The sequence below is a fragment of the Calonectris borealis genome, chromosome 12 (assembly GCF_964195595.1).
Source record: "Calonectris borealis chromosome 12, bCalBor7.hap1.2, whole genome shotgun sequence".
Lineage (NCBI taxonomy): Eukaryota > Metazoa > Chordata > Aves > Procellariiformes > Procellariidae > Calonectris > Calonectris borealis.
The window spans coordinates 15445054-15517142 of NC_134323.1; the positions used below are offsets into that span (position 1 = coordinate 15445054).

At 37.1% G+C, this 72089-nt stretch overlaps 1 long non-coding RNA gene across 1 annotated transcript; it reads right to left on the minus strand.

The window, feature by feature from the left end:
• Positions 1 to 26222: 26222 nt before the first annotated feature.
• Positions 26223 to 43307, minus strand: LOC142087027 (uncharacterized). Its single transcript, XR_012675299.1, has 3 exons — positions 43273 to 43307; positions 26329 to 26428; positions 26223 to 26241 (listed from the first exon to the last, which is right to left on the minus strand). It is a non-coding gene; the product is annotated as an uncharacterized LOC142087027 (long non-coding RNA).
• Positions 43308 to 72089: the final 28782 nt, after the last annotated feature.

Here is a 72089-nt window from a genome sequence, read left to right on the forward strand (position 1 = left end):
TCTACTCCTCAAGAGGTTTTATACATATACTTCTTTAAACACATTACTAATAGGAGAAGCCTTTCTGCATTACTAGTGTTTTCTTACCATCCCTAGGGAGTGTGGTTAGCATATGTATTTTTCTATTCTTTAAAAAAAAGCTTTTCCTCTTTGTGGTAATTGAAAGGACTATTGTTATTTGCTCTCCTGGGTTCATTTTTGTAGTGCACAGTGGATTATTAATGTTGGCTCTACATTTGATTTTAAACTATTTCTTGTTGATCTGGGTTTTCTGTGTCATTACAAGAGGTTAATTTTTGAAGGGATTTGTCACTTGTTCAGGAGGAGAGGCTGCCTTTGTCTTGGTGCTTTTGTGTATACCAGGAGTATATTTTATAAACATACTAACTGCTGTTTACTGTATTTAATGGCTGCCAAAGTAAAGTTTCAAATGTCATCAAACAGCAAGAGAATAGAACCCAGTTTCTGGGTTGTCTGAGGAGAGGACAGATCACACCAGGGGTACTGGAAAGCATGGTTGACATCTCCCCAGCAGGAAATGCTAACATACAGGCTGCCAGGGCCTGAGTCCATGAGAAAAGAGAGTGCAGTGGCAGTGGTGAGTAGGAAGAGTTGTTGGAAGCAGGTTTTAATACCTACTTCCACCACACCATCTTCCTCACAGGCCCAGGTGATGCAAGTCTCTGGTGAAGTTGTTATGGCATGAATAAGCTATACCCTTAATCTGCCGCATGGATTGCCATTCAAAAAAGCTGGGATAGAAGCCAGAATAAAAAGTCAGACCAAGAACAACATGGTATTTAATAGCTTACTATATCATAATATACAATAATTACTATAATTATTCAGAATTACAGTGGCAACCAAACCCTTGTCTTTTATAGTAGAAATTCTTGTGAAAGAATGCGTATGTGATGATGTGCATTTCGGGGGGGGGTGAGAGAGTCAAGACTAGGATAGGGAGAATAACTTACCAGTGGATGGTGCAGGTGTGCATAACTGCACATGATGGAGATAAAGAGTAAAGAAAAAAAGATGGTTTATGGTGTGGATGAAACTACCTCAGTATGGCCCATGCTTTCATCAATATCCACCAGAGTAACATAATTTCAACAAAGTAATATAATTTGTTAAATGCACTATGTAACTTTAAGAATGCTTCTTGTCCAAGCTGGAAAATATTCAAACTTCCACTTTTAATATAATCACAAACAAAATACTAACATATCCTGGTAAGGGACAAAGCAGACGAATGTGGAATCCAGGAGCTCAATCTAGTATCCAGATTCGTAAACCAGAGTGGTGGATATAAGAACTTGGTTCAGATGAATACCGTTACTGTTTTCAGGTTTTGTATCTCTTGTTCTGTCTGAAACTGTTTTCTGTTCTTTTACTTTCTTTTCCTCCATCTGGGACTCCTTGTTTCATAAATCATCCATTTCAAAAGTTTTAGACAAATGTAAAACTGTAAGTCTAGGAAGAAAATAATTTGAAAGAAAGAAAATAATAAATAATGTGTTATTTATTAAAATAATAAGGATATTTATTTTAATAATACATTATTTATTAAAGTAACAGGGTTTTTTTTCTCCTGCTGCTGTAATTGTGCTATGTAATTCTTGTGCATCTGAAGCAGTTACAAGACCTGCATAGTCAATGTTTCTTTGTCTCTAATGTAGGCATCATCTTTCTCTCAAGAAATTGGGGATCTAACAGCAGATGTTATCTTTGCTTTATCTGCAGTTAAATATGGTTTTATTTCTGTTCCTTAGAATACAAAGGGCTGAAGTTTATAATTTCCAAAACTACAGGCTAAAAATACTTCTCTTCACAAAAATGATTCACGGTGACATTTTGTTATGTCATTTACTATTTACATTTTACTATGTAGCTATAACAGAGATTTGCTGTTTGTATGTACGGTGGTATATCAGAGATTTACTGCGATTTGCTTTGAAAATCAGAGATTCTCAAATCTGTTGTAGGATTTGGACTGCTTCAGCCTGGATAATTCAAGGTAAATAAACAACTTCGAACTTCGCTACGTATCTTCACCATTCTCGCACTTTTTGCAGTAACACACCCCACATACCCCCCTGAAACAGTGTCATCCATTCCGTCCGTGGCCACAATTTGGTCCTCTCCTCAGATTCTTTTCTCCATTGAAGTAATAGATCTGGAGCCATTCTGTAACCACAAGGCTGTCAGAGTGTCCTGCATTTCCGTCTCCCAGTGGCAGTGGCCTAAACAGAAGCAGAGCTAGCACAAGCATTTTATCAAGGCCACTAAAAACAATGCTTTGTCGAATTTATTTTGAGAAGGCAGGATTTTTCCAGCTGCATGACAGCTGGGAAACATAGGGAAAGTAGGAGCTAAGGTCTATCTTTTTTTTTTTTTTTTTTTTAAAAAAAAAAAATGTCAGCTGGCAAAGGTAGAATAGAGCTGTACTTGCCAAGGATATTAGTTTTATGGTGGAGAAAGGAAGAACAGCAGAACCTCCTCCAGAGCTTTGTGACCTCACTCCTGCACTTATTCTTGATGTCCTTTGATTTCCCATGAAGTTTTCTCAGAAGTCCTTCTCTCAGGTAAGGTAGAGACTTGTATTGAAGAGTGTTGTGGAACACTCCCAGGCACTGGCACTTGATCTCAAAACCTGTTAAATTGTTACAATGGTCACGGTCACCACGTAACAGAAGCAGAAATATTACAGTGTGGGATAACACGGGGGTCATCGAATAGAGTATCCTGTCACTGAATTTCCAATATTTAGAGTCTGATTATTTGAAGATGTAAGTTTGAAGTTGTGTGTCTGCTAATGCTTTCTTTAGTGTTAAATATTCTGGTTCTAGATATCCTTGCTGTCACAAATGCCCATCACCTGGAATCTCTGTATTCTTGGCCTCAGCAACATACTGTGCACTGACACATTAGACTTAGAAGACATCTAAATATTTTATTTCAAGACAGAGATTTTTAAATAAAAAACTAAATATATCGAGTGCATTTTGCAAATGCTTGCTTTTTTCTAAAATTGATAGGTCAGTTGACCTTCTGTAGTTCTAAACGTGGTGTTAAATATTCAAGTCTAACAAAAACAGAAACAAGAATGTTGCTTCTTCAGTAGGCTTTGTCTCAGGGAATTAGTAAGCACTGATCCAAATCCCCAAACAGGGGGTCACCTGTCTTCTTTATGCTTTCCCACTAGGCAAAAGTTAGAAGATAAAATGGGAATATGACAATAAATCTCTCTTATCTGATGTTAGAAGAATTCATGGCTAGGAAAAATGGCACACCCTAAATAGCATCTTCCATAGGTTTGTGTAAGAGAAGATATAATATGCGTACATATTAATTTTAATTTGAAAAATGTCTTGTGTTGAAATGAAATAAGCAAAATATGCCTTTTTATATAATAGGAATAGTTTTGGCAAGTACCGGTCATTTCCTATGTCAAATCAGGAGACAAAAAATCTTGCACAATGCTCCTAGAAGGCAGAAAGATTAATATTAAGATACTTCGTACTTAGCTGCTCAGCATATTACTGTTAGTCTGAAATGGTTATCATCAATAGCTTTGAATAGGAAAGCTCAAAGAACAAAGAAATATATAGGAGGCCTATGAAATGTATGTTCTATCAGAGCCATGTTAACAGGAATGTAAGTCAGGAAGATACTACAGCTCTTTTTTATTTGATGCTATTATAAGGCAATGTGATAAGTATGAAGGTTACTGTTGATTTTTTGTGGTTCATTATTTCCAGGACAGAGGATTAAACAAAAGGCTGGAATGTGTAGAATACTGCAGAGATAGTAGAAGAGGACATGACAAGTAGTAGATAAAAAATAAGGGCAAAACTATTTTAATAATTTTTCTTTCTGCTGCTTCTTGTAATGAACTTCATAATTTAGTATATGTCTTTTGTACAAAAGGAATACCTGTTGCCCTTCCATTACATTTCTACGTAGTTTTGCCTATGCAGCGATGTAAAGGTCATTTCAAGGCACTCACATTGGCTATCTTGCTATCACTTTGCTTGTGCAAGTACAGTAGTTGTCCACATGTTCCTGTTTCCTTTTTGCCTAAATTTATGTCTTGATCATAGTTGTGTCTGAAGGACAAAATTTACCTCTTAGATCTGCACATCGAAGCTCAACTCTAATAAGCAGCTCTCACTTTGAGTGGATCACCTAGTGAGGTCAATGGGACTTTTGCATGCAGGGTCAGAACAGTGTATTAGAAGTGAGCTTTACTCTGTAGATTTCAGAGGACATCTCTGTCCTAAGTAGGATTTTTTTTTTTTTTAAAGTGTATTTTTTTTTTTTTTAATATCTTTACATTCAGCTTTTACGTTTGATGCTAGTGCACGGAGTAAGGTTATTTCTTTTATCCCTCTGATAACAAAAAAGTGATGCCAACACAGGAAGGTATAGCTTAAACAGTAGGCCAAAAATTTATAAAAATTGTTGAACGTATCTAGACATAGTTAGTCCGTTGTGTAGACACATGGGCATTGATGTGTTTAGAGAATGCTAAGGGGCATAAAGGAAGAGACCCAGGTCTGTCAGAATGTTTGGGTCTCTGCCTCCTATTTGTGTGTCTGACTGGCACGGAAGTTTTGCTGTTGAAGTAGTGCTACTTGGCTGTACCAACCATACTCCAGTTGGGACAAGCGCATGACAAATAAATCCACATTTTTGAGCCCTATCTTTGATGCTGTGAGGGAGGCAGAAAAGTCTGCTCAGCTTCAGTCAAGCCAACTTTGTAGGAAAATTCCTCTTATTCCTCCAAAGCAGGCAAGTGGCTAGGTATGGATCCAATGTGGGAAGGCACTGGAGTGAAGTGAGCTCTCAGTGCCTATGTGTAGGGCTCGAATCCAGCCAAACAGACTGGAGAGAAGCAATGCAAGAGTGATTTCAGAAAGCAGTTCCTAAAAGATAATTGCACAACCTTATTTGTGCCACATTTTTTCTCCTGAATCAGACCAATCACCACATTTAGCTACAGAGTACAGTATTCCTGATAAATATAAATAACCTGGAAAAGGCGTGGCTATCTTTTAATGTAGATGCAAAAGTGAGTAGTTTCTAGAACAAGGGGGGGAAAGTGGAAAAGAATGAGTGCAGCAAAGTACACTAAATTCTTGTGTGACTGAGATGATTCTTCTGTATTTTTGTATGACAATAGTGTAAATATAAAAGAAGGGAGTGTATTCTGCAGCTTACAGTACAATTTAACTTGCATTCACTAAGGAAACAGGTGTTTAAGTTGTTAACAGCCTCTGGCTATCTCTCATTATATTTCTGCAAGAGGTTCCTATCCATATGAGAGGGTCAGTAGAACAGAGCAGACCCCCATTATTCCAGTTCCTCTTTATTGGGGGGTTAAGCTAATCTGTCTGTAAACTGAGTTAAGTCAAAGGCAATGTTGTTTTCTGTTGACTGTGTTGCAGGGGTGACAACCTATGGCACAAAGGCAGGTGACAGCTGAAGGGTAGTAGCTGTTAATTCAGTTTTTCTTTCTCTACGGAAAGCAAGGGGTGAAGTGTTTCACACAGGTACAGTTCACAAGGTGTGGCTTCTAGTTCAGATTAATTCTGACTTTTGGTGAGTTGCGAAACATCTTTGTACCTTAATATTTCCACTACAAAATAAAAACATGACCACAGTAGAATTGCAGTCTCTCTTAACTATATATTGAAGAATTTTGAGATCCTCCAAAGAAAGCACAAAGGACAGTGGTTTTGTAATTCATTACTATTATAAAAACATCAGTACAAAACCCGTTCATTACAGTAATTTTATATATGTTGGAAACTTAATGGAATCATAGAATCATACAGGTTGGAAAAGACCTCTAAGATCATCGTGTCCAACCGTCAACCCAACACCACCATGCCCACTACACCATGTCCCTAAGGGCCTCATCTACACGTCTTTTAAATACCTCCAGGGATGGTGACTCCACCACTTCCCTGGGCAGCCTCTTCCAAGGCCTGACCACTCTTTCAGTAAAGAAATTTTTCCTAATGTCCAATCTAAACCTCCCTTGGCGCAACTTGAGGCCATTTCCTCTCGTCCTATCGCTAGTTACTTGGCAGAAGAGACCAACACCCACCTCGCTACAACCTCCTTTCAGGTAGTTGTAGAGCGCGATGAGGTCTCCCCTCAGCCTCCTCTTCTCCAGGCTAAACAACCCCAGTTCCCTCAGCCGCTCCTCATAAGACTTGTGCTCCAGGCCCTTCACCAGCTTCGTTGCCCTCCTCTGGACACGCTCCAGCACCTCCATGTCCTTCTTGTAGTGAGGGGCCCAAAACTGAACACAATATTCGAGGTGCGGCCTCACCAGTGCCGAGTACAGGGGCACGATCACCTCCCTACTCCTGCTGGCCACTCTATTTCTGATACAGGCCAGGATGCCGTTGGCCTTCTTGGCCACCTGAGCACACTGCCGGCTCATGTTCAGCCGGCTGAATCGATATGGATTTCATATTTCAGGGACTTCAGGTGAAATTACCTGCCTATGGGACATACTATAAATTGCTTAATTAGCTGACGGATGAGAGTTATCAAGTGGTCTCTCACTTGCTGCACTAAAGCTGTGCTATTTCATCTTGCTGTACAGTTGGTTTACTGGGAATTCATTCTTAGTTGTAGTCTGTGCTAGCAACATGAATGGAACTGAAGAAAGAACACTTCTGGATGGGACAGCCAGTATTAATCTTACTAATTAGTCATTAATACCAAGTATATCTTTAAAAAAGAAATAAAAATATGCATTCTTGGGAACTGGACCTGCACTTAATACTAGACAAATGCTTCAACTAATTTTAATTTTGAGTTCTTTTTCTCTTTATATTGTTTTGTTCTTTCAATCTAAATATTTTAACTTTTTTCTCAAGGCTGTATGAGGTCCACAGGAGGAAGTCTATAGCTTTCATCTTGATTTATAGAGACGATGATAAAAGTTTAGTCTCGCAGCTTGTTGCCCATTTCTCTGCTAGATTGCTGCCTACAGCATATGTTCAAAGACAGGTTGCCCATAGTTGAATGTAGCTTTATTTCAGTAAACATAGCCTACAGTAGAAACATATTGAATTTAGGCTAAACTTGCAGAGAAATTGGAAGAAAAACACTATGTATAGTTTTGGGTTGCAATTAACTTTGTTCTAACATTTATAAGCCTGTGTGGCTATGCTAGAGGGTTAGAAGTGGATGGGGTTCCATCCCCATATCGGATGTCTGTGGTAGTCATGGTTAGTGGCTCAGGGTGTACAGAAACGAGATATTGTCCCTTGTGTTGTATGAATGTATCTTCTTGTGAATCAATTTTCTCTGTGTCTCAGATATCTGTATCTCTCAGATATCACAAAGAATGATTTCTGTGCAAGTTTTTCATGCTATAGAAGAGAAACAATATGAAACTGCAGATGAGTAAGAGAAGAATTATTCATCCCCAGGTGAGGAAGAAGACTGCTTCTTCATGCTTCCTCAGAAACCTGGGAAGCAATATAATACAGTCATCACTTTGAAATACCCTTCACTGTTATGTATTTTTTAATATCTATATAAAAAACATTTTTATACAACATATTTATACACACGTATATACATACATAAATTTTTTTATATGTGGACTACATACACTGTTATGTTAATAACAGCGAAGGAACTGCTTACTTTTATTGACCAGTGCCTTCAATGTTAATTAGTTTAATAATAAAATTAACATATTTTATATGTTAGTGATTGCTTACTGTATGAGGGTGTTCTCAGTTTTACCAAAAGAGGATGTGTGCTTATTTTTTTCCTGAAGTAAGCATTCACTGACACTAAAATACAGCGTGACCTCACCAAACAAGGACATGTTTAAGTAAAAGAATACATATGCTTTAGGGTCACTCATTCGTAGTATTCCCTGAATTTATTGTCTGGAATTACTGCAATAAGGCTCTGCTGCAGCAGAAAGGCGATTTTTTGCCTGTCCATGGGTTGGAGCCCACTCCTGTCAAAATTATTGCAATGCAGAAATCCAAAATTACAGATCTCTCTCAGTATTAAATATTTAGTAATGAAGGGACAGCGTTTATTTTTTTTCTTTCCATTGCTGAGGTAGGGCTGTACAAAGTGCCATACAAAGCTGCATTTCTGCTGCTAATGATGGAAGTATCTATCACTGACTTGTGGGACAGACAGCAAACAGATTTGCACTTCTCCTGGTTTCGGCTGGGATAGAGTTAATTTTCTTCCTAGTGGCTGGTTTTGGATTTAGTACAAGAATAATTTTGATAACACACTGATGTTATAGTTGTTGCTAAGTAATGCTTACAGTAGTCAAGGACTTTTCAGCTTCCTGTGCTCTGCCAGGTACGCAAGAAGCTGGGAGGGAGCACAGCCAGGACAGCTGACCCAAACTGGCCAAAGGGATATTCCATACCATATGATGTCATGCTCAGTATATAAGCTGGGGGGTTGGCCGAGGAGGGGTGATCGCTGCTCGGGGACTGGCTAGGCATCAGTCGGCGGGTGGTGAGCAATTGCATTGTGCATCACTTATTTTGCATATTCTATCATCATTATTATTATCATTATTATCATTATTATTTTCCCTTCCTTTTCTGTTCTGTTAGACTGTCTTTATCTCAATCCACGAATTTTACTTTTTTTTTTCCCTGATTCTCTCTCCCATCCCACTGGGGGTGGGGGGAAGCGAGCGTTTGGCTGCCTGCTGGGTTAAACCACAACAGCACTAAAAGAGAAGAAATATTCAGCTTAAATGCATCAGATTGAATGGAAATTTTTGTTACATTTACTTAAGTTAGTTGAGACAGAATAAAGTGAAGGATGTTACTAGAACTACATGGTGAAGTAGTGGTTCATTAAGATCATCATCCATAACCTGCCTGTCGCACACCCCTTGTTGAGACCAGATTGTCTGCTGTAGGAAAGTTCAGATTAATCTATCCCTTATGTTGTCATACTTGCTGGAGTGGCAGATTAAGATTCTATTTTTGGTACCTAATTTCTAAATTAGCAGTTTTCATCAAACCGTGTTTACTGCTGTCACAGAAGAACAAGCTGGGATGTGCACAGTCTCACTGAGTGACATGTAATTATAAAAAGCTGAGGATGTGCCCTTGTGCTTGCTAAATGAGATGGTAGCAGTTCTTTTCCTCTCTGAATATACTGATGAGCTCTTTTTTGTGTATATTTAGTTGGCACATTCTTTAATAGTTAAAGTACTGGGAGGTTTTTTTCCTATCACCGACTGGTGATTGGTCAAATTTAAAGGAGATTTTTTTCCTTAGTTTGATAATTTTATTTTTCTGAATCTTTTGTACTGTTCCAGTCCCTGCTAAGTGGGTAGGCTTACTTTATATATTGTAGTTTTTTGAATACAGTTTTCATTATTGAAAATTAGAAGAAAATGGCTTTCTCAGCTCATATGAAAAAAGTTGTCAGTCCTCATAAGGTTAAAACATACCTGTGACAGGCTTGCACTGTCCAGCCATGCAAAGGGCTGACAGTTCAGGAACGCTAGTGAAATTCCAGGAAAATTTCTAACAACTGCATCAGAGTGGAGCGAATGTTATCATTTTGCTTCCTGAAGTTTTGTTCATTGTAGATATACACTCTCGGTTCTCTACGGAGTGAATTTGGATTGACTTCCTTTCCTAAAATTAGCCTTTCTGAAAATTGGCACTCTTCAGATAAATTGGAAACAATCCACCAAGCTTTTTTTAAGGTCTTAAAAGATGTTAAGCTTCTTGGGAAAAGACTCATATCAGCTGGGAAGTAACCATCATACGGAATGAAAGGTAAAAATGGGGCCAGCAAAACTTGCAAACTATTAGATTTTGGCAATGAGGAGGGGTTTCTGAGAAGAAAGTGTTTGCAGAAAGGAGGACATGCTGAATGTGGAGGGAGAAGTCAGGATATTGGCCAAGATCAGTAGACTTTTGTTCACTTTCTTGTGTAGTAACTGCCCAGTGGAACAGAGTAGTTGTCATGTAGCCAGGATTCATAGCACATAGCCTGTGGGTGTGTAGTGGTAACTCAATTTCAGTTTGAGAGTAGAAAGCATCAAAAAAAGTATCAGGTGACAGCACTCAGTATAACTATGAAAATGTTTTTGGTGTATCTCCATGTTGTGCTAATTAATACTAGTTAAACAAAACCAATTCAGGTGCTACTTAACATAAGGCAGAATCAGACAGTTTTTTGATAGGTCATCTACATCTCTTAGAGATATTCAAATTAGTTATGGTTTAGGAATTCCATATAATTATATGAATTTTAAAACATTCGGATTTATCTTAGTAGAGAAATCTTAATATCAAGGTACTCATTTGATTTACATTTCGCTATTCCACATATGCCTGGGTGCTGAAGGAGCATTTGTATTTCTTAAATGTATATATGAAATAGTTGAGTATCTTAACAAACTGCTATATATCTAAATACTAATTACACATGGAAATATTATCACAGATTGGACAGAATTATTTTTAACTTCAGCATCTTTTATTCCTCATTCCCCTTTTTTACCTTATCAGGAAGGTCATTCAGGATAAGCAACTGCCTCTTTATTCAGACTGCAGTTTTTTAAAGAAGGGTCTAGCAGTCTTGAAAAGGACTCATAATCACCCCTTTGGATTTTGTTAGATATGTTTGCTGAACTCCTCAGGGAGTCTTTGATGTCCTGACACTTCATGTTAGTGCAGTGTGTTTGCCAAAAATATTCTTTGTCAAAGGGGTTGCAGAGCTTTTTTCTGTTTGTCTCTTGAAGCTGCATGGCACATAGATGCCTACAGTGAGAAAATGGGATAAATAAAATGCTGTAAATGTAATTACTGTCAGCTATTTGGTGCAATAACTTGAAGATTTTTTATCAAACAGTGGAGGAGAAGTGGTTCATTCGGAGTGAATTGGTAAACATTAGGTTTTGATTAAAACATCTAGAATCTATACTATGGAGTTCCTTAAAGAGACTCCAGCTAGAGATGTTTCAAATACTCCTGTGAAGATAAAGTTATTTCAGATTGGGGTTATTCACTGAGCTCTGGGTAGGGGAGCTATGCTGACATATGTTTAGCAGTATCTGTGGGACTCTCAATCACAGTAGTACACTGTTATCTCCACATAACAGTAGATTTGCAAACGATATTTTAGTCCTGGAAATGCTAAGACATTCAGGTTGTATTTTCCATTTCTTTGGTACAGACTTCTTACCTGTAACTTCCAGAAATACAGACACAGAACAGCACTAGAATAAAATCATAGTGATTTCATTCCACTCTTACTCTTACAACTTCTTGCCTAAATTGTCAACACCTCTTCACTATTAGTATTAAGTAAACTAGCTTTTATAAAATATGAGCAACTCAATCATTTATCTTAAGCCCTAATCTATCTTCTTGTTGTTTTTAAAGGTAAGATATAATATTAAGTGAAAATAGGAGTTGCTTCCCTGAGGAAATTTTACTGTGATCAAAGCAACCTGACTCTGCATGAGTGAAAACAATGCCTAGCTAAATGAAATTTAAAATAAATTAGATAAATAGATGAAATGGAGGATTCCAAACAAATTGTATGGTAACTCTGAAGAGTGAATGCAAAATACTGAGCCTTCAGGTTGAATGTGGAGGGGACAATGGCACTAGTGAACTAGCTCATGAAATGTATTCTTTTGAGGAATGTGGAAGTGACTTTGGGAGAGGTGGACACTTGATTATGTTAAATTGCATTTGGAGTGATGTAGGTGAAAGGTGATGAGAGAAGAGACTAAATCAAATGAGAAGGGAGGAGCGGAGTTATACAGAGCCTCCAAGGTGAGGGCAGGAAGTCTGAACTTTAATTTAAAATCTAACTTTTTGTGGAAAACGTAATTTTAAAAGATCTATATTTCTTAATAAATGGAAGATTGCTATGCAAGCAATAGAGTCTGGTTCGAAAGTGATTCTCCCATCTCCAGGCCTGCCAAAGAATAAACATGAAGTGGGCCAGAACTAAATGTCTGCTACATCCAAGTACAGCTTGAACTTAAAATAATTGTTAATTTCTAATTCTAGTTTAGAATTCATAGGCTTCAAGGGATTTGCTGTTGATTGACTTAATAGCCTTTATACTTGTCATAATATCTCATTTCTGAGAGGCCTGGTTTGTATGTTCTACTCACAATGTCAGGATTATATTGTTTGCCAGATTTGGGTCTGGGAAAACATTCTTTCCAGATCAGATTGATGAGGTAATGGACCATTCGTAAGGGTCACTTAAGTATAATTGCACTGTTTGAGTTGTGCAAATTTTGTCAGTAAAAGTGTTTCAAAATTTAGGGACAACTTTTTTTCTTTGCTGTTATCATTCAGTCTGTGGGGACAGAGATCACTATATTCATTTAGGAGTGTCTAATGATTTTCTTTGCTCCTCCTCTCTAGGAAGTCTTGCTTGCTATGTGGAGAACCAGAGAAAGGTAGGAAAGACATTTTTTAATTCGTTTCTATCTAGCCATCTGTCTCTGGGGGAAAAACACAACCTTCCTCAGAAGTCTGCTTACAAGGAGGTTTGAAACAATACGTCACTAATCAGAACCTTTTGCAGGTAAACACTAGGGTATTCCAGGGTGTGACACGAATGCAGATGTAGCTGAATAATTGCCAAATTGCTCTGCACATATTCAGCCAAGGCTAGGAATTGTTGTGATTTTGCCTGTTTTATGTAGCCTTCAATTTAACTTTAGACTCTCTTCTCTTCCTCCACCCCGCTAAACCTAGGTGGATACAATTACTTTGTTTTGAATGCATTTCAATTTCTGCAATTAGTTTTTTCAGCAGAAAAAAAAATAATATCAAGTGTTAGGTTGACTTAAAAAGTCTCCCTTTTTTTTCCTCTCTGTCTTCTTCAAAGAAAGGTGAGAACAGGTTTTTGGATCCTAATATATTACACTGACACCTATATAGCACTTACTCTTTTGTGTCTGATGTGATGGCCAGCAAAATACGCATGCTATTGAAACAATGTTTTCATCTTTTAAGCTTAGTTGTTTAATTGTGGTGTAGTGATACCAGGACAAACATTGTCTGCTTATTTTTTTGTAGATCTCCATCTCTGTCTGTATCCATCTGTTGTTGTGTTTTCTCCATAGGCAGATGCCCAAACAAGTAGTCTGGGGAGCAAATATAATAGAGTTAGGGTCCAATGCCATTTTACATTATATACTAACTGTGTTGCAATATTTAGCAAAGTCGTTGCTATCCAATCGCTGTACAAGTCTATATCTTATAATTTTAAAGATGCAGGTGTAAATAATTCTTAATAAGAGTTGTGGTTGTGTGTTAGGCACAAAAGCTACACTGTCCGATGTCACCTTTTTTAAAGACAGGATAGCCTCCACTGGATTCTTTCGGTGGCTTTTAGATCTATTTCGCTAGACAGAAGAAAAAAGAACAGATGGTCCAAGTTTTTTCTGGTTCTATAATAGTCCATGGCTTACAGTACCTTTCTTGGCCACAGATTGGACAGAGTATATGGGGTTTGGGGAGGTGGCAGGGGAAGAAGAGTGGGGAATAAGGACACCGCAATAGTATGGGGTCTCGGGATAAGGGAGTATCTGGGGGTGCTCAAAGTCCTACAGCTTATCTTGATTGCAGACACTTAAAATATGAGCTTAATGGAAGCATCATAGGAAGTGACAGGAGTATAAAAGACTACCATATGTAATCATGCATCACGAGTCAGGCTTAGTTTGTTTTCATTCCAAGTATGTCTTTGACCGGTATGAATTTTCATCCCATCGCTATTTCAGTATCTTAAAATAAGATTATTTTCTGCTACATTACTGTTTTGAAACGTTCAGCTTTCAAGCATCTACATTCAGGGCCATCATTCGTATAGCACTTCATTAGGAAACAGTTTGAAAGTTGGAGAGACTCCTAATTTAAATCAATTAAAAGGAAAGTTGTCAGTTGCATTTTCAGTGCTCATCTGCACCTTTGCACTGTGTGAGAGGAAGAGGATTTCTGTCATATTCAATCCAGCCACTCCTCAGACTTAAACTGGTCCTCAAAATTCAGGAGGTAAAGCTGGGAATTAGGAACAGACAATTCTGCAAAGCACCGACAGGAAAGCTGCAGTTTAAATGTGGGTTGTTAGCTGAGATCATTACCCAATAAGCTCTTTTGCAGTATCAAATAAAAAAAAAAAACACTTACATGTAGTGGATGTAAACAGTTAAGTATCTTTCTATTACCTTGGATAGTTCCCCCTTTCCCCCCCATAGGTTTTGCCAGTGCAGTGTGGCTATTTTATTTTTGTGATAATATTTTGTTTTGATTTGAGCAGGTTGGTAAACAACTGAGCTGTGATAATTACTTCAGTAGTTTGTTTGGTTTTATTTTCTCCTTGGGATAGTCAATGTAACTGAGTTTGTACTGCCTGTTCCTCAGGCAAATGTTTTGGTATTGGAAATACTATCTTCTAGACAACTTTATGTTAAGATTTTGTACATTTTATTCTTTGCATTTCTATATTTTTTCTATTGCTTCTTCTTTCCACTCCTTCCTTGTCTGTTAATAGAAATAATTTACAATTACATTTTGTTATTAAGAGAAAGGATATGCCATTAAAATGAACCATTACAAGAATTTTATTGTATGTGTATGAACAGATTTCTGTGCTCAGATAAGCCTTAACATCTTTCTCAACCCCCTTTCTGTCCCAAGTGCATACTATACTTTCATTAAGATACAATGCAGTTATGTTGAATTCTGCATTGGTGTTTTGAGTCTTTGGTTACCTCAGCCAGTATTATCAAAGGGGAGAGTCAGTTTATTCAAAATGTATTGTTTCTGCTTTTGCCCAGTTCTACTGAATACATGGAAACGTTTTCAACACGATGGTACTGTTTCACACAAACAAGGAGGGTTATCTAAAAGGAATAAAGGCAAATGCCCAGCTTTAGCATCTTTGGTTCTTCAGTGAGATCGACTTAGCTGTACAATAGCTGGTGCAAACATCAGTGACTGTGTCCCCATTTTATTGTTTACTGAGGGTGCAAATGCAAAATAGGACTTTTCTGGAAAAATTCTTGCCATTGTCATTTGTCTGTCTATGTGCAGTTTGGGATGTAGTTTAGAGAAAAACAGGTTATATTCTATTCTAGCTTGTTCTACTTTTAATAATTGTTACTCTTCCAAATTTTAACACATTCCTTTGTCATCCCACATATGTATGGTAATGATGAGATGTACTTCCTTCAATGCTAGTCTGTTCTTTTAACAATCCATATGAGTGACACAGATTAATAAAATGTGGCATTTCAGGATCCAGAGTAAAATATGAAATAAAAAATGACTGTTTGAGGAAAAATTAGTCATATGCAGAGGGACCTATTAAAGTTGCCTCACATATCAAGCCTTTGTTCTGAGCATGTGTGACTGGAAGTGCAAAGCTAGGCTGTCAGAATTTGTTTAGCTAATGATTCTAACTTGTTAAAATTTTAACCATGGCTCCTTTTGTTGTGCTTCAAAGGATTCATAATGCTCTTTACATTAATTTGTCTTACATTCTTGAAAATACAATTTTTTTTCGTTATTATTTGGACATTGATTTGACTGCTAGGCAAATACTGTTTATATGTAATTTTGATTTTGAATAGGGGGTTCAGTGTAAAAAGAATCTGCATAAAATTCATAGCTCATATACAAGCGCTTTTTTGTTATCCACTAAGATACGAGATACAAATCAAGTGTGAGAAAAGCTTGAAGGTAGACTGTGAGATGTGAGTGCTAAAATTCATACTGTCAGAGAAATACACATTTAAAAATCCTTGGTCATGTATAATAATAGACTGAAACACAAATAGCATGCTCAAACATAAAACTTTAAGAACACTTTTGTCTGAGAAGAACTTGAAAACAGTCCTAAAAGTACAATGTGTGAAGGAACTCATACTGATGTTTTCAGTGTGGCACTATCAGGCCCATTATCTTTGTTCTGTCTCTGCATGGCAAACAATAGTAAGAAAGGATTTCACTTTCTGTGATAAGCTTCTGGGTAACCATCTGGTTAGGAAAATGTAGATGTGGCCCCTTGCCATGGGATAAAGGTGATGCATAACAGTTTTGGTTTATGTTTGTATTTGGCACTGTCCTGTCCTCCTATCAGTCCCTGCCCACACTGCAGACATTTTGCTCCCTGAGCTGGTTCCAGAGCCCAGTAGAGTGAATGGAGATGATCCTCTGGTTTTCAACAGGCTTTGGAGTAAGTTCAGTTTCATAACATGTTCCTTGGACAAACATTCAAAACACAGAACCTGCTTTCCCAGTATGCACAGGGAGGTGGGCTAACCAATTCCAGGGTAAAGAGAGATGTTTTTAAATAGGTACATCCAAATGCAGTTGTTTACGTGTGCATATCCTCTTGGTCATCATAAAAAGGGCCTCCTGAAACATCTGTGGGAAAAGAAAGACAGCTTTAGAAACGCTTTGAAAAGATGGGTTCAAACCAAAAGCAGACATAGTGAACAGTCGTATAAGGCACGTCTCAGTAAAGCAAAGAACTGAACTTTTTGCTTCTCACCTAGAAAAATCTGACTGATCAGGAACACCTGATTTCACAGGGAGTATAATTTCTTTCATCTGTTTCTGATGGGTTTGAGCTATTGAAGACATTGCAAAAGGAAAGAAGCAGTCTTACCCTTCTGTTAATCTGCATGTCTCTTGATTCTGCTGGTCTCTGTTAGGACAGTTTCATACCCACCTGTCCGTTACTTACTTTGTAGTAAAATATTCCTGTTAAAAATACAGCTTGCTTGAATTTCTCATGGCATAAAACATTAGATTAAATAATTAAATTATTTACCTTGTCTGTGAGGCGAAAACCACACACAATAACAAATCCCTTTAGTACTAGCAACCAAGAAGTTATTGGTTGGATCTGCTGTCAAACTAAGGAGCACTAAAAGGAAGGTATAGTCAGGCATGAGTTGGGCCATAGAACCACACGGGGCAGTAGCATTTAAAATTCACTGTGCTCACAACTAGGCTATGTTAATAATTGCATTTTTATACCATATTGATTGGCCCAGGTAGATTGCATTGGTATTAACTGTAAGTATAGAAAAATGTATATGTATAGAAATCTGTGCAAATAAATTGTTATAAAAGATGTGTGAATCTAAAGCACATACATATACATTCAGTACATGCTTTGTGTTTTCTTTCTGATATAATGAAGGAAGAAACTACAAGGAGAATTGCACTCTAAGCAAAGGACTTCCTAATATTTTTGGAAAATATTACGTATAGAATAGCATGCCATTGAACGTGTTCCAGTATATGTACTAGTTGCATTTTTAGAATTCTCGTTGTATTTATCAGAGCCAAAGATGGTTGCCAGTGTCAAATAGTGACCTTCTGAACCAGTCTTTCCATCCTTTACGCAGTGACAACTTTGTTCCTCTTCATGTGTGAAGCTTGAGATTGTGCTCCCTTTCTGTCTCTTTATGGGAGAGATTTTGTCATGGCAGTTACAAGTGAGCATATGGAGGCAACAGCCTTTTGGGCATCAGAAGCTGCAGCATCAGAACAAGCCACATTAGTAGACTAGATGAAGGATGCTTCCTTGTTGATAAATATCATGTAAAGTGTTCTATCTGCATGAAAATGTGTGTAATTTTCTATGCAAAACCAAGGGGATTCCTAACTCTCTGCCCAGATTGGAAATACGCACTCAAGTATGTGGATGGCCTAAGATGCCCGTATGCTACGGCGTATTTTTGGATTTCTTTTTGATTAATATCACGCTTCAGTGCATCCATCTGTCTGTGTTCTAAGTGCGAGTTTCAAAGGAAGATAAGTGATACACATCAATTAAAAATGCAGGCACAGTTTAGGACTTAAGCAAATTTCAATAACTTTTTAATAGTAAGGTGTTGGCAGATTGAAATGATAAACAAGTTTACACAGTTTTCAAATAAATGAAATCCATTTCATAAATGTAATTAATAAAAACCTGTGAGGCTGAATAACACTTCTTACTCTCCTTGTTCCAAGAAATCAGGAAAACACAAGAGATAGGCAAAAGATGCTTTGTTGTCATAATAGTCTACAATGGACTTGGTTAGATAACTGCAGTAATTTCCCGGAGACTAAGCAAATAATTTCAGAGCCGTTTGGCAGGTCTGCTGTTCACAAAGCAAAAGCTATGTCTGTATTTTACCATAGACACATTTTAACCTACGCTGCAAACTCTGTTTCAAAAGTCAAGCTTCCAGCTTTCCTAAAGCTGTGCCTTCAAATCCATTTTGAGCAGTGGATGCATTGTTTGTATCAGGCTTGGAAACACAAGCTATTAGCCTAGAAGTTACTGAGTGAAATAAAAAAAAGCAAAAAGCCTATAAGAAACTTAACCCATACAGTTTAGCAATCACTAAACCAGTTAACAAACAGAGACTATTTAAATTGCTTCACAATGCCAGTTGCTTGCAGAATACCTGTCATCCTCTTGATAGGTTAAAAAATAATCTATTTGCAACTCTAAGGTTGAAGAATGCAATGAATTTAGCAAGCTCAAGCCTCACTGCACTTGTCTTTCATGCTACCAAATGTGTCCCTTTAAGATATTATACTGTTTCACACCTGATTGAATAAAGAATTTAAGAAGATACCTTCTCACAGTATATCTGTTCTTAAGTCTCTTATCACTTCATAATGTTGGAACATATATGTGCCAATATCCATGGGGCACTTGGAAAATATTTATAAAAAATGTCATGGCCAATGCTTTTAAAGCTTTATTTGAATATCTAAGGAAGACTTAGATTTCATATTTTACAGAAAAAAATTAGACTACTTATCTGCAGACAAATACTCTATACCATAGTATATTCCTTTGAAAATAGTGGTTAATGACATAAAAAGGGTCAGTGAATTGCAACCTTAGGGCAATAAACTAACAATGACCAACTTTGTCACCAGTGTAACTCCATTACAGTTAGTCAAATTACAGTTGAAATGATTTGGCCCAATGAATCTGCAAGTAATGTCTTCTGAGAGAATGGAGGACAAACGGTTACTGTGTATTTTAACTTGTTCTGTGACAAGTTTCTGAGTTCTAATCTGTATTGTGTGAAATCAAAGGGACCTTGCACAGCAGAAATTTATGATGTGCTTACATATCCGTATCTTCCTGAAAGATGGCACGTTGCTAAATACCTAAATTATCTCAATATTTCTGCATTCTTACGTAGTTATTTCTAGCTTCAATTTATAAATTTATTAAAGCAATGTGGTGGTGGTGGTGCATTCAGCCAAATTTCAGTGCATATGTATGTTTACAAAGGTGTTGATAGATATTTATACCTATATACACAGGTATAGATATTGCAGATGTACCAAGCATTTGTAACGTTTTTGCGCTCTAAATAATTCAGTGTGTTTGGAGGTATTTGAAACAAAAACTGCCTTGGGATATCAGTAGGTCATACATTCAGTGAGAATTGGCTTCTCCATTAACTAGCGCTGGCACTGAATCAATATAGTGTGAGTTATGCTGGCAGCTTGTTCATTTCAGCTTCGTAAAAATGTGAAATAAATACCCAAATTTCACAATGGTTTATCCAAAGCAGAAAGAATCTCAGCAAGTAATTTTACATATGAAATTGATGAAGGGCTGAGGAGAACCACAGAGCTCAGGACCTTGGACAATTCTTCATGGGTAGGTTTCTGTGGAGAGAAGTTAATAAGCATTATAGTTTTCCTTGTTTCTCATCACAGTCCTTTTCTGTTCGGGTGTTGTGGGGTTTTTTTTAGACTCAAGGTCTGTATGTTAAGAGCCCATTTACACGCTTGCAAAATTCACTGAAACTGTAAGCCACTGAGGTAAGTATGTTAAAAACATACATGTTAGGGAGTCGAAATTTCTGCTTTAAAAGACTGATAAAGTTTTTGCTCAAGTGTCATGAAGAGGAGGCTAAATTAAATTCTTTTAATGATATGTGTCTGAGGTTGCAAAATCTCACACCACACAAGATCAGCTTTCACGTACTTCAAGATACCTGTGTTTGTGCTAGTTCACATGTATGCAAAATATTCCTGGTCAGATCAAAAGCGTTTAGCATCACTATCTTAGGTTCTTTTCTGCTTATAAACCGTCTTCTACAGCAAACTGACCTTTCTCTGAATAGGTCAACATCTTACAGAGCCCAGGGACCACCATCTGACCTATGTTACAATGATGAATTTCTGGAGTATTTTCACTGATGTCAGTACAGCTGCTCCATTATATACTGGTGTGAGAACAGAAATTTCACTGGGAGCTGCCTTCCAGTATCTACGTAAACAGTTTAAAAACTTTAAATCAGTTTCTTTGCAATGGTAATTAATTAAACAAAGGCTTTAAATGTAGCACTTGCACTTTGCCAGAAAAAGCGAAGGGCCAGGTCAGAGGAGATGGACTTGTAGGTGAAGAAATCTTCTAACCTTTAACCTTAGAGATTGTAATTTGTGTTCATATTGGAGACAGCTGTCTACAGAGACACTTACCAAAATGATTTTGCAAGGCTGCGTGATTCCCTATGGATAAACAGAGTCTACCTGTTTTCTTTGCTAGTTATTTTATAATCTCTATAAGAAGTAAAATTGAGATGGATATTCTATTTTAGGAAAAGGAAAATAAAATTAGTTTACTTTGAATTAAGAATGGATATTGCTGACAGACTCCATCACAGATGATCAGTGCAAAATTGATGTTACATATTACTTGACAATTTTTCTTTCATTGAAATTGAAGAAATTTAGGACGCTTTCAAACAAAGCTGTGTCTAATTCTCTAGAAGTGCACTTGTCTGCCTTGAGGGACCTTCAGAAATGTCTATTTATGATAAACCACTTCAAGCATAAAGTTTTCAGACATGTAGAATGTTAGCAACTATAAAGAAAAACCATGTCTGTTTAATTCAGATCATTTTTCAATTTATGTAAATGAAGGCTTGCAATTTTTTTTTTTCTTTTCCCCAAGATTCCAATTTTCAGTGCTTTATTGCATCAAAAAAGGCAAACAAAAATGGATGCGTTTACTGAGATGTGTGTTTAACACCAAACTCAGGGCAACAGGTACAATCTTCCAAAATATCATTGGGCTTGGCTTCGCATGACACTGCCATCAATAAGTCCTCCCAAATGGCTAAATTCAGTCCAGATTCAGTGTTGGATCTCAGGTGGTATATATTATTTCATATCCATTTAGGATAGTTTTGTTGTGTTGATTTAGACTTTCTACCAGGCTGATTTCTGATTTGAGAACATTGAGGAGTAGTGGCTAAGTGGAAGCTGTAAAATCCAGCCAAGTGATGGTGCCACGGTGTTCAGTAAGCCAAATAACTGTTCCACCATGTATCTCATTACCTATATATGTTATGCCTCTTCTGCGGTGAGTGAAACATGTTAATACCTTCAAAGTTTTCCTTTTTTTTGCTGATTGGTATCTCTGACATTCTCAGTTGGTACAACAGAAATATGCGATTTAAAGAAGAAAAAAAAAAAAAGAAAAGGTATGTAGTCTCGTACACAGTAGGGTCCTTGTGCAATTATTTTTCCTTCCAAAACTGTAGTTTTTTATTCCCTACCTGTTATCCTTCATTGTTCCATAGATGATGAACCTCAAACTTGCAGCATACCACTGAGCTTTCTCCCATATGCTCTGTATGTATGTGTTGTGTATACATATACAAGTATATGTAAAATTATATATAGTGAGAAAGAAGCAATTACTCCTCAGGCTGTGTAACTGTCCTGTGCACAGATGGGAGTGGTCAGGTTAAAAGCGTATGGGATGAGTGGAAGCTTAAACCAGGTTATATAAGTAAGTAATATTTAAAATTTTTTGTGGGGAAGATGTAAAAGATTGTTATTGGATAACACTGCAGACAGTGGACTAATGAAGTTCCTTCATGTACTCAGGAAATTGATTTGTTTTTAAGGTGAAGGTCAGTCTGTGAATGAAGACATCTGAAGCAATGGTCATGATAGTAATGAACCAGCTACAGTGTCATCCTTTCACTCCTTGGGTTACGTTTGCTTGCATCGAATACTTTGCAATGGATTTTTCTCAGAGATCCAATACTGTCTATGACAAAGCAGGTAGTTCAGTGAAGGTTCTGGTTCTTGATCTGTAATCCCAGAGTCCCTGAGAAACTCATTTAATATCAGACAGCTCTGATTTCACGAGGGTGTGTGTATTTAGTGGACTCTATATAAAAAAGAATAACTATATTAGGATGGTATTCTGCCATGTTGTGTGCTTAATTGATCACATCCATGAGCTGAAGTATGAAGGCAAGAAAGTACAAGTACAGGGCTGAAATGCTTGAACCAATAAGGATCACATTCATTTCAATAAAAATCTCTGCTGGATATTTTTAGATAGAATATTCTTTGTGATTTCCACATAGGAAGCATAGATACGAAACTACACCCTATAGCGTTTTGGTCGTTTAAATTCAGAATTCAGCATTGAATCCAGCATGGGTACAATTCAAGGCCTAACGTTTCCTAGCTACACAGGATGCACTAATAAGATGCACTAAAATAGAGAACGCTCCCAGACCTTGTGCAACACTGGTTTTAGCTGTGCAGTTCACAAGTGAGCATGTAGAGCTACAGACGGAAAACATATGTGTTACAGAAAAATACAGAGTAAATACTGAAGGAAAGAATATCAGTGAGACTGCTACAGACTGATTTTTTTTTTTTTTTTTTTTTGCACTGTGCTCGAATACTGTTGAACCAGCTTGAAAGCTCAGGCAGAGGTGTGGCTTCCCTAAGGCAGAGACAAAAGACAGGATTAAGAGCTATTTATTGTTCTGGGGATGAAAACTGGTTTACACAGTGCAGTGACAGATAAATACTGAAGAAATACGTTCTGTAAATTAAGCATAGATTTAACACATAATGTGTTCTAAAATCAGGCAAAAAGGAAATCCAAATCATGTGGCGCTTCTTAATGTTGGTGAATGACTTCCATTTCTTGGCATCACATATCTAATAGCCTCATAGTGCCTTAGTAGAAACGTTATACAAGTATAATCCAATAAGGGAGAATGCTAAACTAAAGAGCCAGTAAACTTGAGATAAAAGCCATTAATCCCATGACCCTTTAATAGGAAACATGGAGCAGAGATTACCAAGACACAGCAAGTGTTTCTGGATTCTTATATGCACAGTTTTCTTGATTTGGTACAAAATTGTGTATTTATTCATACAGAAGAAAGAACTAGAGTTAAGCAAATAGGGTATAGTAAATTAAGGGATGTGGGTTGTGGGTTTTTTAGCCCTGCTAAATTTTATTGAACAGGAAGTCTGCCTGCTTTTCTTTTTCTTTTGCCCCATTCTTTTTCTCAATATGATTATTTTGAAGAGTTTTCTATGTGAGTGCAATGTTTTGTGTGGGAATGTTGTGATCTGTGTTATGGTAGCTTAGGGTCCTGGTAGCCATAAAAAATGGGTGCAAAAGATTCTAGTGCCTTGCCCTTTTTCCTATGCAGTGTATGTAAGACAGCTGTAAGCAAGAAACTTTGTATCTGGTTTTATGTAGTGTTCTGCCTGACAACTAAGCCTTGCTTTTCAGCTACCTGGTGCGTATTCGGGCTTACTTATTTGACACAAAGCTGCTTTGTTTTGTGTCGTCTTGGAGTACAGGCCAAAGACTTTGGATCTTGCCACGCGTGTCCATGTTGCCAGCCCTCCATTAAATAATGGGATTCCTAATTAAACACCAATTTAAAGCCTAGCAGTGCCTCTGAAATTTTATTGACATCCTCAGTGACTCATCATGATCTAGACAGTGGTCCTTCTGTTTAAGTATACACGTATCCTTCATTTTCATAGATGTTGTACATGTATGTACACTTGTTTGGATTGTTTTACTTTATTTAGATAAGAATGTGTAGATATTTATCATTAAGCAGAAATATTTTCTACCCTCTGCAGTGTTACAAGAATAAGTTCTTAACTTTATCTCTAGAGAACAACCAACCAGGGAAACATATTGTTATCAGTTTTTTAATACTGGCAGTCTGGAAAGGTAGATATTGTGCTCACTTTGTCAGCACAAATATGGTATAGACTTTATTAATGTTTATATTAGAAGCCCTAATTTACTTATGTGCAATTACTGTAGCAGTTTCTGAAGGCAGCCAACTGAAATACAGGTTTTGCGTTGTTGCTTCAGATATGACTAATTTGTCATTGAAAAACGAAAAAGGATTACTTGTAAGCCTCTTTGTCGGTATTTTAGCTACAACTAGTGTCTGAAATTAGTGTTGCAGGTTAAAAAAACGCAAAAAACTAAAATCAAGGAAAAGCAAAACCGAACCAAAGACTGAGCATTAACAAGATGAGACTGGCAAGCAAGTGTGTTCACATACGCTTCTATTACAATGGTGTTTTACAACTTAGCTTATGAAAGGCAACTTCTTCTCTTAGGCTACCTTCATGCAATGAAAGAATTGTTGCTGTCTCTCGTTTGCAGCCTCCAGGCTGATAAATTCAGCAGCTCAATGAGTGGGTGACAGAAAGGTCATCTTACTGATAAACTATCCTATGTATCTTTACAGATATGTTACACATTGATTGACTGCTAGAATACATATCAGTTGTGATAGAAACCATGTGTCATCTTACTTAGTTCAGGCTATGGATTCATCAGGTACAGGTGACATATAGTTATCTATAGTGTTGCGAGCGCAGAGATGGAATGATTGAATGAACTAAGACTTTGTTTGAAATGTTGGGAACATACCAAAAGGTTCAGCAATTCATTCAATTAAGCATACAAAATTATATAGCCTCCTTGAAACTCATACGAATGAGATAAACTTCCTGGGCTTGAAAAATAGGGTTGTAGTACTAATCTTGAAAAATACCCCTCTGATATTTCTGGTATGTTGTTTTCTAAGTAAGCCAGTAATAATAGGAAGAAAAGATTCCCTTAGAAAACTTCTCATGGTTGTTTTCAATGGTTGTACCAGCATTACAAAGAAAAATATTTTGAGACTGCCTGACCCCCATGTATCTCAACTCAATAGCTGGGGCTGTGGAGATCTTCTTGCAAGTTTTTTAAAAAAACTTTTTTCAGTGGTTAATCTCTTCTTTGTTTCAAGAGAAAAATCTAAGTATTTTCTTGCTGAAAAGAAAGCACTTAAAGAATGATCTTTCATTTCCATTTCAATTCATAAAGCAGTCTGCTTAAGTTCTTATCCTTTCAAAGTAAAGTCCTCACTTTCAGATGCTCACTGAATAGAAGAATACAAGTCTCCAAATTCTGAGATTCACCCAGCAGTTGTTACTGTAAAAGTACTTCTCTTTTTTACTTTTTTTTTTTCTCCACAAAATGTTGGCAGCCATTTGAATTTTTCCTATAAAGTGGAGTTACTATGAAATGTCATAATACATCTCACCAAGTTTCCTGATAAACTTGTCAACAGTTAGGAATCTTGTTGTCAAGAAAAAATTAAAAATTAATGTGTTTCCCATCCGTAATGACTAATTTTACTGAAGCTATCACTCTATGGAAGTACTTTTACTCCTCATGCATTCTGGCTAGATGCTTGTTGTGCCTGAGCTGCTTGAAATACAGAAATATGTTACATTTGGGTTTCCAGCTGCTATATGCAAAGAGTTTCTATCATTTCAATATGGTATCATTGCAATACAGTGCGGCAGTATACACTTGTGCTGTCTTTTCCTTCTCTCTCCACATACAGTTGGTTCTTTTAAAAAGGACTGAGAATCAGGACACTGAAAACTTGGCATGTGCTTTTTATTTTAAACAAATATGAATGATATTAAGTATGGTCTTCCAAGCTATTCATCATTATTCGTGTCATTTGGAGCTGGACTTCTCTCAGCTTTGTTTTTAGACGTTTCCTTCTTGTGGAAAACGCCAGATTGACAGCCTTGAAAACTGAAATCCCTCTGTTTATCTTCAGGCTGCAATAGTATAGTCAATGACAGCACAAACATCCCCTCTGCCTCATCAATATGCCTGAAGTGTGAGTGAAGGTAGTTCAGTCTCCATGGCCATTAAATCCTGTTGATTCCATCAATAAGGATGCCAGTTACTGAAAGATGTCATAGTGACTTTGTGATCCGAATGACTGCTCAAAAGACACTAGATTGAGACACCAAATTCATCTCACATACCTCAGCGCATATACGATGGTAATGGTTTTCATTCACGGTGAATCTGGGATGGATTCAAAAGGTGTCTTAGATTTAAAGCTTTCTAAAATTCAATAACCATTCCCCTGAGCCACACAGTCCCTTCACTTACTTGAGAAACTTGTTCATGTTTTTTAACAGGTTCCTTTTCATGTATGAGGTCTTTTATTGTTTTCAGTAGCTTTCTATCAGTAGGAAGTAGTTTCTAGGATCTGTGGGACATGTGAATAAGAATACTTAAAGATTTACTTGAATGTAAAAAAACTGCATATCATCTAGTATGCATGTATATGTTTTATGCATTTAAATGAGCTGCAGGTACCTGTTTTTAATCTGAGTCCTGACCCTGCTTACGTCACCAACGGAGGTTGCAAAAGCATAAAGGACTGTAAGGAGAGCAAGGTGTAATTGGGTAGCCCTCAGCAAAGTTATCTTGCTTCCTGACTCAGTTTCCCTAACTAGAAACTGGGGATAACAAGGCACAGTGACATAAGATTTTAAAAACTGATTAGTTTATATTTGAGTATTTTATCTGGCATGTAAAATGCTAAGTATTATTGCAACCTAGTTAAGCTATCTATTAGTAGATTAAAAATAAAAGGGATATATTTTAGATTTTTGGTTGTAATAAGACTTCCAGGCCACTGAAATGTGGTGTAGATAATTTGCTGTCGTCTTTTTTGTTTTAGAATGCTTCCCTGGAAGTTCAAATCCAAGTAACAGCAAGGTTTCCTTCAAGAAAAACCTGTAGAAAACATATGAGCTTCATTAGTTATCAGGCAATATTTAATTGAACTAGTATGCTGAATAGATGCTGCTCACCAAAGGGTGCTTTTGTCTAAAAATCGTTTTGAGCATAAAGAAAAAGAAAATGAAAAAAAAATTTGTAGAAAACTTACCTGTGAAAAAGAAACCCATATTTGGCCTAAAAAAAAGACTTTTTTCTTAGCATCCCAGGAGTTCCATATCTAAGATAAGGGTTAATGGTATGCACAGTCTTTTCATTGGAAAGGCTTTGTGTAATCAATAGAATGAGAAAATTCTCAATCAATACTCCAAACTCACATGACTAAAATGGCTGTAGAAAAAATACTTTGGAGCTTCATTTACTTTAGAAGGTAGCTCCACACACGTCAGACAGGCTATCCATAGTACCAAGTGGCGTGCAGGGGGCATTGAGAGGACTTAATATCTGGTTCTGCCGTTGATAAAAATACTGCTGATGGTATTTTGGTGCAGGTTGCATCATGTTCCTCCAAATTGCTATAGTAAACACAAAAGTTTTTTCAAAAATTACAAGTTTACAGAACTCAAACTTATTTTATGTTAGCATCCTTTTACACATGGACAATCTGTTTCATGGTGTCCTGGTTTTGGCTGGGATAGAGTTAATTTTCTTCCTAGTGGCTGGTATAGTGCTGTGTTTTGGATTTAGTACGAGAAGAATGTTGATAACACACTGATGTTTTAGCTGTTGCTAAGTTGTGTTTACAGTAGTCAAGGACTTTTCAGCTTCCTGTGCTCTGCCAGGTGCAGAAGAAGCTGGGAGGGAGCACAGCCAGGACAGCTGACCCAAATGGCCAGTGGGGTATTCCATACCATATGACGTCATGCTCAGTATATAAACTAGGAGGCATGGTCCGGGAGCAGCGATTGCTGCTCAGGAACTGGCTGGGCATCGGTCAGCGGATGGTGAGCAATTGCATTGTGCATCACTCATTTTGTATATTCTATCATCATTATTATTATTATCATTATTATTATTTTTCCTTCCTTTCTGTTCTGTTAAACTGTTTGTAGCTCAATGCACAAATTTTACTTTTTTTTTTCCCTGATTCTCTTCCCCGTCACACTGGGGGAGGGGGAAGTGAGCGGGCGGCTGTGCGGTGTTTGGCTGCCTGCCGGGTTAAACCACAACACATGGATAGAAGGCAAGATTTCAATTTCCTGTGTGCTGACTGTTGGAATTACCGGGGTAGGTGATAGGCCTGAGTGCTTCCTTTCCTGTCCAGGCAGCCACGCAGTGGGTAAGTCTCTGACACGCTGTGCCCCTCAGTACAGGTGAGTTGGTAAGAAAAGTTAGAATTGGCAGAGTGCCCCAAGTAAACTGCTTAGATTATTTCTTCCATACCAGGAGTACAGGGAGACTATGGGGCAACTCTTAACCGGGTTTCTGATTTGATTCCGCGGTAGCAGAAATACAACTTTCATCTTATAGCATGCAGGTAAATCACAGGTGAGCCAATGTCCCTGTCAATCCTCAGATAAGCTCTGCATTTCGCCTGTCATTAAAGATGGTCCAAAACCATTTTGGATATCTTGAAAATTGCAGCATATATAATCTATCTCTAAATCCTATTGACATTCCTGACATTTATATCTTTGCTAACATATTTTATTCCTGCATATATCTTCAGCAAGAAGGGAGAAGACATTTCTACACTGAATATAGTTTCAGATGTATCAAATGGCCCAATCAACTGTGGCTTAAGTAATTTGAAACTTTTTTCCATTGACTTTAATGGGAACTGTAGTTTGAAGATGAGTAGACTATGCGAGGAAAATAAAACTTGACCTCTAGTATTGCATACTGCAATACGTTGTATAGTTCTTTTTAGGGCAGTAGGACTTCACTAGTATATATAATTTCACTCTTACAAGGTTCTCCCACATTCTTAGTCTTAAAATATACATAAATTTTGTTAAACATATAAATATATAGAATCTACATGAAGTTCATCGTGTCTGTGCCTTAAGGAACACATTTTTATTGTAAAAATTACACTTTTAATTTATGGCCACTTATAAATAATATATTAGTAATCAGTAAATGATTAATACACATTTTCCCCCTTAGTTATTTAGGGCAGTGTTGAGTAGGACAGTAGAAACTAATGCACATTATAATGTATAAGTGCTACGAAATAATGGATAGCATCCTGTAGTAACGTATTTTAATATTATTTATACATGTCTCTCTCATATGTTATACAGTGGAGCTACTTGCAATAATTTAACTTAAGAAAGCAATGCCTAGACTCATTATCCATTTGTCCAAAATTGTCATCTTAGTTTATAGTGATACTGATATTTGCTATTTACCTTTTTAAAACATTAATGCTGTTTACTGCATCACTGTCTGGACCAGTGTAATAGAGAAAGAGACTTAAAAAATTCTAAGCGGCTCTGACCTAATCCTGCCGTGCAGACGGTAGGGAGGACTCCCTGCACCCATATGGACTCCCACCAAGTTCAGTGGGAGTGCACAGTTGTGAAAGACACTCAGGGACTGATTGCACTGCGGGAGGTTGGCCTGTAGGGAACTGAAAAGACGTGATGTAACTAATCCAATGGGGACTCAAATACAAAGCTTAACTTTTAGCATTTCACAGTGAACACAACTGAACAGATAACTCTGTTTTATAAACCTGATTGCCATGCTCCTTTCTCTTCTTTTGGTCACAAAATGCATGGCTCTAAATGCATTAAAAGGAGTAAAATCTGAGAGTTCAAAGCTTTCTCAGAGTACTTTCTTATTTGTTGTAGGTTTTGTAACAGTTTGAGAACAAAAAATTATTTAAGCTATGCCCTTGTAGTAAATAATAATTTTGGTTTTATTAAGTATCAAAATAACATGGAAGCATTTGGCTTCCTTTTTTAAATGCACGTTAAAAAGCTACTGGTAGAGTATTCACATCGATTATTCATTAGTATCAATGCGGCAGGTTTCTAGTAAGGAGAGATAAGTAATTTTAATGAAAATGCAGTGACAGAAAAATAAGCAAAACAGAATTGAACAATTGGTATTTTAATGGCTGGCTTTTCTCATGGAAGTTAATGGGCACTTTTAAACTGACTTCACGTGGAATATGATCAGTCCAGTAACTGCTTTCTACTGAGGTACTCAGTACAGTTGCAAATAACTTAGGTAGCACTGTGGCTGATATTGAGCAGTCTTCTAGACTTGCAATACTGGACTCAGTGATGATGCATAATATCTGGGCTGTAGTTTGTAACAAGTATAATACGTAAAGGTACACTTTTAAATGCTTTCTATATATGTCTCCAAACGATACAATCTGAAATGGTACTTTTAAACTAAGTATGAGTGGCAAGGTGGCACAGTGGGACTCAAGAGTTTGCACTTATAAAGGTTTATCTGTACTGTGCCACATGGTAGGGTGTTATTAGCTTGACTAAGCACTAACAAACCTACATGACATTTTGAGTGGAAATTATTTGAATTCGTACAACTGGGAGCTGGCAGAGAGAACTCGTGTTTGTCTGTACCCATCCGTGTAGACATACCCTAGATTTTCAGCTTAGATCTTAGGAAAGAAATAAAGGAAGGATCCACTATTCATGGGTTCCTGTGAAATACTCTGCTGAGCTCAGTTTAATTTCCCATGGATAGGTGTCCGCCAGTGCCAGAACTGTCACATCTTGCACCCAAACTGACAGCAGTAAAATGAAGCAAATATAATACATACTGTTTCTTTTTAGTATATATCTCACTGCCATATATAGATCTCATCTGGCATTTCAGACTATATAAAAAAAACTATCCCGAAAGAAATTTAAAATTGTGGTTGTGATAATGTTTTCAGAAGAGATCATTCTCCTCTGTTAAAGACAAAAAAAATGTACATCTCTTTACATTAATTCTCATTATGGTTCTGATGAATAAATGTTCTAACAATATAGCTTAAAACGCTGTTTTGCAGTTCTCTGTTTTTGAGGATTGCTTCAGATTTCAAGTGGAAGGAGATGGTTTGAGATTTGCTGGCTTTCATTCCATACTTTAGGGAAGAAAAATGCAGGCCTTGAGATTCAACAGTCAGTTTTTCTCTTATCATGGCTTCCAATTTCTGTGCGTTCAGATTTCATTATAATCTGGCTTCCACTTTCTCTTTTTCAGTGAAGTGACAGTAATTTATACACACCTGTTCATTGTATGCTAGAGTTTTTTTCTGCCACATTTTCTCTAGTTTTATAATAAATATGAAGTTTCATCTATCTGTTCCTTTTTACTGTATTTTAAATTTCTGAACATGAAGCATTTTCCCAGGATGGCAGTAGGAATCCTCCTCTGGCTCTGGGAAAACAGTAGACACAAACATATAAAGTCAGAGCACTAAAATACAAAATTGTGTGAATTTTTTTGGTAAATATGTGTATCTGAGTAAACTGAAGAATGAGTAGGATTAGAAATCTGCATTCTTGCAAGACGCATCTACTGTATGTAGTTTGGACATTTGAGATTTGCAAAGCATTAGAAGATTTTAAGATTAGAAGACTTAAAGCATGGCTTCATCCTATTTAATTTAATGAAATTTATTTAGTATGAAAAAGGGAGAAAGCTAACTGTCTCCAGCATAAAAGCTCTTTAAATACATTAGTTCCTGAGAGGCCTGCAATCTGAATACTGCCACTGTGCTTTTTAGATGGATCAGACATTGTCTTCCTTCATTCCTTATAAATTGTGAGGCAGAATAACCTCTGAAGTTCTTTTAATACAGGAGGATGATCAGGCACCCAGTCTTGAATTGCAAGTACATTACTGTATAACAGTGAAAGTGTAGTTCAGAACTATTTTTCACTCATATTGTCTATTAGGATCCTAGACCATCCAGAAGATCTACTTAGCAATTAAAAAAAATCTTCAACAAAGATCTCCTTAACAGTAGTAACATCTCCTTCATTTCACATGCATTATGGAACGTATTACACAATCTTGGACTGTGAATTGGATTGGGTTCAGAATATGCAGAATTGGGAGAGGGGGTGTACTTATCGTTATACAAATCAACAACTGTACGTTGACTTATATTTTTAGATAACACTCTAGGGAAAGTCCTTTCCTGGAGAACTGTGCAGCTCGAAGAGAAGGAGTGACACAGCACGAAATTGCAGGTTTCTATTCCTTATAGTTCTGGTTTCCTGATCTGCTGGAGATAAATTTCACGCTGTTCTTAGTAATGCAATGTGCAGTCCACAGTGCAAGATTCTGTGCTGTAGTTTTTTGATATCAGTTTTTATTCAAGATGACTATATGACTAAATAGATCCTGCTTTTTAGAAATGTTTTCTCGTGCTTATTCCTAGATTCACAAATGTTACTAAGATTAAAAGAATGCACACAGTCTTCAAATCTGAATTCCTCTGTATGTGAACCATAGGCAGGTAATAAAAAAGGTATATTTTAAAAGATACTATATTATAAAGCTCTTCAAGCAATGGTGAGTTTCACACCTTCCGTGGTAGTTTGTTACAGTGTTTAATTATCCGGAACAATTTTGAACAAAAATCAGTACACTTGGCCTCATTAATGTAAGCCAAAGAGCTTTTTTAAAGCAACCTCCAGACAGGATTTGTAAACATCATCTTCATTTTTATTTGGCACAAAGCACATTAACAGCAGCAGCAGAGAGAGAGCTAAAATTTTACAAGTAGAGAATTAATCACAGTGGGTGATGACAGGTTGGTAAAGTGTCTCATTAGTAAAAGAATAACAAGGAGTTTAATTGAGAGTCAGTGTTTTGTAAGTATAATGGCCTGGGTTTTCAAAAGGGATTGGTGATTTGGGAATGCCTATAGTTTTGATACCAATTCAAAACACCCAGTTTTTAGAAGGTGTTTAAAACCTTCTCCTTCAACTCCTTTAAAGCATTTTGAGGGTGAGCATCCCGAAGTCAGTAGCCCGTTTTATCAGTTTTAGACTAAAAAACATCTAGATTCACAATATTTTAGGAAGCAACAGCATGGTTTAAGAGGCAGATTTGCAGCTGATATAAAATATCACAGACCCAGAAAACTTAGACAGAGCAGTGCCAGTTTACAGTAGTCAAGATACTGCCCCTACTGTGATCTCCTTGCAGTAGGAAAAGGATATATCATTCTAAGGGAAAGCTGTATGTTATGTGGAAAGCTAACCCCCACTCCTTCACCCCCCAACACTTACCACAATACAGTATTTTGGAAATGTTTTATTTCAAACATGCATTCTGCTTGCAACAGACGTAGCTAACACAAGATCTAATCTAGTAAAGGGTATAATAAACACAGCTGGCAGAAGTAGGAGACATAACCATAAAAGACAAGAACAAGCTGTAACTTGGACAGATTGGAAAATGGAAGATGTGAAGAAGAAATTCCGATATTATTTTAGCTATTTTGAGGATGAGCCAGGAGTTTTACAGCAAGCGTGCTGGGTAGTTTACTCTTGTGAAGTATAACTAATCTCTTCAAACAGATTATCTGTAAAAGTACCTTTTTTTTCTTTTTAAGCTTTTGTTGATACATTTCAATATATTATTTTGATTGGTTTTTACTCTTGTGAGTGCCTTTTCCTCAGCTACTGAGTATATAGTTTATGTAACCTTGTAACACAATATATTGCAGGTAGGCATTTTATGGCATGTTTTATTTATATTTTACTGTTGTTGTATGCCATACCAATGTTTCTGCTGCTTCCAATTTCACTCATTAGAGCAGGCAGGACAATGGGCAAAGCATCTTGTAATAACTAGGGGCTAAAGCACAATAGGGATTTCAGCAATGCCTAATTCTTAGAGGCCCTCACCTGGTGTAATATGTAACTACAAGTTAGTAGACTGTAAATTATATAGGAAGAAGTATGCACCAAAAAACAATTAATGAAATGCAATGTGTGATGTAGCAAGACCAAAAGACTTGGAAAAGATGGGTTGAGGCTTCGTCTGTAAATCCCATTGGTGTTTAAGGAGCTAATTTTTTTAATGCCTCCAGCTGAAGTACATTCAACCTTAAGGATACAAAACTATGTACTGAGGAACTTTAGAGCTTTTTAAAAGTCAAGTAGCTTCTGTGCAGGGGTTCTGAAGAATTAGCTTTTGAACCTTGACATACTTAAAACAGGAATCAGATAATGTCTTTGGTGACGTTTGTCATAAAGATCAGATCTGCCTTCTGCGCTCAGAGATAGCACCTTTCTCTGCTAGAGCTGCTATCTGAATAGAAGCAGTGCTGTTGTGCAAAGTGGTGGCAGGATCAGTACCCAACTTCCATAACTCATATACTGAAGTGAAGGTTTGTCTGTTAGTGCAAGAAAACCAAATTTTTCTTTTGATGCTTCCCCCCTGCTAAATCTATCGAAGTCACAGGGAGAATTTTGATGCCTCTTCCCCCCCATCTATTGAAGTCACATTGAGAAGATTTTTAGTGTTAGTTATATAGCCAAATTATTTCTAGATATTCAGTTCACAATAAATCTACTTAGGGTGCTTTGTTCTGATGAACTCATTTAAATGTATTATATTAAAAAATCACATATTCAGAAGCTTCTCTAGGCATTTCTTAATCGGTTGTCATGGTGATGTCACTGATTATGGTTTTTAATGTCCCATTTGAAGATTATGCACTACTAATGATCCAAAAAGGAGGTCTAATTTCTTTAAAGAAAAAAATCTTTTCATGGAATGAATTACACAGGTTACTCATAGTAAAAAATAATGAAAAAATGCAAATGACACAATGTAAAGAAAGATTTCCTTAAGATTATAGGCCTAGAAGATGTTCTACATAAAGCATCTTTTTAATAAACATAGCAATAGAATAAAAGAGATGCAATCACTAAAACTGAGGATATGGGTAAGAGTAAAGAACACCTGAAATATCCTTGTGCAATCTTCATCTCTCTTTACAATTACAAAATGATAATGGTCTGGAGAGCATGTGAAATTATTTTATATTTTAAAGGAATTTGTTGTGACATATTTCTCAGTTCCTGGTTGGACTGTCACTTTGATTTAGGTAGCTTTGCAAGCTGCAGCAGAGTTCTAGCCGGGAATTCAGTTTCAGCTTCACCTGAGCGTGCTCCACATTTGGAGGAAAAAAAAAATCTCATTATTTCTATGTTTCAGACTATTTCTCTCATCCTTAAAGGATAAAATGTCACTAGTGGTTGCTCTAAAAGGTTTAAAAACATTCCTTTCATAAACAATATTTTAAATTTCAAGAGGTATTTTTGTAGGCTTTTTTAACCTTTAAATTTATAGGTATCCTAGACTGTAACATCTCTTCCGTACATATTCTTCCTGTCCATCCAGAAAGTCTGGAACAAGACACATAAACTTCCTATTAAAATGCAAATTACTATTTTCTCTGCTCAGGACAATATCGCTTCCTATTTAAAAGTCAATTTCCATTTAGGTCCATTTCCCCAAAATTGATTGGGAAAATTATGTACGATCCTTGTGAAATCAAGAGGATTTTAAATGACATAGGCTGCACTTACATCGGTGTTCAGGTTTGGAGCAGGAGGGCACTTTAAAGCTCATCTGATCATTTTCAGTTGCTGTGCTTTGTTTCACATCATGTGTAATCTCAGAGCACATGAACTGGATTGCATTCAGTTTAACTTAAACCAGCAGGTCTCTTCCAAACCTTAATGAACCTGCCTAAAGTTAGCCCAGAATAAATCCTCCTAAACATGTGTGGCGTGGGCATCAAGTCCTCAGTAACAGCTGGTTCTGTCGCCCCATCCTCTACTGTCTCCTAACGTAGATATAGCAATAGTGTGTCACACTACTCTCTGCATTGTGCATGTGTGTCTTTTGAGTTGACTCATGCAGACAGTGGCAGTTAGCTTTCTGAACCCTTGAACTAGTCAGGAGAGATTTGCTTCGTCTTGTTTATGCCACCCATTCTGCTATTCATTCTCTCTTACATTTGTAAAACTATATAGTCCTTAGGCTGATTTGTAGCACACTGAAGTCAAGGAATTAGAAGAGTGAAGGAATTGTAAAAATAGTGAGGGGAATAGGGGAAGGAGAGAATAAGGAATAACAAACAGAAAATTACACGATAAGGAGAAAAATAGAAGAGAATATAGAATTGTTTAGGCTGGAAAAGACCTTTAAGATCATCAAGTCCAACTGTTAACTTAGCACTGCCAAGTCCACTGCTAGACCGTGTCCCTAAGCACCACATCTACACATCTTTTAAATATATCTCAGTTCACATTATGTCATCATTCATCTTTGTCCAAGGCCTAGGTTTGCAGAAATATTTAGACGCTTGAATCTCCTTGCTTCAGAAGAGAATTAGGTACCTATGTGCCTTGACTTTTGGTTAATAAAATACTGCTTTACCTTCCTGAAACAACAAATTTTTTTGCAAAATCCATTGAGAAAAGTCTATGAAGATTTCAGGTTCTTGCTTTTCATTTTTCATTAAATTTCTGTAGCTGGGAAAACTTCCAAATGGATCAAGGGTGAGAACACAAGTAATAATGACGACTTGCATTGTGGCAGATTCAAAAGGCATCAAAAGAAACCAGTGCATTTTGTGCGTAAGGAGAGTTGGAGCTTTTCATGAAGAAAGTTATGTGGGTCAAGTATTTGATTCACAGTGCAATGAGCAAAACTTTTTTTTTTTTTTTTGAGAAAATAACCATCTTCTGTCTTTTGTAGACAATAAGGGTCACAGAAAATATGGAAAGAATGAAAATAAATGCTTCAAAAGAAATGTTTTATTCATTGGTGGAGAGGAAGGTTTAGAGGGAAAAAAGTACTGGGAAGATGTTTTTTGAAAAAAAAAAAAAAATCCCAGAGAAGTCCCAAAACAATAATCTGTTTTGCAAAGTCTTTCTTATATTTGAACTAGGCCTATCTCATCTCTGCTGTAACAGGCCTAGAGGAGTGATTCCTCTGTCCTGCTTACAAAATGTTATCCATTACCATAATACTGAATCAGTTTTTAATGTTTTTATTCTCAGAATAAAGGTTATGTTAGGCCCATTGAACAAATGAAGAACATTAGGCATAGAGGAAACAAAAAAACTTGATTCTCGGTGCCTTTTTAGAGATCAAACTCAGGTACTGGAAGCATGGACTTTCCCCATTAGGATATAGTGATCTGCCATAGCTCTGGTTATTTTTCTGACTCTTACAGTTCTCCTTTTCCTATGAGAGGGAACAGAATGAATATCATGTTTTCTGACTTCTACTGAAAGACCCTTTTCTTAATAGGCTTATAATTTTAGCTCTAAAAAGCAAAAAAAGCACTGTTAAACCTTGCACAAAGACACCTCATCTACCTCATCAGTACCTTGTCCTTCAACACATTGCAATGATCTCTTCATTTTTCCAGGCCTACTTGTGAGGTAATTTGATTCCTCTTTAATAATCACACAATTTCATACCTGCTTACTATTCATGGACACATGCAGCGTGCATGTATTCGATGCTGTGTCCACAGGACATACCTCAGGCTAGTTTACTTAAGATATGCTGGAGAGCAATTTGTTAACAGCGAATACAGGGCAATTTTCATTTCATCCTTTCCTCTTTTTGAGAGCATGGTCTGCAGTTTGCAAATTTTTTCTTTTTTTTTTTTTTTTTTCCTCAGAAGTTACATGTAAATTCACAGCTTGATCAAATAATTTCTTAAAAAAAAAAAGAAAAGAAATTTGCTGCCTAATTTCACCTTGCTCAGGCCTAATTTTACCTCATCAGAGGTCCAAGACTAGCATGTTTGGCAGCATGTGTATTGTGTATATTATTGAAAGCTAACCAATCTCCATACAGATGACAGTTCCGATAACCTCCAAAAGTTTCATTCATGTTTATCCACAGTGAATGCAAGCACTATGTAAAAGAAATACAGAATGAGACCACAAATGTCTTTAAAGATATATTAAAAGGGAGTCAGCAGAGGAAAACTTAAGAAGGTTGTATGATTTGTAGGTTATTATGCATATGCTATAACATAACCAGAACATTAAATATCTGGTGCTCTATCGCAGCCACAAATACTATGTTTGGCATGTAATGAAGTCTGGACAATAGAAAGAAAGTGTTTTTTTTCAGCAAGAGGCTTAAAGATAAAACCCTTCAGAGCTGAACCTAATTGTCCTTTGAGGTATGTGTTAAGGTCAAAGCTGTACTTGATGGTAATTATACTTACCTTCCCATGAAATGTTTGCAATTGTACTAAAAACAGTACCAAAACCTCCTGAGCTTTTACTGTTTTTACTGCAGAGAGAAATAGCGTTTCCTCTTTCTTTGCAGTAAATAATGCTAATTTAAAAAATCATTGTATTTTAGGGGTTTTTTGGTGGTTATTACTGCAATTAAACCAGTATCAGTCAAAAGAAACTTCACAAAAAAGGTTAAAAGGGAATAGTAAGAAATAGAATAAAAAACAAATGGGTATTCTGATCAGGAGACCACCCTACTTAGAAACCCATTCAAGAAATGAACCACCTCTTTTCTTACAAAAGGCAGCCATTCTGTATTAACATTCATCTCCCTCCTAAAGTATTTCCCTCACTCCTTAGCAGTGAGAAAAACTGCCACATACCTTTGTGTGTTCTTGCAAGAACTTTGCGTGTTTTTTGTAGTGTAGGATCTGCTTGAACAATGGTACTTTTTAATAAAGAAATCTAACACTGCAAAATAATTCTCACTAACCAGTCTCCCCAGCTTTCTGTATCTAGAAAGCAAGCAAGAAAGGAATAGGAAGAAAACCAAATCCCAGACCTCGCATTTTACATTCCTCTTGTTGACTATTTAGGTCTGGTAGACTGAGACTTCCAGGCTCTGGCAAATGATCTACTTTTGTTTTTTTAAGACCTCAGCTCTGCTGTTTTGCTTTCAGCTTAAAGTTTGCATAAATTCACACACTATTTCCATCCTTTTTTACCTTCTCAGTCTTGTTCTCTGAAGTCACATTGCTATGAAGCATTGTGCCTTTTCAGTTTCTGTTGACATAAGTGAAGTCTTGATCATTGTCAGCACTTAGCAGCAGAGTGCCAGGGTTTGTCCCCTCAGCAGCTAACGCACTCCCGACCATGTCTTGTCTAGAAATCCCTCCTGCCTTTCTTCAATTCATCAATTCGCTTCCTATCTCCTTTGGCCTATCATCACGGTACTCTAGGTTTCCTCAGGATGATCACTTCTATTTTGTGGTCTGTGTCCCTCTAATTATTATGTAGAAGCATGCGACTGGAGGTATTTCTATTTCAGTTAGCTTTAGGAGGAGAATGTTTTTGAATGAGTAGCTTTCTGTATACACCTCATTGTAGTTAAAAAAACCAATATGTGTAAGATTTATAGATAACTTAAGTTTTAAGTCATCTCACTTCTTTGGCCTTCTTTGACGTAATGCTTTTTCTTATTTTAGATAACCTATTTTATCTATATTTGCACTGAATCTGAGAAGTTCCCGTGTTCCAGTTGGCCTCTCTGTGAACTATTCACAAATTCTTCCTTTTCTTGACCAAACTTAAAGATAAACATTCCTTCTGTAGAAATGTTCAGTCCAGTTTGTAAATGTGTATAGTTACACCTTGGGAAATTCATAAAAAGTCTCTGGTTTAGCTTCACTTCTTTCAGTGGTTTTGGGTTGTTTGAGGAAAGACAAGTCCTGTAAGAACAAGAGAAATTTTGAAGGGTGAATAACTAAGAATGTTATTACAGTGCACATCAGCACTGTAATTTAAATGCTTTCTCTGTTAATGACAACAGATTGTATTTTATGTATTTATTACCATTTACCTACTATAACTGCAATCCTCATTTGCTCACAGTAATGGTACATTTATGGTCATACAATGGCTTGTTTAGGCCAAATACAGGTCATTACATTTCTGTGAAGTATTCATCACTTTGTGGCATTATATGCTGACCTCCTCTTTCTCAGATTAAATCATTTCATACTAATTTATGCAATTTTTCCCCTCTCTTTTTTTATTCCTTCATCCAATGGGTGGAAATTGGAAATTTAATTCACCATTGAAGACTGACTGGCATGCATTCACATCGGTGAAGTGATTAGCTCTTCAAGGTGGCATAAAAGATGCCAAACCAGATATATTTATTTGTCATTGAATATTCAGAAAAGATCATGGTCTTACTTAATTACAGTTCAACAGTAAGATACATGGTAGAAAGGTGATTTTCCCTCTAAACTTGAGACTTTTCCATACTGGCATTCAATCTGATTAATGTTTACATTAACAGCAATTTAGTGGTCACTTGCTCAGCAGAAGCTTTCCAAAGAGAGATTATATATGCTAATGTGTTACTACTTACATCCCCATAAAACATACGCAGATTACAAATTGGAAAATATAAGACTAATTAACACTGATCAGCAGATGTGTATGCTGATGTGATATATTGAGAAAATCTGATTTTCAGCTCCATTTAGTCAGAATCAACATGTTGACCATCATTTTGAGGAATGCCTGAGTGGGCATTAAAACACATCAGTAAGGCCCTATTCATATATCCAGCCTTGGTTTTCTATAAATCTAGAATAGATAATAATATGATTAAGTTTAAGATATATATCTATTTTGCATTGGATTTGACAATCGAGTAACAATTACTTAACTGTGTAAGTAAAGATACACTGGTAAAGCAATGCTAGGATGATATTCAGAAGACTGATTCACACAGCCCAAAAAAAATACATTTCTGTAGAGCTGAAAACTGAAATCTCCTTTTTTTATGTATTGTTGTTAGCTATTTTTATTGTGATGAGAATAGGAGATATGATAAGAAAGAAATCACAGCATAGCTAAAATCAAGAAGGAAAAACTTTAAGGCAATTAGTGTGTTTAGAGATCATTATATGTCTAGTACAATATGAAAGGAAGAGCTTCCACTTCTGGTAAAAGAAATGTATCAAATAAAAAAAACACTTTATTCTTGTTTTGCGCAAGTACATTCGCACACAAGTGCACCATATGCTAACAGGCAGCAAGACTAAGGCAGATGTGAAGGTTTATGAGAGAAGCACACAGAACAGAGCATGAAGAAGCCGGCTGATCTTACTCACAGCCCATAATCAGAAAGGAACGTGTCATTCCTGTTTACTCCTAGGCAGTGCTGGGAAATGAATAGCATTAAACATTCAGCAACATTATTCCTTTTCTATGTCTGCATAAATTTTTAACAGTTGTGGTGTCAAAAATAATTTGTATAAGTTTTAAAGCTAGGAAATATGTTCAATCATAGTATGGCTTTGCCAGCCAGTCCAATAAATTTAATTTCTGAGTAGTGCCCTTACAGTCTGAATTGGACTATCTTTGAATCAATTTGAAATTAAATTTTAAATTGATGCCAACTTCCTTCACATTACAAGAGGCTAAGTTTTAGCCTACTAAAGGGTACCCTAGAAAACTTGTGCCTGTTTTGTCAGATACAGCTTTGCCAGCATGCATATGCTCATATACATGAGTACCTACTTTTTCTGTCATCACTGGTGATATGAAATATATATGTGTATTACATATACACGCACACACAAACACACATACGTTTACTATAAAACATATATCTCATTTTAAGTTGGTGGTCTTATGGAATGCCATTTCAAGTATGTCTATACAGTAAGTGCTACTCTTAGTGCATTTATGGTCTCATAGACCTACCGCCAGCCCAGCCTTTGATCTCCCCACTTTCATTGATATTTCCTCTCCACCAGCTTTCAGGCATTTGAGCAATATGTCATATTTTCTCATCTGTTGTGAAACAGATTGTGAAACAAGGTTCAGGTCATCCATGCAGTCTCTTCAGCTACCATAATTGCTTCCTCTGAACAGGTGGGAATGCTCTGCCAGAATGTAACAGTAATGTAAGGAGATTCATGAACTTGAAGAGCTTTTCTCTGCCTAGTCAAATCTCTAAGCATTTCAAATTTCATTAAGCTCTACTATTATCTGATTTCGTATTCCAGTGCATTATGGCTTGCAAGCAATGTGGGTGGACCATCAATAAATGGCTTTGCTGTTAGAAACAAGACTGATGTAAGAAAAGAGGGATCTGGCTTTCTTCTCTGGTTCACGAAGACAAACCAAGGCAAACTGCTGTGTGTCCTTAGCAACTTTGCTACCAGAATTTCCTTCTAAACATTCCTGACTGCCGCCCCCTGATTTTGACAAATACTTCACCTTCAAAAGAGCCTTTAACTTCAGAATGATGTCTTTTCTTGAAAACAAACAAGAAACATACAGAGCATATAAAAACATGTTTTATGGAGTAAAGATTTTAAGGCTAAAATGGTTTTGATTTTCCATCTTCTGGTGAGAACTGTGTAGCACTAACTTAGTGTGCAAGTTAGTATTTCTTTCCAGGATGGCATTTCCTCCAATCTAACCTTCTTACAGAGAAAATTTCTATAGATACCTCAGTAATTCAGTTTAAATTCTGCTTTTGATTCACAGTGTGGGAATTCTGCTCTAACCACAGATATTTTTCTGGAAACCAGTGTAGTGATAGTATCATCTGCTGATTTTGTCTTCTGAGTTCATCACTTTTCAGAAGTGAAATAATCATTCTGGAAGAATATGCAGTATGGATATTAGGTTAATCACTTACGTATTTGTTAAGAGAAAAAACATAAAGGAATTTATGCCCTGTACATTTCTACATTTAATGAATAAATTATGGAAATTATTGCATTTGTTCACAGAAGAGAAAATCTTACTCAAGTATTTGCCAGTACTGTATTCACCATCTTGTGAATGTAACACCCACTTCCCCTTCTGTTGTACTTGACCAACAACAAAACCAAAAGGTTTTCTACATCTGTTCATTTCTTTAGCTCAGACAGCAAAAGAAGAGGCAGTTTGCGTGTATTTTTTAGGAAGAATAAAATCATCCCTTGTCTATCTGAAAGGTGGTTGGACTCGATGATCTTAGAGGTTTTTTCCAACCTGAATGATTCTATGATTCTAATAAATAGTTTTTCCAAATTATCCAATGTAGGTTTTGAGAGTCAAGAAACCAAATTTTGAGTCATGTCAATATTTGGTTATTTGGAAGCAATGAAGGTATATGGCAATAATAATAATTTAACAAGCATCCAAATTTATTGTCTTGATTTTGGTGTTGGTTTTTTTTTTTTTTACTAGTTAGACGGGAATTAGATATTAGGGAAGACAACTGTGGATTATGTAATGGATCACTATGGTACTCTGGAAACAGCACAGCCTGAATAAATTGAGGAAGAAGGAAAGCAATTTCTTTGACAGGGGTCCAAAGACACAGGTAAAGAAAGCTTCAAACCTTTGTGCTGCAGTGTAAGGGTACAGGGAGTCACAGTGCATTCTTCTAAAGAAACGGTACTGAAGACATATCTTGCTCTCCCCAGCAGTCAGACCACTCAGAAGCTGCATCTCTTGCTTCCTAGTATTGTGTACTTGGAAGTACTTAGCTGAAGCTGAACGCTGCCAATAGTACGTCTGTCTTGGAGAACAGTATTTTATGCCAGAAGTTACATACAAGTATGGCAGAACTGTCTATCCATATTAGGTGTTGATATGTCTTCAGATCCTATTGACCAGTTTAATGTTATCCATTAGTATTCAGAAACCTGAATATTAAGGCTCCTGAGTAAGGATAAACAGTATTCTGAGAAACATTTCTTATATGAATACGGAGCATCCACCTTCACTGAACACAGAACAGCTGTCTGCAGATCACTGAAAATTTGGTGATTTCACCAGCTGAAGAGATTTAAAGTATTGTCTTCTGTTTTTAACTCAAATGAAAAAATCTTTCATGATATATTATTATGTTACTGTGCTGGAGTAGAGGCAAATACCAGGTAGAAGTAGAAAGAAGTGCTTGTGATAGAAAAATATACCCTATGTTGTGTTGGTGCTAATATTTAAATACAGGAATCTGCGAGTCAAGAATATGAAAGCTAGCAATGAACACTTTTCTATCAGTCAGATGCATTGCGGTCTTTTGGGCCTTTAAAGTGCTTTTGATTAGCCTGAGATCATACAATTAAGGAACTCCATCACACTGCTCATGCCTTGTTCACATGCACTGACTTGTGAATGCTTACCTCCGTAGTATTAAAAGTGCATTAACATAACTTATTTAGATACATTTGAACATAGTTTTTGGTTTATAATGCAGTAATTATTTTGAAAGTACTGTATAATCACAAAGTCTGTACAATCTATTTGTAACGTTGGCTAGAAAGTCCCTCTTGAACCTTGCAAAAGTATGGAATGGTTGGTATGCCTGAGGAAGCCATCTATGGCCATCTAAGTATGGTACATGCTACCGATTTCATCCTGTCCACAATAAATTTTTGTATCAAAAGTTGAAGAATTTTCTTAGCCAAGTCCAAGTAGTGTCTCAAATTCCTGCCAGCACCCTACTTCAAACTTGGTAACCTTCTTCCATGTATCTTTTTTCAGTTTTAAAAACTGTCATTATTCAAACATTTGTGTATTTCCCTGTCTTCCTTCTATTTACAGTCACTGCTAATTGAATGTGTAAAAATAACTAGGCAGCTCTTTCCATTCACATTTTGTGAGTATGCATCGTATTGTGGTAGGTCATTGTTTGTAGGATGCAGAAATAGATGTATAATTTAAACTTGGAGAAAGTCTAATGCTGTATGTTTATGTTTGTGTGCATACACATATGCACATATATGTAAATTTATATGTGTGTGTAGATATACACGCTATCCTGTCCTCATGCACTGGCAGCCTTCTAAGTCCTTTATCTGTTTTTCTTTCAGAACAAGATACCTGTTTGCACTCCTCGTACCAAATCAATTTGGAAGTGGTAGCAATTTAAAAAAAGTCAGTAAATCTTGGGCAGGTAAGTGAAAGGTCATATGTTGGGAAGAAAGAGAAAGAACGTCAATTGTATGCAGCAAATACTGTTTATCTTTTTCCTTCATCTGTCGATTTTGAAAAATTGTATGTTATCTAACAGTTAAAAATAGAAAAATGCTAATATTTTACAGAAATGCTTGTTCTAGATCTTAAATTCCAATTATTGCCTATAGTACATTGATAACTTAATTTAGTGCAACTTTTCTAAGCAGCAAACCTACAGCTGCCTGCTGTACCTTAGATGGTTTCAATACTTGTTATAATCTGATGTGTAAGTTAGCGTACCATGAGGAATAGGGAGTCTTCCAATTTATTAGCTGAAGTATCTTACATCTTTCGATGCTAGAAAAAATTTTATATTGACATATCCGGAGTTTTTATTGAAGTTATATTAGTGCTATCTATCAGAGATATGCTAGAAAATCTATAACTTCCACCAAAATGTTGCCCATGTGAGCAATTCAGTTTATGAAGTACAATCTTCCCAGGCTGGCTTAGTGCCTCCTGGTTCATTTTTCAAGCTATGTGATGTTTAATGAATTTGTCAAAATAAAAACTAATACACAGTTTCACGTCTATCATCAAATTATGCTTTCCAATATACAGCTAAAAGTATGAAAAAAGACACCTATATGAAGGTCTGCAAATGGAAAACCTCTCAGGTCTACGCTGTTCTATTTCTTGTTTTGACACTTCTTTGCAGTCTCAGAGATGTTTTACTTTGGTTGCAATTACACTGGGAGTTTGTCCAGACAAAGTAATGACAGTGTTTCATTATGTGAAGCATGTAGGTATTTGTCTGTGGTGCATCGTCAAGCCAGTCAATCTATTTGCAAAAAAATAAATAAAAGGAAAGGTTGAGAGGTCTTTATGACCTTGTTTAAAGCAATCTCAGATCTGATTCTCTGAAATACTAAACGGAGATTTTCAGACTCATTTGTTTTCTCTTACATATTAAGTCAGAACCTTACATCAGCTGAGACTGACATTTTTAAAATAGCTTGACATAATGTTTGCCCTGTTTATATATGCTGCATCATTTTCCTGGGGCCTTAAGTTTCTTTGAATAAAGCTAAGAACAGTAAACCTTTGGGAATACTAAAAGGGAAAGTGATTTCTCTGTGCCCTGTTCTGTGGGCATGAGTAATATATGCTATACTGGCTACTGATTTTTCATAATCATAGGCAGTTGTCAATCATCGTAAATCAGTCTTTGCTGTGACCTCTGTGAGATTATGCAGGTCACTGCAGAGTGCTTCACATGTTTTATTTTTCAGTTTTGATGGAGTGAAGTAATGACACAATGGCGAGAGGAGAGTTACAAGACCTGTAACTTCTCAGGCCTACTAGCCCAGTCAGATGCCATGTGTGCACTCTCTCATACAGTCGGGGCTTCAGGGCTGCAAAGCTCTCTTCTCACTGCAGCTGAATCCAGGGTTGACAATCCCCTGGCCTTTCTACATACAAGTGCAATGTTCAGGCATATTAAGCTAATAAAGCATATTAAAAACCCACTGGTGGGGCTCTGCTGATTATGGAATGTAAACTAGCCTAACCTTACAGCACAGAGAGGCTTATTGTGGAGAACATATTACCATCAACAGACATATTCCTGTATTTCATCATTAGAAAAGTGTATCTTAAGTGTATCTTTTCAAATCTTGTAGTGCCAGCTGCTGAGCTGAAATGATGTGGCCTTGAATTTACTGGAGTGATGATGTTTTATATCCACTGATACAAATTTTACACTTGTAGATGCTATTAATACCAGCACATGGATGGAATAATATTTAAATGCCTCAAATGCATCTAGCCAAATAGCTTGCTGGCCTTTAAAAACTTGTGTTTTGTGCATGATACTGGGTGTGCCTTAATGCATTGGAGTGTAAGCGTAACCTTAGGAATGCATGTAATCATGTCGGATCAGGAATGTGAAACAGGAGCTGTATGATACAAAACAGTAAGTACCATCTGTAGCAAGTACTCCTTTTACTACAGAATACAGCATATATACTGGCCAGGATAGTGCCAGTCCTAGGCTAGTCCCTGGCTAGTCACACTACTTCAGTCCTGTGCAGGCAGACTCTGACAACTTTTCTGCTGTTTTAGTGTTTTCCCATTCTTGCTCAGGATATGATACCGCTGGGATAGTCTGCAGAACCGACAACACCAGCCACTGAATCAAGATAGTAGGTCTTGCAAAGAAATACAGAGGGCTTCAGAAATAAAACATGATTATAGGGTTTTCCTGTGGGTAGTTGTTTTTTTTTTTTTCTCCAGGCAGGGTTGAAGTCCCTGTCAGAAAGAAAATTAAGAATTTGAAAAAGGCAGAGAACTCCCAGTGAAATGATGACCATAGAGAGGTGCAAGTCTGGGAATAAATAGGAGTAGTATTGAAAGCTAGTCTGTTGAGGTCTGTGATTGCCCCGAAGGGGTTAATTGAGTTTTTCAAAACATTTTCCATTGGTTTCAGATGATAATATCTAACTAATGAATCAAGAATGAAGATTCCTTGAAGGAATGTTCATTAGCATAATTATGCTCATTAACATAATATGTTCATCACTTAATATGGATCTGATTGGCTTACTTAGGATTAAAAGCCTGAAGCTGCAACACTGAAGATTACCTTTGCTATGAGCTGGCAGACTTTACTACTCGAAAGGTTTGTGATCATAGGGTCCAGGAGCCCATATTTTCACCAGTGCTTCCAGTATGGTTTTGTTCACAATTATAGCCTTAGAATAATAAAGGCTCTCAGAGTTTCTTTTCACTGCCAGAAGATCTAATATTTGCCAGTCAGACAAATTCCTATGAGACAGTATTGTACATAGGAGTGTATTCTGGAAACAGTTAATATAGAACCTCTGTGTAAGTTGAGTTCATTTATTCTTGATAATAACGGAACGCTAGGTTGGCATCCTAATGTCCTATTTTTCTGCTTAGTTGGAACCTGTCATGTGAATGTTGACATTAACAGGAAAGCTGAATATGAAACTTGACTTCACTACCTAGAACATTAAAATTTCAGTAAGTTCAAAAAAGAAAAATGCAAACACTTGAGAGGTCATTTTGCTTGTTCATTTTTTACAGTAAATTGCATGCAGCTCTCATTATATCATTTATCTCTCATAATAGCTTAATTTGGACTCCTTCCAAATTAAAATGGAGACAAAGTCATTGTTTTGCTGGTTTCAAAAGAGATGCTGAATTTCATATGAATAAGGCAATAGAGCAATGTCTTGAATACTAAAAGGAATACACAATTTCTTTCTGGTAGCTGTGCTGGCAATTGAGTTAGTATGTTTCCCTTGCTTGAATGGCTAAAGAAAATAATGGTTTTGTCCCTTCAAATGGCACTGTTGAATCCAAGAGTTGATTTCAGCAATGTGACTCATACATCATGCTGTCGTAGTCCGCATATGGTCTCTTCTTCTAGAAGAGTTTCTTGATGGCTTCCCGTGTGATAAAACACATCTCTCTGCAGCTTATATTGCTTCCATTGCATCCTCTGCACTGCAAAGGCAAAATAAGTAGGTAAATCCTGCTTATCTCTGAACATTCCTTTTTAAAGGAATGTTGTTACTAAAATCATAGTTTTCAAAGATAATTAGACAATACTTCTTTTTTTAAGAAGAGTCATTACATAATGATATCCACACAAGTACTGCCTATTGTCCCTGCCAATGTAAGCTAAACTGTCAGCATGTTGCATGCTAGTTTAATAAGGCTGGTTCTTAGGCTGTAGTAAGGCTGGTCCGGTACTTAACTACAATTGTCTGTAAGCCAGTCACAATGAGCCAGAACAAAAAGCATGCCTCTGCGGCAGCTCCGTAACTAGCACCCATCACCTATGTGGTGAACTCGTAGGAAGTTGTATGCTAGATGTATGACTGTTGTCATAAACCTAAAGGCTACTTTATGATCACTTGGTGAATTTCTACTTTAAGCTCTGTCTCTCCATAGCTGAGTCCAGTATCAGTTTGTGATAAAGGCCCGGCTGAAGTTTTCAGAAGCATTTCAGTTCTGCAGTGTTGCACTAGGGGAACATCAAAGGGGACTCATGGTAACAGCTTAGCCTTCAGTACATGTTATTGGTCACTCTTCAGGGCTGTGCTCCCTTCCCCCTTTTATACATTTTTTTCATCTGGGAAGATCATAGAGTTCAATTTAACAAATTGTGACTTTGATTACAAGCAGGAAACTCCACTGATTTTCCTATGCTTGCATGACGTTCCTGGGTTTGCATGGGCATTGAGAGCAGAATTTGACCATACACCACTATAAAATGTAAGTAACAGATATCAAGAATAGCAATTGCAGGCATTTTCCAATAACATCCCACAATAATATGGAGCACGTACTGAAGAATAACATACACAATTCACTGAATTTTAAGTAAGCAAAATGCAAGTGTTTATACTGGAAAATGGCCAAGATACAACTATTATCTGCCACATTTTATTTGAAATATTCTCCTCCATAACAAGTGATGAGAGGAGGTCAAAGACACCCTTTAACTCACACCCTGGAGATAAACACAATTCATACTGCCTTTTAAATATTAACTAACTGTTCTCAGTTTTCCTACGACTTAAGTAACAATAGTAATCATTAATATCAAATGCTTTTATGAAGCTTTCAAGGCTTGGATTTCGAAGAACTCTGCAAAAATATGAAAGTGTCTTTGTTTCTTGGTTTTGCGAATAAGGAGAGTGATGTGATTTGGATTAGTGATTTGCCTAAAAGCACACATTGATATGATGCATTTCTAAGAATAGCATTTAGAAATTTTTGGCTCTCAGCCAAAGGATCACTTCATTAAACCACTTTGCTTCTGATACCTGTGTTAAGACCCATGTAATGCTGATTTAGATATGAATGAAAAGGAAGAGCATCATTTTGTGTACCAGCAACACTATGCTTTTCAGAACCTCAGATTGTGTTATCAGAGATATCAGATATTTCTCATCTAAGTACAAACAGACCTAAACTGTTGCTTATTTGACAAGTAGGGTCATAGTCCTCAGTTCATGGATGATTGTATACAGGAATACTCTTGATTGATAGGTTTTAGCATGCTTTCCTCTGTATAATTCTTACTGTTGTGCCCACTCTTCTTGAAGGTTTTTACTTCGTTGATAATAAGTACTGATGGGGCATTAAAACTTAAACAAAAGGCTTAGCTCAAAGTGGAATAGAATGAAATTCAGTGTGAATGGTGAAATACACAGCAGTGGTTGTGGGATAAACTCGAGAATAGAAAACCCTGCAAATATTTTGCTTATAGAGTAAGTTTGGCATCACTAGTCTCATCAGAGATGAGCCAGCATCTCAGTCTGCACCACCATTTCTTCATGGAAACTTTGTCACTAGCTACAGCTATAATAGTTAAAAAATCGTATTGAAAATTTAATGAAAGGTAGAAAGCCACTGGTAACCTTTTACCTCAGATACAGAAGAGAGCCAAATTTAACAGCTGTATTCTTCTTCTTAAAATAGTGGAGAAAGAGAAAATAAATATCTCCACAGAGCATATATGCTTACCGTTTGCTTTGAGGTGTGCCTAAGATGTACTTTACAGTCTTCCAACATTTCTTCTTGCACATCTGATAGCTGATGAGGTAGGTAGCGTTACTTGTGGTGGAATGTGGCACTGAGACTTACATTACTTAAGTTAATGGGTTTTGATAGGCTTCATTCACCATTGACTGGTTGAAGGTCCAAATCTTTAGAGGCCTTTATTGCTAATTATTTTTATTTTGTTGGCATTAGGAATGATATCAACCACATGCCAAACCGCTTGAGGATTGCATGAATCTGATGAAAGATAGACCCCACAACTTGTGCACTGTAAGGCTTATGTTTTAGGCACCAATGGTCTGACCAAAAAAAGAGACTTCACTTCACTGTGATGCACAGGCTAGATCACCTATAATTCAGGAGTAGAATTCATAGATAAATTCAAGTGATTAAATTCTTTATCAGGAGATAAAGGTTTGATGCCTGGGAATGCGTTCCACACTGAGACAAGGGAAAGCTCTGAAAATTAGCTGAAACAGCTGAGGAGAGGGGTGTTACTCTCATCCTGCTTCTCTTGTGCACTCTTTCTAAACCCTGCTCCTACTCTTTGAAGATCTAGCTCTAAGCTACAAGTCCTGAGACTCAGTTGTGCACTTAGGAGCATTGGGGAAAGGTTGGGATAGGGAGATGGGGGAATGAGGGAGTGAAAGAATAAAGGAAGATACCTAGGAGACACTAACTACCAGAATCTAAAATATTCTTTTTGAAACTGGACCACTGTGCAGCCGGAAAATCAAAGGATATTAAGCTAGTCAGTAGTATGGAGTATTTGAATCTATTATAATGAATAAAACAGTCTGAAGAACAGAATACCAACATTTTTAGTACGTTGGCCAATAAGCAGTATAGTAATGCTTTTAATGAGTCCTTGTGTTTTTTCAGTTCAGGCTGCTTGCTTGCTCCCTTCTTCAGGAAGCACAGTCACTGTGTGTTAAGTGTATGTATACTATGCTTAATTAATTGGCGTTTCCAAAAACGTAGGCAGAAATGAATGTCTAATTCACAAAGTTGCTTAGGCTGAGTTAGGCACTCTCTTTCCCATATCAGGACATTTTGGTCTGTACGTGTTCCAGCTCAAAGGTTTTGGGCCAGAGAGCTATCTGCTCTGTTTTAGGTACCCTCTAGGTTCAGGTGGCTCTTGCTAATCCTGCTGATTCTTTTTTAACATAGGTGCCTAAATTCTGCTTATCTCCCATTGCAGGAGTCAAGGTAGAAGTCTGAACCTCAAACACAGCACCTAAAGCCTGATGCTGTCTCTCAGGAGAGAGTAACTTCCTTACTGTTCAGGGAGGAAAGAGGAAGGGATCAAGCCCCTTTGCTTTCCTGAGACATGTATTTTGTTTTCAAGATTTATTAGAGGGGGGAAGTTGTATGGATGTGTCATGGCAATATTTATTTTCCCCAAATATGCCCTCAGAAAGAGTTGTGTGGTTTTTGGTTTCTTTTAATAAGAAATGAACCCAAAGTAGAGAATTAGAATTTTTGCGAAGAGGCTAAAACTTGGTCTAAGTTGCCAGCAAGGAGAAACTCTGGCTTAAGTGGAAAGCGGCTGGAAAATGCCTTTTAGATGTAAATTACAAGTACTGATGTTACTGTTCTTATAAGCCAGCACAGGAAATGTCTCCTTTTTTCCCTTCTATTCTGCATTTATCACCATTAGCTGCTAAACGACATTTTCCAAAGTTTTAAGACAATATATTATATTTTTTTTTAGTTGGGGCATTTTTCAAATGTTTGTCTTATTTCCCATCTCTAACCAAATCCTGCCATTCACTTCTGTTAGTTTAGTAGCCTTTTAAGATTAATTTCCTTTCCCAAAGTTTTTTGGTATGTTTATTGCATTGTCATTGGACATATTTTCTTGGAACTACATTGATTTAACTTGTCAACTTCGGAGTCCAAATTGGATAAAATTCTTTTATTGAATCTCTGTTGTTAAACATTAGATCTAATGCCAAGTCATGGCGATGTTATTAGCACTGGGTAAATAATGAAAATGAAGTGTCCAATAATTTATTTGAAAGTATCATACTGAATAGTCTATGAATATTGTTCACTAGTGCAAAGGGATCCTATGGTGACTCAGGGAGTTGTTACTAATATGAGCATTGCTAAACTGCCATTGAAGTCAGAAGTTCACTGAAGTTGGCTAACAAGATGAGATCCCACCACACTTGTCTGAGTACTGGTGTAGAGCTCCATTCATTAGTTTAGCCACTAATCATTTCTGCCAGTGTGTACAGGAAGCATTAACTGCCATTCATTAATGATTATGGATCTCTGTTTGTATGTGAAGTGTAGTTGACACATTGCAAAACACACTTTTCATTGCCTAGGGTAAAAATTTGGTAATCGGCCATATCCTCAGTTGGTGTAAATGGCAGGACTCCAAGGGGGTTCTGCCAGCTGAGGAGCTATCCAAGAATTTTATCATGTTATATTCTCTAGGAGCACATTATCAAATACAGTCTTACTCATGTATTGCTTTTTTTTTGCAAGAGCACTGTTAATACGACTGTAAGAGAAAATATCTGATAAGTGTAGACTCTTATCTAGTATAAATCAGGACACTTATATCAACTAAATTCCTTCTCTTTACAGCCGCTGTTGTCTGTGATTAATGTTTGTGGTAAATAGCCATGATATCAAATATTGTTTCTATTAATTTCATTTTGATTTATGATACAGCAAATGTCATAATTAGGGAGGAAGGGTCAGTGTTTGGTCCCATTTCTGATTCCCCTGAATCCATGCATCCCAAATACTGAGTCTTGGAGGGAAATCATGTGATTCTTTGACTTAACAATAGGACTGTCCAGACTGGCATCTATGTGTTTCATGACAGTCTGTTTGCCCTGTGGTTTTGACTGTATTTTTTCTGAAAGAGGTTGATAAACCATGTTCTTAAAATGAAGTACTTTTAATTAACAATTTGAAAAGAGAAAAAAAGATTTTGAATGGCTGTGTTACAAATTTATTATTATCATCTGGCACTTGACTGAGTTCTCAAGCAAGCTGCATAGCCTGTTTTGCTAAATTACAGTGAGAGAACAGAGTTGTGTTACATATTCCATCTTTTACTAGATTATCTTGCAACCTACAGCAGCCATAGTTCACCCTGCCAATCCTCTTTTTCTCTTCTTGTCTACCTCTGTTAAGAAGCTGAGTTTAAGACAGCTCTGACTGTCACTGCCTAGTATCTGAGCCTAAAAAGCATAATGCTGGATGGTTTCTTTCCTTTCCAAGGACCAAGATGCAAATATTCTAGTGCTTTTGTGGGTTTGTCTATCTTCCAAACAAGAGAATGCTTTGCATGTGGTGCTCCATTGTTTAGGAAGTAAAAACTAGGTTAGTCTCTGTGTGTTGTAGTACATGGTCTCCTACCTGCCTCTCCCTCTTGGATATAAAAAATTAATTTTTGTCATTTTGCACTACCTTCTGCAGGAGAATTTCTGCTCCCTGTTTGTTTTAACTGGTAAACTTTCACTGCAAGACCTTAATTTAGTGTGGTCCACTTATATAATGTAATCAAATAATTTTTCTTTTAGTATGTTTTTAGTTATATCACTGTGAAGGTGCCTCAGACCAGCTGAGCATATTAAATATTTGAGAGTATATTATAGCAGCAAAGGAACATTTTTGTCAATACAGTTTACAATATAATTAAAGAAATTGAACTGTTGTGTGTAGACAAAGCCTTAACTTAGTAACACTGGGTTTATTCAGTCCTTTTAGCTAGTCTTTATAGCGAAGGTTTGCTGCTATATATATTGGTAGAGCTTGTAGAGGGGAGCAATAAATCAGTGTTCTTATCATGTCCCCTGTCAGTACCTGGTCTTTACTGGGAAAATTGATGATTAAACCAGCAGACGGAATTCACTGAATCTCAGTCATTCAGGCATTCTCCAAAAAGACAGGCTACTCTACTTGAAAATCCTCCTGGTCTGGGTGCAACTTAAAACAGTAAAAGAGTGCTTTTGTCAGAATTGCTTATGCCACTTTCCTGAATGAAATAAGCTGTTTTTTCTCAGTGTGACTGTGTCTACCCCGGGGCTTTTGCTACTACAAAAATACTCCTGGCTGACATTGTTCAATGGAAAACGTGTATATCAAGCTTTAGTCTAACTATGATCTTAGAAATATGAGATCACACTTTAATACAGGTTGAAGTGGGAAATGAGCACTGCTGTACTTGATCACCAGTGTCGTAATAACATTATGTATGATGCATTTGGTGATATTTTCCTGTAACAGTCTGGCAATCTAAACATGTGCTGAAGAATTTGTCACACACACACCTCGTAGCATTTAACATACGTTTACTTAATTGTGGGTGCCTAGCGTAAGTCAAATTTTAGGCTAGGTGCAACTTTAGTAATTGCAGGGAGATGAACTTGACCCTGCATTTTCTTGACTTATTGATGGCATGTAATAAAATACAAATGCCTATCTTGTATCTGTGAAATAATAATTAATGGTAAATACTAGTAGTTATATATTTCTTAATTGGATAAATACACATTTCAGAAAGAACCGGTCACATTTTACAACCTAATTAAAAGAATGTATAAAAGGATTATTGCATGCAGTGGTCTATGATAATTGAGAAAGACAAATAAAACCAAGCTTTACTGCAGGCTACGTGAAGCAAGAAATTCTATAACAGAAAAGGAAAGGAAGGGAAAGTATGCACTGAATGGGCATTGCTCTGCATGTTGACATGGCTGATCTGCATATGGAAGGAAGGCTTCATGGAGTTGTTACCACTGTTCCAACAGTTCTAGGATAATACTGTATCACACAGAATGAAAGGAACAGTATGTATTATCAAATTCCATTACCGAGAAGCTATTCTTCAGACTCTTTAGTCCAGGTAATTATCATGGTCCCTAATTTGGCAGCTTATAACAAACCTTTCCGTCATAATGCTGCAGTCAGACAATACTTAGAAACGCTGTTGCAAAACTGGCCCAGGGTTCTTTCCATCGGTACTGGAAGCTGCAGAGAAAAAAGATTTAGTTAAGAAAGCATACTTACCTAGGAGACCTGTGCTACGTGCTCTGCTGTCCGTTTTATTTTGCTTCTGCTAGCAATTTCTCCTCTCTTTTACTGTTTCTTTGTTGAAAGAGGAAGTATGTAAGTGTCTCCAAGATAAAAAAAAAAAGGAACAAAAAACCCCAGAAAAAAACAAAGCAACGGCAAAAAGAGAAAACAAATAAAACTACTTGCAAACTGTGGAGGTGTTTTAAAGCTTTAATGCATTGCTGTGTACAGCAATCTTCCTATGCTTCAGATCGGGCCTTTTATGTATATTGTATGTATTTTGTGTGTTAGTAATGTGTCATTAGTTATAAGGCATTTATAAGCAAAAATATTCAGTAATATCAGTGACATAGACCAGGTGTGGTCTCCTCAAATAGAGGGGAATAATCACCTCCCTCAACCTGTAATTCATCATCATCAAACTATGGCAAATACTAACCGGCAAAACTTCAGTTATGAGCTTTGTCGCCAGCCAAGACTGAATCCTATTTTTAAATGTATTCGTTCGATGTTTAGGATCTGATTCTTACTTTGCTCCTGTGTATAGGTTGTAAGAATAACTCCATTAAAGATTAACTAGTAGAAGCTAAAATTGCCATTAAGTGAATGCATTGTAAAGCATTAGAGAGATCCTCTGCCTATCTATGTGTTCATAAACACATTGACAGAAACCTTTTCTGAGCTCTAAGTTTCATCATCAGTGTCAGCCAGGTAAGCGAGTAGCATTTTCTGGTAAAATTTTTCTTTCGCAAATGTATCAATAGCTGCTGAATAACAATAGGACAAGGTGGACTATTCTTTTAATTTTGGGACTGTTCTTTTAATTTGGGGGGTAACTGAAAGAGGCTACAATATATATCATGAAAAAGGAGAAAGCAGTTTGTGCTTTATTTCACTGTGATATAAATGACAATGCACACAAGTTCATAGTGAAAACTAGGGACTTGGGAACTTCTTAGGGCAGATTCCCTAGGAGAATGGCCATGATAGGATCTTTCCATTTCTATCAAAAATCTGTAATCCATGCTGTCAGGTGAAGTAAGGTAGCTGGATAAAAAACCCTTCCTTGCTGCTGGGGCAAAAGATCTAATAACCGCGGTAGCTTCCTACACACTGTCTTTGACAGTTGAAGTAGGGCTTTGTACCATGTTGTCTTGGCTGCACAAGAAAAAATAAAATCATTTTTGCTCCAGCCTTGTTTTATCTTCCTGACTATCTCCTGAACTAATGGAAAAGCAGAAGAAGGAAGAGAAGAGCATACATTGATCCTGTCACAGAAGCAACAACTTCAGAATGCCATTCATTCTTTCCTGCTCTGGAATGAAATAGTTGACCCCTTGTGGTTTTGACCGAAAGTGAATTTTCTGAATCTAGAATATACCAAATACTCTGAATTAATCTCGTATAATCTCTGGCTTTAGCAGTCTTTCATGCAGGTGTCAGTGTGTCCTGTCCAGCTGACTGTCAGTGAGTACTGTAAGCTTATGCTGTCTCCAGTACTGTTTCCAGTGTCTCTTGTATCCTGAATAATACTTAAGATCTGGTAAACGGGCATGCATTCACTTCTGTGAGATTTTTTTCTTTGGTAAGGAATGCAAGATTTGTCCCATTTTTAACAGTAATATGCCTAATCTTAAATCGTAGCAGTGCACACCCAATTTTTGGCAATACCTTTTGCACCTTTATTTATGGATGGAAAATGCCTTCTTTTCTGGAGAGAACGAGAAGTATCTGACAGTTCTTTGAAACATTTACTATGTGTAAACAGATTATTAGTATTCTGCAATAAATACTTACTTCCAATTTTAAAACCCTTAGTAGAAGTGACTAGTACTCTGATACTGCATTTTTAAAATCCTTCAGGAGGCAGAGGAGTCTCCTTTAGTGCTAATTTGTATATGTGAATTTTAGTATAAGACAGCTATATTTTTATTCACATTAAATATTGATGATGCATGTTTCAAAATGTCATGAAAAAATTGACTGCAATAATAATCTCGTCCTGATCATGTAAAAAATCTCCTCTGAGCCTTTAGCTAAAATTTGACAATTGACTAATTCTATATGAAAATAGTCTTTTGTTCCAGTACAAAACTGCACAGGCTATGATTTGCTTCCTGAATGTCACAGGGAAAACTCAGCTGCAGTCCTCAAATAGGAAAATGAGCATGTAGGATTGGTGCTGGTGTCCTGCCACAACACTGCAAAGAATCCCTGCAGCCGTCCAGTGATACTTAGAAAATGGTTTAGATTGCCTGGATGTGTTTTTTGGGCAGGCTGTTCAGTGAGTCCAAACCTTGCTAAATCCAGTCCCTGCCTAAAACACAAACTACAGGTTTTTGGCAGTGGCTGGGCCAAGAGAATTTACAAACTAAAATTCATGATTTTCCTACACAGCCGCTTTCTGCTTAGGACAGAGGCTAATGCAGTTCATTTAACTCCAGTCAGGATAAATTCCCCCAAGATCCACAGGAAAGAATTCGAAGCTGTACATAATGTAGAATAATGCCAAAAGTAGTGTGTCCTCTGCCCCTCTGAAACCATGAGTTGTTATTGTGAATAGTGTTGATTTTGTCTGGGCTAAAATAATTCTGAGAGGAGCAGTCTGAATTTATAAAATTGGATTGAATACATAGCAGAGTTCTATAGCTTAATGGTAATGTTGCTTGTGTCTCTTTCAAGTTCTCTGCTGGGAGACCAGTGCAATTCAGTTGTACTCCTACATATTTAAGTATGACTTTGCTTGCTTTAGAGTTGTGGTCTAAATACACTCAAGAATTATGCAAAACCCCTAGGTTTGTGAAGCCTTCAGCATCATTTTTAAACCATTAAGATGGAATTTAAATCACAGGGGAACACAAAAATATTGTAATTAAGTTCAGAATTTTTTGTAGCATAGAGGAGATAGATTGTTTGAGCCAGTTCCTTGCCATTAATGTGTTTTGCTTAAGATGTTGCTGTGTGTCAAAAACCCAACCAACTAAAAAAAAAAAAGCTACCCACAAACAAAAATCATAGACTTGTCCATAAACTGCAGAGCTGCATTATCATAATCCCCTACCTAGAGCTGAACTGGTATGCCTGTATGGCCATAGGCTTCATCGTATGTAGGTGGTACAGCTCATGCCCTGGAAGATGACAGCAGCATCCATCTTATACCATACCTGTGTTTTTCAATGTATCTGATGCTTAAGTCTTAATCAATCCGGGAGAGCTGTGCACTAACACAGCTGGGTGGTTTCCAAGGCTCAAGATAGACTCAGTGCACTGTTCTACCGTGGAGGCAAAACAGTAGATGGACCAGCACAGGTTCGTGCTTCCTGGTGATTCTCTGTACTGGCCGTCATTGCAGCCATGCTGTTGTAGTTACGCCTCTTAGTGTTGTTTTACCCCTAGGAATGCTGCCTGTTCTGTGGAGATCCTGTGCATGCTTTGCTCCCCTTGTTTCCTTATCCCACAACTTTTCTGCTCTTCTTCCTTTTTGTTCTTTTGACCCCTTTCTGTAAAACCATTATTTTATATTGAAATTCTGTTACTGTGTTTTGTGTACCACAAAGCATTTAACACCTGACATTTGCAGAACTACTGTAATGGAGTGTTTCTGGGTTGTTGGGTGGTTGGTTTTTTTTCTTTTTTTCATCTGATATATAGAACAGAGTTGTTTGTGGTTTGTCTCTCTCGTTGAGAAAAGCTGCTCTCACTGTTCAGACACGCTGCTCTGTTGCTCTGGTGTCCATGTTTTGCTAACAAATAACATGCAGTGGGAAAGACTAAAGTTCAAGATATGGCAGTGACATTAGCAGTGGCTCTTTTCTCCCTAAGATTCCCCCAAACCATCTGCCATCAACTGATAAGAAGGTGTAAGTGGAAAAATGTAAGCAATAGACTTCCCAGTTCATTGTCTGCATGACCACAGGAGAGATGAAAAAAATGACAGTACAGTTCTGCCAGGAGGTATGAGCATCAGGGGAGTATCCTTAATAAACTAACATACTGGATGCAGTGTGCAGAAGAGTCACTTTAAGAAAGGCTTGAATGAATGAGAGCAAATTCTGTATAAAGGTACATAGGTATTATATCCTATGAGAGTGGAGACAAGAAACAGTTCTGTAAAATCCACACCTGTGGCCTTTATGTCTAATATTTATGACAGACAGACTGAGCTTTGATTGACCACCCAGTGTATAATCATTCTGTAAATATCCAGAGCGTGCTATGCAATGGCACTGACGCAGTGGGTGCAGCTTTATTGGAGGCTTCATGCCTGCCTTCACATTATTATGCTGCTGTGGCCTTTTGAGCATAACATTTAAAATGAATGGACTCCACACTGGGTAGGATTTACCTAAAAACTGTCATTTCTGTTTATGCAAACAGTCATGACTCTTAACGAGAATTGACTCAATTGCTGGTAGAATACTGCTGCCTCTCCAGACAGAAATCACAGGCTTCTAAGTCTAGTTTTAGAAATACCACCATTTTTTAAAGGTAGATTAAAAGAGATTGAATTTTGACGCGTGAAACCAAGTTTTCAAAAGGCCTATATATTTGGCATATCACTCCGATATACCTAGTCCCTATTACATGTATTTTTTATGCATTTCACTCATTGCACAGGCCTTTGAGAATCTGTCACCTGGGGCTTTGCTTTTCATAATACAAGCATTTTCCCATGCAGGCACATGCATGGAAATCATCTCGTGCAGTCTGTGACTGTGGGTCTAACACAAAACAGTTTTGTGCAAGAATTTTGCTAACATGGAAACTTAAAAGTCAGCAGTCCATCATACATTCTGAAATTCTCAGTTTAAGTCATACTGTGCCACGAGAAGTGAAGTTTGTGCCAGGGGCAATGTGGAGCAGTAGCAGCCAGAGGGATACTCTGAGGGAGGCTGGAGGTCTCCTCTTACTGAGCATCTGGGGAGAAAGTGGGCATTGCGATTTCCCACTGAGGATGACATAGCTGGGCTCTTGTTTTGTGTGACTGGAAAGATCCTCCTCCCTCCCGTTAGAAAATGGCATGTCACAAAATTGGCAGTAAAGCGTTCTGAAATCAACTGGATTTGGAAGATGCAGAGAACAAAAAGGATGAAATATCTTTGTGCCTTTTTCTGACCCTGTGTATAGGCACCAGCTAGATGTACCTGGCCCTTACATGTGCTAATTTGGCTATCATCTTTCGTTTTATTATTTTTTGCTTTGTTCAATCTGTGCACTGTAGCATAGATTGTAGAGTCTTGTAACATCCTCCAGATGCCTTTATTCATTGTCTTGAAAACCATCTGCTTACCAGACATGCAATTTTCAATTTTAAAAAGCCCTCATTATTTCCTAAATCCTGCTATTCTTGAGGTATTGGCCTCCAGTAAGATGATAACAATTCCCCATTGGTCTCTTGATGGCTGAATGTTTTTTTCCCTTTTTTATGCTTTAATAGTTCTATGAATGCAAGTAATGAATGAGCCACAGCTGATTTTTGCTTGCCTTTCTCCCTGTGCTAGTTTTATTCTAAATCTGAGTTGGACCTCTTCTAAGAATTACTAGGAGTGATTCTCTTCACAGGTCTTTAAGCCTTCCGAGTTTGGCAAGCCAAAATTACAGGCTTCAGTTGCTGTGCAGCCAACGATATTTACTGTGCATGTGATAATTCAAATCTAAAGTTCTTTGTGCAGGGCAGGAGGTCTTCTGTTTATTTTGCAAACTCTGGATTATAAAACCCTTTTGTTTTTCCTCATACAGGCCTATACATTCCAGGCCTGGTTTTCACCTGGTGTAAATAGTATCATTTCACCAAGCTGTGAAGCTACACAGTTTTCTACAAGCTGACAATCTAATACATGGAATTACAAAACACAAAGCCCTGAAAATCACCACAATAATTTTTCCTGATTTTATTTGGTTTCCATGCAAAGCTGAAAATTGATCTAAGCTTCACTGACAGGTCTGGCCTAAGCGTCAGACTTGTGACAAAATTAGAAAACAGGCAGTTTTCACCAGATACTGAATTTTTACTAGTGAATTTTCACACAGCCATAGTTCTAGGCTAACTGAGTAGGAGTCATGTATTTGCTGAGCTTATTGGGTGCAATTTTTGTCTCAGGACATGCAGGGGCATGAAACCAGATGTTTAGCTGCTACTTACTTTGAGCGTTCCCCATGTTTTAAAGTATGAGGAGACAAATTGTCTCCTTGGCAAAATGAACTTTGCACGAAGGCAGAGCCACCCGGGCCATAAGGCCCATTGTTTTGTGATGTTCTGCAGGCTTCAGGGGGGCAGCTCTGCTGTTTTGGGAAGGGAGGAAGAATAGTTTTCTTTCCCCACTTTGTAAATTATTTTGTGCTTTTTGCCAAGGAAAAATACTGTTATTGCTGCCTAGATGGCAGGTAGTGACAGTCTGTACAACAGGAATTTCTTTTAGAAGGGGTGGTCACAGCAAGAATGGGTTAATAAGTTACTAACTCAAAACATTTCCATGCCATAATTTAAAAGTGGCACTCAAGAGATGCTAAGTGCTTAATTAGTCAAGATTTCTAGGTCTTCTCATTCACATATATTCTAATCATAACCCTCATCCTTTAGGCGCTCTTTCCCCTTCTCCCTCCCACCCCCCTGCCTGTTTGTGCTTGGGTACCATTCAGCAGCACAGTAATATTCTGCCCAGAGGCTGTGAACCTCTGCCCCTGCACATCAGCAGAATTGCAATGATTCTTTTCTTATATGGGTTTTGTTAGATTGGGACATGTAGCTCAGAAGCAATTGCTGAACTCCGATCATCCATGCTTTAATTTTGCAAACCTGTTTTTTCACTGTGCTAACACATCAGTGATGTTCTGAGTTATGGAGCATCTCTACTCCTTTTTTGCTAGTAGTCAGTTTTCAGTGTAGGGTACCACATTAGGACTTTCAGTCCCTTTCTGGTCATTAAATGGCTTGACCCAAAGCCTACTGAAAACAACAAAAGTCATTTCATTAACTTCAGTGGCCTTTGGATCAAGCTGTGTCAGGCTGCATAGGATGGCTCTGAAATAGACCTTTTGAGAATTTTTTTTTCTCCTTGGAAAATGTTAACGCTTTGGAAAAAACAGCGCTAGTGAACTTCTTGCTTCAGGAAAAATACTGAAAAAATGGTTTCAAGTTGCTGATGTGCCAACTTTTTGTAATGAAAACAAAATGCGTTTTGCTTTGAAATATAAACAACATGTAGGTGAAATATTTAAAAGACAAAACAACCCAATACATTCTTGAAATAATTGAAACAATGTTTCAGTTTTCCTCTTCTGGCTTTTTTTCAGATTTTTGGGAACCCAATTTTGCCTTTTAATGCCAATTTTGGGTAAGAGTATTTTACACATCAAAAGTGCCTGTGAATGTGTGCTAAGATCACCCCTCCAGAACTTTTGCCACTGTGCCATTTGCCCAGAGTGGCATTATTTAATGTGATAATAAGAGGAATGAGAAAAGCAAAGTAGGAAAAATGACTGACAGGCGTAATTCTAATTCCTAAATCTCTTGCAATCTGAAGAGAAATTTATCATCTTTATTTTTATCAGGCTGGCTATGCATTAACTTTTCTCAATCCTACTTCACATTTTAAATCTTTGAAGTTTGGCATCATTTAAGTTACTCAGTTCTACACTCCTTCAAAAGAAATTATATCTTATCTAAGAAAGAATGACAAATGCTAGGTATGCTACTCTACGTGAAGTGTAACCATTGCCTTGCAAAGCAATAACAGCGCCTGCTTTGATTCGCATTGTATTCCCTCAGCTCACCTCCCACCAGCCTGTTTATCTTATTCACTAGCAGCCAAATATAAGGCTGAAAAAGCTTTTGAGGTCTGTAACAAGTGCCAAATTTTCTATTCTGATCAGACTGTTGGCTGTCTTTTGTTTGCTTGCACTTCCTCGTGCACTCTTTCTTTTGCTCTCTGGGGCTTATTGTTTTAAATGTTCCCTGATTGTACCACATTTCTCTGTCCATTTATCTGGGCCCAGGTACACTAATAATGTAATGAAAAAGGATTTCTTCTCTATAGGAGCTGTTAAAACTGATGTAAAGAGCTGCACAGAGGAAACCATTTGCAGTTCACAATAACAACAAGTTTTATTGGTCAATAAATCCCAGGAACTATACTGCTTTGTTTTCTTGTAGCATCTGCTGGCCCCTTATTTATTAACTAGCGATTTCAAAAATATAAAGCACTTTTAATACCAGGGCCTGATCCAAAGCCTCTGGGTAATTCAGTAGGTTTTGTATTGGCCACTAATACAGTGTGGTGTATTTATGCTGTGCCTTTATGGGTGCCAAGAAAGGCAAAGACAGCTCTTCCTTGCCTTACCATCATTTAACACCCACTAATAAATATCACACAAAGTCAGGGTTTTCAGGTAGCTGTTCATAGGCATGTCTTCTGAATTCTATGTTCAGCATGCATCTGTGTCTTTAGAAAAACAGTGCCCCGGCTCCCATTTAAGCATTATAATGGCTTTCTCTGATGTTGCAGTGCTCTTCATTGAAACTGCTAATTCCCTTACTTCATATACCTTCAATACATATCTGCAGTGCTTTTCAGTATGCATCAACACTGAGAAAATGGACATGAGAGGCAGCAGACATTGGTCTATCCCTGACTGGGAATTTCTCAGTAAAATTCATTTAACTAGAAAAAGAGAGAAACAAAAGAAGAAATCAAAATCAATCAAAATCAAAGCATTATCTGAGGAGCAGTGGCTCTTAACAAATTTCTTGTTTAAAAAACAAAATTGAAGTTTTCAGATCTCCCATTTCAAAAGGCTGATGCTATCATGCAATATTTTGATTGATGTGATGAAAAATTGGTGAGGCAAGTAGCTTCAGCATTTCTTATCCAGCATTTAAATTTGTAGATTTAGATTGCCACACACATGGTAAGTCTGATGCAATTTCACTGAGACCCCAGGCAGAATGTAGATATAAATCCTCACTGCATTACTGCAGTAGAGCTCCTAGAATATTTTAATTAAATTAGTGTTTCAGAAATAAACTATTAAACCAATCTCAGAGTTATTATTCAGGTAAAATATCACACAGCAGAAAGACTTCAGGACGTTTTGACTGGTGTAGCTTATAATGATTTACCGGGCAACAGTAATATCATTCAATTCTGCTGTTTGTCTGGGTTTTTTTAATGTTGTTGCCCATGCAACTGCACTGGAAGCTAGCTTTGTATTAATAAGTAATATATTTAATTCTGTCAGTATCCCGCTTAACTCCTCACCTGTGATCTGTCATTCATGCCTTTGCTTTAGCCTGTTGTATGATTGATACATGAGTAATGACATAAATAATCCTTGCCACATTGTGAGCTCCTCATCTTCTTCAGGTGTGTTTGTCTTTCCCAGAAAGGAGATAAATTCTTAATTACTTTAGGCTGACATTTACCTTTTCTGAAGAGGATGGAACATATGGAATGATAGCAAAATGATGGTGGGGGAAGAGATAGAGGAGTATCACCTTTGGCTTTTTAATTCATCCAGCTCAGACAGAATCACTGCAGGATACCAGCAGTTACTTATGGGAACCAATTTGTTGTTGTTGTCCTGTATGCCCCTGTTACCATCTGAGCATCTATTAGGGAATAAAAAAGACATTCCGTAGTACAGGGAAGGTATAAAGTGCAAACTGAAGTGGCTGTGCCAGATCCATGTCACTATGAGAAAAGTGGAAGGAAGTGTAGAAAATAGCATGTCAAAAAGAACAGATGTTGCTAATGAAACATTCACTCCAACGAGTCTGTGTCCTGGCAGAGCTTTATAGGAGCTGAGTGATCTCAAAAATGCCTTTACTTTTTTGCGCTTGTGTTACATATTGTATTATGAGGATGATGACACTTAACTCCCATTGAGAAGCACTTTTAGCTGAAGTGTTACAGTAACATTAAATATTAGGTGGATGAGGACTGTTAGCAAACTATTCTACTTTATCAGCCCAGGGTTGCTCAGAGCATATGCTGACTTCTGAGTGGTTATTGTTTCCCCGAGACCTCCTGGTTTCCTTAAAATTTCTATTCAGGAAGAGTTTGGGTTTGGAACAGAGATCCATTGTCTAGATAGGTAGATCACTAGCTCAGTATCTGTCTTGATTTGTAATGACTGAGATGAAAAGTACCTTCCTTCTGACAGAGTAATCGTTTAAACTTGTGTTGAATGCCGTGGGTCCCAGTTTGGCTGCTAAGATGTAGAGGCTTCCTCTGTCCATGGTGTGACTTCCTGCCTTCTCCAGATTGTTCTTCAGTATGGATTTGTTTCAACGGTTTTGGTTTTTGAAAATGAACATGCTCAAATATTAAAAAGTTTCAAAAACTCGGAGGCTGACACAAAATGGAGCTGTTATCATCTGAGCAGCCTTACCCACAACTGTTTCCCATTACCTGTTATTTAGATACTTTGGAACAGATTATTCAGAAAGGGAGGAGGAGAAGATTTAATTGCTATTTTGCAATTTTAATGAATAAATGCCATTTCTCTTAATCTTCTATTTACTTTCACAATGTAAGGCAGAGTTCTAATGCCAAGAATGAATTTCATTACTAGCAGAAAAAAAGACACTTCATTAATACTGAACTGTTATTGCTGGCATATGTGCTGGTTGGCTAATGTCTGTGATTATTAGTAAAAATACTCACAGCTTTTCAGACACAAGAGGAAGGCTGACATTTCAAAAGTAACTAATTCTCATGGATGGCTTCAGTTTCTGTAATTTTGGTGTAGGCTCTTGAAGAAAAGTTAATTTTTTGGACCACCGAGGTTTGGAATTTTCCACAATTCAGCTCTTCATTGATCTAGGTAAGGGACTAAAACTAAGCTCATGGCTTTTTATAATTACTAATCATTTTCCAGATGAGAAGGGGTGGAGGATCAAGATACTTGGAGGATCAAGATACTTGGAGCATATCTGCATTAAAGGACATTACGTCCGTAAGTCAGTATAATTGAAACAATGAGATTGGAATGAAATCAAAGGTTCTGAATCACAAGACTGAAAGGTGGTCATGTTCCTATCGGAAACATTTGGAATAGTAATTTTCTCAAATGTGAGCTATCTTTGCCTTGAAAACTTGGAGTTAAATTCTGCTTGAAAGAAACAAAATAAGGAAAATACTAAGGAATATTTTAATGTTTCTTTTTCTAATTTAGAAATGTGATGAAATGGTTGAAGATCAAAACGATTTCATAGCTAATAGAAGACTACAATGAATTTTTGACAAAAATCTTTGTTTCTTTTTTGGCTGTTTTTATCAAACAAAAGATTTCTAAACTGAAAAATTATGACAGGGAGTATTCATATTAAAATCATAACTAACACTATGAAGTGTCTCATACAGTGAGGTCACTATACATTGATATATACACACGTACATTGATAAATACACATATAAGTATTTAAGCATACACTGGCTCGGCTGCATTAACTGAATCTCTGTAATCTCCCTGTAAATGCTCCTAGATCCATTTATACCAACTTAGCAAAACTTGGCAATAATCTGATATAAGATAAGCAATTAAATCTGAGGGTGTTTTTGTAGGGATTTACACAGAAGTACATGTCTATATGCTGTTTTTAATTAAAACAGTGCAATTAAATGGGTAGGCTGGTTTTGTGGTTTTGAAAAAGTAGTATATATAAATTGACTGGTGTATACCAACCCCCTTTCCATTATTAACTTACCAGTAAATAAATGCAGCAGCATTTGGACCCCAGTTTTGAACACCACCACTTGGATCACTACATTCCCCATTTTTGTTTTCTTGCAAAATTCAGAATTAGATCTGAGTTGACATTTAATTTATCTAGCCTTCCATATTCAGTAAAAGAAAAAAGCATCATTATCGTGGCCATATGTGTTTGTAATGACAGTCCCTGTCCTAAAAACCTGAACAACCATCTTTGCTTTAAAGTTCAAGTAGCGATGTAATCTAGGTTTCATTTTCAAGACCAGCTCTTAGAATAAAACTTAGCCCTTTGTATTATAGAATCATGACTAATTTTCTTTGACCTTTTTTCCCATCATATTGTGTATTCCCATTCTACTATGTGCAAATGTTTTATACAACTCTTTAACTCTTGCTAAGGATGTATGATGCAGCTTCGCTATCTGATGCTAGTCTCCCTAATAATTTTTTCTACATGATTTAACTTACAAAAAACCACAGAGCCACCAATCTATCTTTCCAGTTGTTCATATACCTGTTCTTTCTTATTTTTCTGATTATTCATAATGGCACTAGTTTCAGGTTGATTACTGGAATTAAGATTTCACTTTGGTGATATTTCTTTACCACCTGCCATTTAAATATCATTTACTTCTCCACAATAGTTTTCCTGCATAATAGCTGATTCCAGTCAATTGTCTTTAAGTTCTAATTCCTTGAAAGTCTGGCTTTTTAAGAATCTAATGTCCTTGTGCTTGTGCTGTGCTATTTGAAAATACTTCAGATATATCTCTGATCTGAATGTATCTGATTAACTGCAGTCATACACATCCAGTTATCTTCTGTCCTCACTTTGGTTACCATGTAGCTAAGTGTAGAGAACCTTTGGTGCCTGCCTTCAGTTACCCGTGCAGTATCCTGTTTCCTCATGCAACTACCCTCAGTATTCACATCTCTCTCCCTGTTCCCTCGCATCCTTCTGGGGGGTTTCCAGCCATCTCATATGACTGTGTGGTCCTTCATGTAGGTGCAGGGGATACTGTGCATTTCCTCTAATTTTTTTCCTTACATCTTGACCTCTAACTTTAATTTTACCCTTTTAGTTTAAGGGTTTATTTTAAACCCTTTTAGGCTAATGATTCCTTTTTTTGATGGAATAGGGGTGGCAGGAAGTTTATATCCTCAGACAGTGAGGATGCAAATGAGAGGAGAGCATGACTCCTTATGCTCTCCGACTTTCAGGAAAACCACCTCAACAAATAAAAAACATTGAAAAGAGGAAGTGCAGAGATTAGTAACAGAAAAAGTACTTACAACTAGCAGGTAGCTTTAGTCAATTGACAGAGGAAAAGGAAGAGAATATGCACCTTTAGTAAACTAAATGGCCCAGCTCAGCCATTTTATGCTTTAACAACATTACACATTTACTGTAGTGCAGGGACTAAAGAACATCAGTTACTCTTTTTCCTACACTGGCAGGTTCTTTTGACAGCTTCAGCTTGTGTTTTTCCTCTGGTCACATACACACTGAAGCACATTAGGTGTAACAGGATGAAAGAAAAGCCTCTAAGTCTTAAGTAATGCCATTGATGTCTAATGACAGCAAAATCTAGTCTGCTTTCATCTAAAAGCAGAAAAATAAGTTTGGCACAACAGAAATACAGTAGTCAATGTAATTTAGAAGAGTATGTTAATTTTAGCATTGTTTATCAGAAATTTAGCATTGTTTATCAGGATTCACATATAGGAGGAATCAGATTCTCTACACCACCAACAATTCCTCGGTCCTTTCAGAAGCCAAGATACTGAGCTGTATGCAACAGTGACTTCATATTACACCAGACCCCACAGTGCTGTTGAGATGGGGCTGTCAGGAATAAAGGGCAGAGGTATTTTGTTTCCAGCACTGACAAAAGACACTGGCATTTTATGCAGCATTTAATTTTAACATATAACAGCATGAAACAGGTATATTTTCGCCCCTCTTTATTGTTCCACATTAATATTTCACAAAAAATCTATTATTTTCTCACATAAACATCAACAAAGCAATAAACACGTATTTTACGTAGGCTGTGTAATTCCAGGTCATTGAAAATGATTATACATGACTGACTTCTCCACGTAAATCTTTCATAACAGGATCAGACCTTCAACTAGAATAAATCCATACTGAACCCGTAAAGAATTTATATCACGTGTGGTCTATAGACCAATTTTGTCCCATATTTTCCCATATGTAGTTTGCTCAGAACTTGAAAAACATGTGCAGACATTGCTATGCATGGAAAAGATGAGAACAAATTATTAAAATAAGCCAGAGAACATAACATTATTATTACTTAATATTCTTAATGTGACATACAGTTACAGTCTGATTCAACAAGGCATAGGAGTGCTGCCTTTGGCTGTAGGACTTCTTTGAGCTCACATGGTTGAGAAATTCTTGGCTGAATCAGGACTTAGTGCTAAACACCTTTGTAAACTATTATTAGTGCAGCCTTTCTATTAAAACTTCTACTAGGGGTTAATGGGCAAAACTCACTACACTATTAGCTTTCTATGCCACACAGCTTATTTTTAATTGAAAAACATAAGTTGCGTTTTCTAATCACATTTGTTCCTTTACCTGCTTTTTCCTATGAAGAAAGCGTATTTAATTATAATCTGAAGTCCACAGCAGGCTGCAGTTCACCTCATCGGATTGCACCAGTCCTCTTTCTTTGAGCAATCACAGCACCCAGGTGCCAAGCTGTTAAAATAGTTTTCTAGCTATAGCATCTGCCTCCAGATTGATCAAGCAGTCGTGTCTGAATCAGTTACGTGGTTAAAGGGATAATGGACTGTCTGTGCTGTCTGGCCTTCCTGAATGCCAATTTCTTTTGACTTGCATTTCACAGTAATTTATGCATCTTTACGAATTGTTCAAAAGGCTTTGCTGCAGTCCACCTCGCCTCATTTCAGTTTGCAGCAATAAACAGAAGCTCCAAACCCATCATGTTCATGACTGGACAGCGTCTATGCCTAAGAACGTGGGTTACTTTATTTTTTTGCTAGATTCCCTGTTTAAACAATAGTAGCACCAATTGTCTGCTGCACAGTCGCATCAGACCCTTTATAATCATGCCGTCAGACATTTTCTCATGATTCTGGGCCACAGCATTTTAGTAACCTTTCTAATATGAATATTTCAATGTTTGTAGCTCTGAATAACATACAGACTGGAAGGAAAAAAAATGCATCCCCTTCTTCCCCCCAGCTCCTTTTTATAGTTTTAGCTCTAGGAAGAATATGAATTAAATGTTAGCTACTAGAATCTGATATTTTTTTTCTCTAACTCACCAGTATTGGGGACAAATACATATGATGAATTTATTGCATGTGAGGTAAGGGTTCTGATTTTTATCTTCTCTCTGCGTGAAACCAATCTTCTCTGAAAGGACATTTGAATTGAAGAAATAGAGGACAAATATAAATATGGATGGAGGTTAAAACTCACAGTATAGGTGTGAAGTCATAAACCATTTGACCAAAAAAAATCATTATGTTGTTTCTGCTGCCAGCTTGCTGAGCTGGTACACCAAAATTTCTTGAAAGATAAAGGAAACAGTATGTGAAACAGTGAAAAAATTCAGAAAAATGACATTCATGTAGTGCTAATTTTATTGCATTCTTTTGTAGTGAAGTCACTCTTCAGTGCTTTCATTTTTCCCTCCTAGATTTACGGATAAAAGGACTATTCTCAGACAAAGAAAAATGCTGTGAGAGTACATGTTGTACTTCTGATTCCACAAGATGTACGCATGTATGTGTTTTCAAGAACCATATTGGCTTAATAGTAACAAAGCCTTAGGGGCTTATAGAATGCACATGCTATTTATTCTGAGGTTAAACATTTTCCTATCAAGCTGCAGATAATGGTTAATATACTGTAGTAAGTGCAATCTCATTATACATTCCTGTGATTTCAATTATTAACGTGCTAATATTTTCTATTAATTTTTAAATATTCAGGGTTTGAATGTAAATCATTGTATGCTTCTGAATAGATTTTTTTATATTAATTATTGAACCTTTGTTACTGTACCAGTATTTTATTATATGTAGTTCAATCTTTTTTTGCTAAAAAAAAACCCCAAAAAGCCCACAGATAAGGAAGCTTTGAATTTGTACCACCTCTGGATATAACATGCGTCCATCTGTTCATGCACACAGAGTCTTGTATACATATTGCTGATTTTGTAAAGAATAACAAATTTTCTAATTTATATTTATTACTGCAACCAGGAACTGACAACAAAATTTGGATTATTAGTGTGCGACAGTGTGTGAGTGTGAGAAAGAGACTAATGTTTAGAAACCCTTAATGTCTCATTGACTAAAGGTCCAAGAAAGAGATCAAAATGTGTACATCTAGAAAAAGATAATGACATGAGAGCAGGAGGAGAAAAAAGTCTGAAGTGTAGTGTCCCAGATTATACTCTTGAAACATGGAGTGAGTTGAGAGCGGGAAAAGGCATAGTAACTCGTGGGTACTCTAGTTCTGCTAACCTTATCCCTCCCCAGAGCGTTCAGGTTTGATTTTGCATGTGGAACTGATTCTAAATATATTTTTGGAATACTAATTAAGGGAATTCATACTGACTGTCTGTGGTGGTGCATCCCCCCCCTTCTCCTGGGCCGCTCATTGATCTCAGAAATTCCCATGAAACCTCGGCCTTGGTGCACTGAGTCTGACGGTTGAGCGCTCCTTGACCATATCAAACTCTGCATGGCTGAGGCTGGGAACGTACTCCCACTGCTTGTCCCAGGCGCCATCTTATCTGAGTTGTAGCTCAGTTGAAACACCATTGAAACCTTCAGAATTTTAGTCAGTACCGCCTTGGACTGCGGCCAGGATGGAAATTTACAGATGACTAAAGT